Below are 72,089 nucleotides of genomic sequence, written 5' to 3' on the forward strand. Positions count from 1 at the left end.
CACTAGGATAAATCTGGTACATAAGATATTAGGATGAAATCCAATAGATTAACTTGGAGTAAAGTGGTCTGGGCCACAGAGTATAGAATAGGAGCAGCGGTGACCTAATGCACAAACATGTATGGAGAGGGTTCCATAGAGAACTGGCGGTGCAGGTAAGCTCCGGTATATGATAGGCAGAGGGAGTACATCAACGCGGTATCTACCGCTGATTGAATCACACCCAGGAGTCAAAACTGGCACACAAGCAGAAAGGCCAATATTAATCTCCCACTGATTTTTTTTTTATTTTTTCAGGGAGAATTTAGAAACCAAATAAAAAAAAATAGGCTTTCTATGGCCCACTATTTGAGAGAGAGAGATGGCACACCCAGGAGTCAAGACTGGCACACAAGCAGAAAGGCCAATATTAATCTCCCACTGATTTTTTTTTATTTTTTCAGGGAGAATTTAGAAACCAAATAAAAAAAAATAGGCTTTCTATGGCCCACTATTTGAGAGAGAGAGATGGCACACCCAGGAGTCAAGACTGGCACACAAGCAGAAAGGCCAATATTAATCTCCCACTGATTTTTTTTTATTTTTTCAGGGAGAATTTAGAAACCAAATAAAAAAAAATAGGCTTTCTATGGCCCACTATTTGAGAGAGAGAGATGGCACACCCAGGAGTCAAGACTGGCACACAAGCAGAAAGGCCAATATTAATCTCCCACTGATTTTTTTTAAATTTTTTCAGGGAGAATTTAGAAACCAAATTAAAAAAAATAGGCTTTCTATGGCCCACTATTTGAGAGAGAGAGATGGCACACCCAGGAGTCAAGATTGGCACACAAGCAGAAAGGCCAATATTAATCTCCCACTGATTTTTTTTTATTTTTTCAGGGAGACTTTAGAAACCAAATAAAAAAAAATGTTTTTTCAGGGAGAATTTAGAAACCAAATGAAAAAAATAGATTTTTTTCAGGGAGAATTTAGAAACCAAATAAAAAAAAAAATAGGCTTTCTATGGCCCACTATTTGAGAGAGAGAGATGGCACACCCAGGAGTCAAGACTGGCACACAAGCAGAAAGGCCAATATTAATCTCCCACTGATTTTTTTTTTTATTTTTTCAGGGAGAATTTAGAATCCAAATAAAAAATAAATAGGCTTTCTATGGCCCACTACTTGAGAGACAGAGATGGCACACCCAGGAGTCAGGAATGGCACACAAGCAGAAAGGCCAATATTAACCCCTTTACCCCCAAGGGTGGTTTGCACGTTAATGACCAGGCCAATTTTTACAATTCTGACCACTGTCCCTTTATGAGGTTATAACTCCGAAACGCTTCAACGGATCCTGGTGATTCTGACATTGTTTTCTCGAGACATATTGTACTTCATGATAGTGGTAAAATTTCTTTGATAGTACCTGCGTTTATTTGTGAAAAAAACGGAAATTTGGCGAAAATTTTGAAAATTTCGCAATTTTCAAACTTTGAATTTTTATGCAATTAAATCACAGAGATATGTCACACAAAATACTTAATAAGTAACATTTCCCACATGTCTCCTTTACATCAGCATAATTTTGGAACCAATTTTTTTTTTTGTTAGGGAGTTATAAGGGTTAAAAGTTGACCAGCAATTTCTCATTTTTACAACACCATTTTTTTTTAGGGACCACGTCTCATTTGAAGTCATTTTGAGGGGTCTATATGATAGAAAATGCCCAAGTGTGACACCATTCTAAAAACTGCACCCCTCAAGGTGCTCAAAACCACATTCAAGAAGTTTATTAACCCTTCAGGTGTTTAATAGTAATTTTTGGAATGTTTAAATAAAAATGAACATTTAACTTTTTTACACAAAAAATTTAATTCAGCTCCAATTTGTTTTATTTTACCAAGGGTAACAGGAGAAATTGGACCCAAAAAGTTGTTGTCCAATTTGTCCTGAGTACGCTGATACCCCATATGTGGCAGCAAACCACTGTTTGGGCGCATGGGAGAGCTCGGAAGGGAAGGAGCGCTATTTGACTTTTCAATGCAAAATTGACAGGAATTGAGATGGGACGCCATGTTGCGTTTGGAGAGCCACTGATGTGCCTAAACATTGAAACCCCCCACAAGTGACACCATTTTGGAAAGTAGACCCCCTAAGGAACTTATCTGGATGTGTGGTGAGCACTATGACCCACCAAGTGCTTCACAGAAGTTTATAATGCAGAACCGTAAAAATAAAAAATCATATTTTTTCACAAAAATTATATTTTTGCCCCCAATTTTTTATTTTTCCAAGGGTAAGAGAAGAAATTGGACCTCAAAAGTTGTTGTCCAATTTGTCCCGAGTACGCTGATACCCCATATGTGGCAGTAAACCACTGTTTGGGCGCATGGGAGAGCTCGGAAGGGAAGGAGCGCCGTTTGACTTTTCAATGCAAAATTGACAGAAATTGAGATGGGACGCCATGTTGCGTTGGGAGAGCCACTGATGTGCCTAAACATTGAAACCCCCCACAAGTGACACCATTTTGGAAAGTAGACCCCCTAAGGAACTTATCTAGAGGTGTGGTGAGCACTTTGACCCACCAAGTGCTTCACAGAAGTTTATAATGCAGAACCGTAAAAATAAAAAATCATATTTTTTCACAAAAATTATATTTTTGCCCCCAATTTTTTATTTTTCCAAGGGTAAGAGAAGAAATTGGACCTCAAAAGTTGTTGTCCAATTTGTCCGGAGTACGCTGATACCCCATATGTGGCAGTAAACCACTGTTTGGGCGCATGGGAGAGCTCGGAAGGGAAGGAGCGCCGTTTGACTTTTCAATGCAAAATTGACAGGAATTGAGATGGGACGCCATGTTGCGTTTGGAGAGCCACTGATGTGCCTAAACATTGAAACCCCCCACAAGTGACACCATTTTGGAAAGTAGACCCCCTAAGGAACTTATCTGGATGTGTGGTGAGCACTTTGACCCACCAAGGGCTTCACAGAAGTTTATAATGCAGAGCCATAAAAATAAAACAAAATTTTTTTCCCACAAAAATTAATTTTTAGCCCCAGTTTTGTATTTTCCCTAGGGTAACAGGAGAAATTGGACCCCAAAAGTTGTTGTCCAATTTGTCCTGAGTACGCTGATACCCCATATGTGGGGGGAACCACCGTTTGGGCGCATGGGAGGGTTCGGAAGGGAAGGAGCGCCATTTGGAATGCAGACTTAGATGGAATGGTCTGCAGGCGTCACATTGCGTTTGCAGAGCCCCTAATGTACCTAAACAGTAGAAACCCCCCACAAGTGACACCATTTTGGAAAGTAGACCCCCTAAGGAACTCATCTTGATGTGTTGTGAGAGCTTTGAACCCCCAAGTATTTCACTACAGTTTATAACGCAGAGCCATGCAAATAAAAAATATTTTTTTTTCCACAAAAATTATATTTTAGCCCCCAGTTTTGTATTTTTCCAAGGTTAGCAGGAGAAATTGGACCCTAAATGTTGTTGTCCAATTTGTCCTGAGTACGCTGATACCCCATATGTGGGGGGAACCACCGTTTGGGCGCATGGGAGGGTTCGGAAGGGAAGGAGCGCCATTTGGAATGCAGACTTAGATGGAATGGTCTGCAGGTGTCACATTGCGTTTGCAGAGCCCCTAATGTACCTAAACAGTAGAAACCCCCCACAAGTGACACCATTTTGGAAAGTAGACCCCCTAAGGAACTCATCTTGATGTGTTGTGAGAGCTTTGAACCCCCAAGTATTTCACTACAGTTTATAACGCAGAGCCATGCAAATAAAAAATATTTTTTTTTCCACAAAAATTATATTTTAGCCCCCAGTTTTGTATTTTTCCAAGGTTAGCAGGAGAAATTGGACCCTAAATGTTGTTGTCCAATTTGTCCTGAGTACGCTGATACCCGATATGTGGGGGGGAACCACCGTTTGGGCGCATGGGAGGGCTCGGAAGGGAAGGAGCATCATTTGGAATGCAGACTTAGATGGATTGGTCTGCAGGCGTCACATTGCGTTTGCAGAGCCCCTAATGTACCTAAACAGTAGAAACCCCCCACAAGTGACCCCATATTGGAAACTAGACCCCTCAATGAACTTATCTAGATGTGTTGTGAGAACTTTGAACCCCCAAGTGTTTCACTACAGTTTATAATGCAGAGCCGTGAAAATAAAAAATCTTTTTGTTTTCCCACAAAAATTATTTTTTAGCCCCCAGTTTTGTATTTTCCCAAGGGTAACAGGAGAAATTGGTCCACAAAAGTTGTTGTCCAATTTGTCCTGAGTACGCTGATACCCCATATGTTGGGGTAAACCCCTGTTTGGGCACACAGGAGAGCTCGGAAGGGAAGGAGCACTGTTTTACTTTTTCAACGCAGAATTGGCTGGAATTGAGATCGGACGCCATGTCGTGTTTGGAGAGCCCCTGATGTGCCGAAACAGTGGAAACCCCCCAATTATAACTGAAACCCTAATCTAAACACACCCCTAACCCTAATTCCAACGGTAACCCTAACCACACCTCTAACCCTGACACACCCCTAACCCTAATCCCAACCCTATTCCCAACTGTAAATGTAATCTAAACCCTAACCCTAACTTTAGCCCCAACCCTAACTGTAGCCCCAACCCTAACCCTAACTCTAGCCCTAACCCTAGCCCTAACCCTAGCCCTAACCCTAGCCCTAACCCTAGCCCTAACCCTAGCCCTAACCCTAACCCTAGCCCTAGCCCTAACCCTAGCCCTAACCCTAGCCCTAACCCCAGCCCTAACCCTAGCCCTAGCCCTAACCCTAGCCCTAACCCTAGCCCTAATGGGAAAATGGAAATAAATACATTTTTTTTTATTTTTCCCTAACTAAGGGGGTGATGAAGGGGGGTTTGATTTACTTTTATAGCGAGTTTTTTAGCGGATTTTTATGATTGGCAGCCATCACACACTGAAAGACCCTTTTTATTGCAAAAAATATTTTTTGCAATACCACATTTTGAGAGCTATAATTTTTCCATATTTTGGTCCACAGAGTCATGTGAGGTCTTGTTTTTTGCGGGACGAGTTGACGTTTTTATTGAAAACATTTTTGGGCACGTGACTTTTTTTATCGCTTTTTATTCCGATTTTTGTGAGGAAGAATGACCAAAAGCCAGCTATTCATGAATTTCTATTGGGTGAGGCGTTTATACCGTTCCGCGTTTGGTAAAATTTATAAATCAGTTTTATTCTTCGGGTCAGTACGATTACAGCGATACCTCATTTATATCATTTTTTTATGGTTTGGTGCTTTTATACGATAAAAACTATTTTACAGAAAAAATAATTATTTTTGCATCGCTTTATTCTCAGGACTATAACTTTTTTATTTTTTTGCTGATGATGCTGTATGGCGGCTCTTTTTTTGCGGGACAATATGTCGCTTTCAGCGGTACCATGGTTATTTATATCTGTCCTTTTGATCGCGTGTTATTCCACTTTTTGTTCGGCGGTATGATAATAAAGCGTTGTTTTTTGCCTCGTTTTTTTTTTTTTTCTTACGGTGTTTACTGAAGGGGTTAACTAGTGGGACAGTTTTATAGCTCGGGTCGTTATGGACGCGGCGATACTAAATATGTGTACTTTTATTGGTTTTTTTTTTTATTTAGATGAAGAAATGTATTTATGGGAATAATATATATTTTTTTTTCATTATTTTGGAATATTTTTTTTTATTTTTTTTACACATTTGGAAAATTTTTTTTTTACTTTTTTACTTTGTCCCAGGGGGGGACATCACAGATCAGTGATCTGACAGTTTGCACAGCACTCTGTCAGATCACTGATCTGACATGCAGCGCTGCAGGCTTCACAGTGCCTGCTCTGAGCAGGCTCTGTGAAGCCACCTCCCTCCCTGCAGGACCCGGATCCGCGGCCATCTTGGATCCGGGGCTGGAGGGAGCAGAGAGGGAGGTGAGACCCTCGCAGCAACGCGATCACATCGCGTTGCTCCGGGGGTCTCAGGGACGCCCGCAGGGAGCCCCCTCCCTGCGGGAAGCTTCCCTATACCGCCGGCACATCGCGATCATCTTTGATCGCGGTGTGCCAGGGGTTAATGTGCCGGGGGCGGTCCGTGACCGCTCCTGGCACATAGTGCCGGATGTCAGCTGCGATAAGCAGCTGACACCCGGCCGCGATCGGCCGCGCTCCCCCCGTGAGCACGGCCGATCGGCTATGACGTACTATCCCGTCCAGAGTCAGATAAGCCCAGGGCACCTCGACGGGATAGTACGTCTAAGGTCACAGAGGGGTTAATCTCCCACTGATTTTTTTTTTATTTTTTCAGGGAGAATTTAAAAACCAAATAAAAAAAAATAGGCTTTCTATGGCCCACTATTTGAGAGAGAGATGGCACACCCAGGAGTCAGGAGTGGCACACAAGCAGAAAGGCCAATATTAATCTCCCACTGATTTTTTTTTTATTTTTTCAGGGAGACTTTAGAAACCAAATAAAAAAAAAATAGGCTTTCTATGGCCCACTATTTGAGAGAGAGAGATGGCACACCCAGGAGTCAAGACTGGCACACAAGCAGAAAGGCCAATATTAATCTCCCACTGATTTATTTTTATTTTTTCAGGGAGAATTTAGAAACCAAATAAAAAAAAAATAGGCTTTCTATGGCCCACTATTTGAGAGAGAGAGATGGCACACCCAGGAGTCAAGACTGGCACACAAGCAGAAAGGCTAATATTAATCTCCCACTGATTTATTTTTATTTTTTCAGGGAGAATTTAGAAACCAAATAAAAAAAAAATAGGTTTTCTATGGCCCACTATTTGAGAGAGAGAAATGGCACACCCAGGAGTCAAGACTGGCACACAAGCAGAAAGGCCAATATTAATCTCCCACTGATTTTTTTTTTTTTTTTTTCAGGGAGACTTTAGAAACCAAATTAAAAAAATGATTTTTTTCATGGAGAATTTAGAAACCAAATAAAAAAAATTGATTTTTTCAGGGAGAATTTAGAAACCAAATAAAAAAAAATAGGCTTTCTATGGCCCACTATTTGAGAGAGAGAGATGGCACACCCAGGAGTCAAGACTGGCACACAAGCAGAAAGGCCAATATTAATCTCCCACTGATTTTTTTTTATTTTTTCAGGGAGAATTTAGAAACCAAATTAAAAAAAAATAGGCTTTCTATGGCCCACTATTTGAGAGAGAGAGATGGCACACCCAGGAGTCAAGACTGGCACACAAGCAGAAAGGCCAATATTAATCTCCCACTGATTTTTTTTTATTTTTTCAGGGAGACTTTAGAAACCAAATAAAAAAAAATGTTTTTTCAGGGAGAATTTAGAAACCAAATAAAAAAATAGATTTTTTTCAGGGAGAATTTAGAAACCAAATAAAAAAAAAATAGGCTTTCTATGGCCCACTATTTGAGAGAGAGAGATGGCACACCCAGGAGTCAAGACTGGCACACAAGCAGAAAGGCCAATATTAATCTCCCACTGATTTTTTTTTATTTTTTCAGGGAGAATTTAGAAACCAAATAAAAAAAAAAATAGGCTTTCTATGGCCCACTATTTGAGAGAGAGAGATGGCACACCCAGGAGTCAAGACTGGCACACAAGCAGAAAGGCCAATATTAATCTCCCACTGATTTTATTTTTAAAATTTTTCAGGGAGAATTTAGAAACCAAATTAAAAAAAAATAGGCTTTCTATGGCCCACTATTTGAGAGAGAGAGATGGCACACCCAGGAGTCAAGACTGGCACACAAGCAGAAAGGCCAATATTAATCTCCCACTGATTTTTTTTTATTTTTTCAGGGAGACTTTAGAAACCAAATAAAAAAAAATGTTTTTTCAGGGAGAATTTAGAAACCAAATAAAAAAATAGATTTTTTTCAGGGAGAATTTAGAAACCAAATTAAAAAAAATTAGGCTTTCTATGGCCCACTATTTGAGAGAGAGAGATGGCACACCCAGGAGTCAAGACTGGCACACAAGCAGAAAGGCCAATATTAATCTCCCACTGATTTTTTTTTATTTTTTCAGGGAGAATTTAGAAACCAAATAAAAAAAAAAAATAGGCTTTCTATGGCCCACTATTTGAGAGAGAGAGATGGCACACCCAGGAGACAAGACTGGCACACATATTAAGTAAACAACTTGGCACTCAACTTGGTGGATAGTGATAATAAAGAAAACAATTTTATTACTTGAGTAGTAGTCCAGCAAAATAAACGTTTCGGTCAAACATTCAGACCTTCTTCAGTAAAACCGACTGCTGGTGTGTAGGTGTCTATAAGGCACTGATATATGTGGAGAGGCTCCTATGACGAAATTTTTTAGGACCTCTAAGGTAAAGCCAATATCCGAACAGATGAGATAGAAGTATATATTCTCATCCACACTAGGTATGTAGAAGGACTAGCTATAATAGATGCCTAGAGAAAGGAACACTAGGATAAATCTGGTACATAAGATATTAGGACGAAATCCAATAGATTAACTTGGAGTAAAGTGGTCTGGGCCACAGAGTATAGAATAGGAGCAGCGGTGACCTAATGCACAAACATGTATGGAGAGGGTTCCATAGAGAACTGGCGGTGCAGGTAAGCTCCGGTATATGATAGGCAGAGGGAGTACATCAACGCGGTATCTACCGCTGATTGAATCACACCCAGGAGTCAAGACTGGCACACAAGCAGAAAGGCCAATATTAATCTCCCACTGATTTTTTTTTATTTTTCAGGGAGAATTTAGAAACCAAATAAAAAAAAATAGGCTTTCTATGGCCCACTATTTGAGAGAGAGAGATGGCACACCCAGGAGTCAAGACTGGCACACAAGCAGAAAGGCCAATATTAATCTCCCACTGATTTTTTTTTATTTTTTCAGGGAGACTTTAGAAACCAAATAAAAAAAAATGTTTTTTTCAGGGAGAAATTAGAAACCAAATGAAAAAAATAGATTTTTTTCAGGGAGAATTTAGAAACCAAATAAAAAAAAAATAGGCTTTCTATGGCCCACTATTTGAGAGAGAGAGATGGCACACCCAGGAGTCAAGACTGGCACACAAGCAGAAAGGCCAATATTAATCTCCCACTGATTTTTTTTTATTTTTTCAGGGAGAATTTAGAAACCAAATAAAAAAAAATAGGCTTTCTATGGCCCACTATTTGAGAGAGAGAGATGGCACACCCAGGAGTCAAGACTGGCACACAAGCAGAAAGGCCAATATTAATCTCCCACTGATTTTTTTTTTATTTTTTCAGGGAGAATTTAGAAACCAAATAAAAAAAAATAGGCTTTCTATGGCCCACTATTTGAGAGAGAGAGATGGCACACCCAGGAGTCAAGAGTGGCACACAAGCAGAAAGGCCAATATTAATCTCCCACTGATTTTTTTTTTATTTTTTCAGGGAGACTTTAGAAAACAAATAAAAAAAATGATTTTTTCAGGGAGAATTTAGAAACCAAATTAAAAAAAATGATTTTTTCAGGGAGAATTTAGAAACCAAATAAAAAAAAAATAGGCTTTCTATGGCCCACTATTTGAGAGAGAGATGACACACCCAGGAGTCAAGACTGGCACACAAGCAGAAAGGCCAATATTAATCTCCTACTGATTTATTTTTATTTTTTCAGGGAGAATTTAGAAACCAAATAAAAAAAAAATAGGCTTTCTATGGCCCACTATTTGAGAGAGAGATGGCACACCCAGGAGTCAAGATTGGCACACAAGCAGAAAGGCCAATATTAATCTCCGACTGATTTTTTTTTATTTTTTCAGGGAAACTTTAGAAACCAAATAAAAAAAAATGTTTTTTTCAGGGAGAATTTAGAAACCAAATGAAAAAAAATAGATTTTTTTCAGGGAGAATTTAGAATCCAAATAAAAAAAAAATAGGCTTTCTATGGCCCACTACTTGAGAGACAGAGATGGCACACCCAGGAGTCAAGAATGGCACACAAGCAGAAAGGCCAATATTAATCTCCCACTGATTTTTTTTTAATTTTTCCAGGGAGAATTTAGAAACCAAATAAAAAAAAATAAATAGGCTTTCTATGGCCCACTATTTGAGAGAGAGAGATGGCACACCCAGGAGTCAGGAGTGGCACACAAGCAGAAAGGCCAATATTAATCTCCCACTGATTTTTTTTCATTTTCTCAGGGAGACTTTAGAAACCAAATAAAAAAAAAATAAATAGGCTTTCTATGGCCCACTATTTGAGAGAGAGAGATGGCACACCCAGGAGTCAGGAGTGGCACACAAGCAGAAAGGCCAATATTAATCTCCCACTGATTTTTTTTTATTTTTTCCGGGAGAATTTAGAAACCAAGTAAAAAAATAAATAAATAGGCTTTCTATGGCCTACTATTTGAGAGAGAGATGGCACACTCAGTACTGGCACACAAGCCCAATGGCCAATATTAATCTCCCACTGTTTTTTTTTTTTCAGGGAGAATTTATAACCCCCCCCCAAATAAAAAAATATAAAAAGGCTTTCTATGGCCCACTATGTGAGAGAGATGGCACACACAGGGATGGCACTCTAGCAGAAATGCCAATCTTAATCTCCCACAACTTATTTTTTTAGAGAGAATTAAAAAAAAAAAAAAAAAAACAGGGACTGTCCTACAATTACTATCTCCCTGCAGTAATCTCAGCCAGGTATGGCAGGCAGCAATAAGGAGTGGACTGATGCACAAATTAAATAAAAAGTGTGGACAAACAAACAAAATTGCTGTGCAGAAAGGAAGGAACAACAGGATTTGTGCTTTGAAAAAAGCAGTTGGTTTGCACAGCGGCGTACATACAGAAATGCAGCTATCAGGGAGCCTTCTAGGGCAGCCCAATGAGTTACAGCGCTGAGGAAAAAAAATGTAGCTTCCACTGTCCCTGCAAACAAAAGGTGGTGTTGGACAGTGGAAATCGCTACAGCACAAGCGGTTTGGTGGTTAATGAACCCTGCCTAACGCTATCCCTGCTTCTGACGAAGCGGCAGCAACCTCTCCCTAGGCTCAGATCAGCAGCAGTAAGATGGCGGTCGGCGGGAACGCCTCTTTATAGCCCCTGTGACGCCGCAGACAGCAAGCCAATCACTGCAATGCCCTTCTCAAAGATGGTGGGGACCAGGACCTATGTCATCACGCTGCCCACCCTCTGCGTCCACCTTCATTGGCTGAGAAATGGCGCTTTTCGCGTCATTGAAACGCGACTTTTGCGCGAAAGTCGCGTACCGCATGGCCGACCCCACACAGGGGTCGGGTCGGGTTTCATGAAACCCGACTTTGCCAAAAGTCGGCGACTTTTGAAAATGAACGATCCGTTTCGCTCAACCCTAGTCCTTGGTAGTGCTTTCTGTCACAGGTACCTCCTGCTTAGTAACCGGGTTCCAGTAACATCAGCTGGTCCTCGGTAGTTCCATTGGCTCTTGGACCTTCGGGTAGCCATCCGAGTTCCAGTTCCATCATCTGGTTCTCGGCATTTTCTTAGCCTTTTTGTACCTTCTGCTACATTTCCAAGTTCAAGACCCTAAAGACGACGACCCGGAAGACCACCCCTAAGATGACGACGACACCAGAGACGACAACCACTGAGATGACGACGACCCTGGAGACGATGACCCTGAAGACCACCCCTATGACGACGACGACGACCCCGGAGACGACGACCCTGGGGGGGACGACATGGAAGACCGAGAAGCAGAAGAACAAGAGGCTGCAGAACAAAGAGCAGAAGAACATTAAGCATAACACTAAATATCAGAGCAAAAGATATTATCTAAATTATAAGCAGAAGAAGACTAAGCAGTGTATGGGGTGAGTCCGTTCCTCCTCGTGGTGCCCCTGGATAAAGCCTGATGCTGCAGGCCAAACAAAACGCGGACAAACAACAAATAAAAAGCAAAATGAGCTGAAAAAACAATGGTGCAACAGTTTCTTATCCAATCACAACAGACAATATGCTTGATAGGCTGCAGACCCACAAAATGTCCGTGAAACAAGAAGTAGGAAAAGGGGGATTATCTTCTGTACTGCCAAGTATACCAATAAGAAATTCAAAGATTGTTGAAGAAATGAGCAGGAAACCAGTATGAAACCTGTTCCTACTTCTTATATTGAAAACAAATAAAAAATAGCAGCACCAAGTGGCTGCAGAAAGAAAAAATAAAACTATTGCTAAAAAGTAATTTTTATAAATATTATTTTTTAAATTCTGAATTATTGATACAAAAAGAAAACTTGTGATACCTTCCCTTTAATGCCTTCACTCGCCAGTAATTTGAGGACATTTTTTTTCATTTTTTCCTCCCCTTCTTCCAAGTACCATAACATTTTAATTTTTCTGACCATATAGTCATATGAGGACTTGTTTTTTGTTGGACAAGTTGTCCTTTTAAATGACATCATTCCTTTTACCATAAAATGTACTAAAAAAAGGGAAAGAAATTTCAAGTTCATTGAAATTGCATGGAGAAGTGCATTTGTGATGCCCCAGGGTCCTGGTCGTCACAGTGGCATTGCTTTCTCCTTGGGTAGAGTGTTATGAAAGGTAATTCAGTACCACAATGGACATAGAGGTCAGCGCACATACAGTGACCTGGCAATAACCCAAAAAACAAGAACGAGCTCTGAGACGTGGGAACTCTGTCGACCGCAATCCCTAATCCTCTCCAACCACACTAAAGTCAGCCGTGGATTGCGCCTAACGCTCCCTATGCAACTCGGCACGGCCTGAGAAACTAGCTAGCCTGAAGATAGAAAATAAGCCTACCTTGCCTCAGAGAAATACCCCAAAGGAAAAGGCAGCCCCCACATATAACGACTGTGAGTTAAGATGAAAAGACAAACGTAGAGATGAAATAGATTTAGCAAAGTGAGGCCCAACTTTCTGAACAGAGCGAGGATAGGAAAGGTAACTTTGCGGTCAACACAAAACCCTACAAAAACCACGCAAAGGGGGCAAAAAGACCCTCCGTACCGAACTAACGGCACGGAGGTACACCCTCTGCGTCCCAGAGCTTCCAGCAAGCAGAAAAAAACAAATTGACAAGCTGGACAGAAAAAAAACAGCAAACAAATAGCAAAGAGGAACTTAGCTATGCAAAGCAGCAGGCCACAGGAACAATCCAGGAGGAAACAGGTCCAATACAAGAACATTGACTGGAGACCAGGATCAAAGCACTAGGTGGAGTTAAATAGAGCAGCACCTAACGACTTCACCACATCACCTGAGGAAGGAAACTCAGAATCCGCAGTACCACTTTCCTCCACCAATGGAAGCTCACAGAGAGAACCAGCCGAAGTACCACTTGTGACCACAGGAGGGAGCTCTGCCACAGAATTCACAACAGGAGGGTGGTGTCACGCTTGGAGGCGATGAAGGATATCTTTCACCAGGTAATCAAATACACACAACACATTCACACTACAGGCCAGAATAAATACATTCTGATCTGGAGGGAAAGTGAGATTTCAGTTAGACTGTCAGAGGACAGGGAAGAGGGCAGACAGATATAGAGTGTCAGAAGGTCTGAAGGGGCCATGTAGTCTGAGGTACTACAGCCCCTGAAGAAAGAGAACAGAGAGGAAAAGAACAACTTGTGGAAAGTGTGCAGGAGAGAAAAGGCACAGGAGAGTGACACCAGGGGAGCAGAGCAGTAATTTGGCTACCTTCCTGGCTAGCGCAGATTCCGGTAGCTGGAAGACTGAGGTTGTGCTGAACTCTAAGTGGCATAGCTGAAACTGGCAGGACAGCTGAACTTCAAGTTTCCTGTCCGCCTTTACACCCAGGAGACACAGTGATACTTATAGGGCCCAGGTCGTGATAGAGACCCTATAAAGAGGCCTGCTTTACCTGTCATACGGGTTGTGTCCTAACTTTTATGTGGGACAGAGAGGAACTGTGTGTGAGGACCTTATCAGAAGCCATAGGCAGTAAGGGACTATAACACCATTGTGCTTTGATGAAGGCTTTCATCTCCACCTGGTGAGGGGGACTCTGGATTCGCTTCAAAGCTGGCCGGACCCTGTCTGTCCTGTGATCTGGTGCCCTGGACAGCGGTTGCTTGAAGCTTCAGTAAACCAGGTAAAGAGACTGCAAACCTGTGTCCTTGTTCTTCACTGCACTTCTCACCATCTTCACTCACTCACTGGGAGCCCTTGGAACATTCTTCACCTGTGGGAAGTTATACCATCTAGCTGCCATACCATCACCCCAGAGGACCCCTTTAAGCAGCGTCGGTCCCTACTGACCGAATATCACAGGTGGCATCACAAACATAAACTTTAATCAATATTCCTTTTACATGGGTGCCCAGGGACATGGTCTGGGTCACCGCCGTGACACGTCCACTTAAGTACTGGACCCGGTACCGAGTACCCCACGGCCCTGGTGGGTGTTCCACATTTCCACAATTTTTTTTTAGCATTTTATTTACCATACTCCCCTTATGGAAAAACTGACTGGGCATTATGATTCTACAGGTCAGTATGAGTATGCAGATACCAAACATGCATTTTTTTATTTAGGAAGTGAAAAAAATTAGGAAGTTTAAAAAAATGTAATTTGGTTTTGTGGCCGTTTTCTGCTTTAATTTTTTAGAATGTGTCACTGTGTAAGGGCTTAGTTTTTGCATTCTGAGCTGATGTTTTAATGCAACTTTTTCTTGTTATGTCATTTACCGATCAGATTAAATAATGTTATATTTTGTTAGATCATACTATTATGAATGCAGCAAAACCAAATATGTGTATATTTAAAATAAAAAAAAAATATTGTTTTATCCATAGAGGAGAAAAAAGTGGGTGATTTGAGCTGTTGTGTTTTTTTTGGACATTCTTCATATTTTTTAACCCCTTAGTAGTGTTGAGCGATACCGTCCGATACTTGAAAGTATCGGTATCGGATAGTATCGGCCGATACCCGAAAAATATCGGATAACGCCGATACCGATATCCGATACCAATACAAGTCAATGGGACATCAAGTATCGGAAGGTATTCTCATGGTTCCCAGGGTCTGAAGGAGAGGAAACTCTCCTTCAGGCCCTGGGATCCATAGGGATGTGTAAAATAAAGAATTAAAATAAAAAATATTGATATGCTCACCTCTCCGGGGGCCCCTGGACATCACGCTGGCAACCGGCCGGCTTCTTTGTTTAAAGTGAGCGCCTTCAGGACCTGTGAATGACGTCGCGGCTTCTGATTGGTCGCGTGCCGCCCATGTGACCGGCACGCGACCAATCAGAAACCGCGACGTCATTCGCAGGTCCTTAATTCCTAGAATTAGGAGTTTTGTGAATGAGAATGACGTCGCGGCTTCTGATTGGTCGCGTGCCGGTCACATGGGCGGCACGCGACCAATCAGAAGCCGCGACGTCATTCGCAGGTTCTGAAGGCGCTCATTTTAAACAAAGAAGCCGGCCGGTTACCAGCGTGATGTCCAGGGGCCGCCGGAGAGGTGAGCATATCAATATTTTTTATTTTAATTCTTTATTTTACACATCCCTATTGATCCGATACCGATACCCGATACCACAAAAGTATCGGATCTCGGTATCGGAATTCCGATACCGCAAGTATCGGCCGATACCCGATACTTGCGGTATCGGAATGCTCAACACTACCCCTTAGTGACCGAGTCAATTTTGACCTAATGACCAAGCCAATTATTACAATTCTGATCACTGTCATATTATGAGGTTATAGCTCTGGAACGCTTCAACAGATTTCACTGATTCTGTTTTTTCTTAACATATTGTACTTCATGTTAGTGGTAACAGATTTTGAACATTTTTCAATTTCTAAACTTTTAATTTTTGTGCCCTTAAATCAGAGTTGTGTTACACAAAATAGTTAATAAATAACATTTCCCACATGTCAACTTTACATCAGCACAATTTTGGAAACATTTTTTTGTGTTAGGACGTTACAAGGGTTAAATGTTGACCAGTGATTTCTAATTTTTCTAACAAAATTTACAAAACCATTTTTTAGGAACCATCTCACATTTGAAGTGAGTTTGTCAATATGACAGAAAATACCCAAAAGTGACACCTATCTAAAAACTGCACCCCTTAAAAGTGCTCAAAACCACATTTAAGAAGTTTATTAACCTTTCAGGTGCTTCACGAGAACTAAAGCAATGTGGAAGGAAAATATGAACATTTTAATTTTTTCACCAAAAATTAACTTTAGACCCAATTTTTTTTATTTTCACAAGGGTATCAGGAGACAATGGACCACAAAATGTGTTGCACAATTTCTCCTGAGTAAGCCGATACCCTGTATGTGGAGGAAATACACTGCTTGGGCGCAAGGTTTAGAAGGAAGGGAGCACTGTTTGACTTTTTGAATGCAACATGGGCTGAAATCCATGGCAGGTGCCATCTTGCGTTTAGAGACCCCCTAATGTACCTAAACAGTGAAAACCCCCAATTTCTATCTCCAACCCTAACATAACCCTAACCCAAACCCTGACCACAACACACACTCAACCCCTTCAAGTCGCGGCCCTTTTTCGTTTTTGCGTTTTCATTTTTCACTTCCCTCCTTCCCAGAGCCATAACTTCTTTATTTTCCTGTGAATATGGTCATGTGATGGCTTATTTTTTTGCGGGACGAGTTGTACTTTTGAACGACACCATTGGTTTTAATATGTCTTTTACTAGAAAACGGGAAAAAAATTCCAAGTGCGGTGAAATTGCTAAAACTAACCAGCCATTGTGATTCTCTAGGTCATTACGAGTTCATAGAGATCTAACATGTCTAGGTTATTTTTTATCCCAAGTGGTGAAAAAGAATTCAAAACTTTGCTTTAAAAAAAAAAAAAGTGCCATTTTCCGATACCCGAAGCGTCTCCATTTTTCGTGATCTGGGGTCGGGTGAGGGCTTATTTTTTGCGTGCTGAGCTGACGTTTTTAATCATACCATTTCGGTGCAGATAAGTTCTTTTGATCGCCCGTTATTGCATTTTAATGCAATGTCACGGCGACCAAAAAAACGTAATTCTTGCGTTTCGCATTTTTTTCTCGCTACGCTGTTTAGCGATCAGGTTATTGCTTTTTTTATTGATAGATCGGGCGATTCTGAACGCGGTGATACCAAATACGTGTAGTTTTTTTTTTTTTATTGTTTTATTTAGGATGGGGCGAAAGGGGGGTGATTTAAACTTTTATATTTTTTATATTTTTTTCATATTTTTAAAAACTTTTTTTTTTACTTGTGCCATGCTTCTATAGCCTCCATGGGAGGCTAGAAGCTGGCATAGCCTGATCGTCTCTGCTACATAGCAGCGATCATCAGATCGCTGCTATGTAGCTGAAATGCAGGTGTGCTGTGAGCGCCGACCACAGGGGGGCGCTCACAGCAGGCCGGCATCAGTAACCATAGAGGTCTCAAGGACCTCTATGGTTACCTTCCTGATGAATTGCCGACCCCCAATCATGTGACGGGGGTCGGCGATGACATCATTTCGGCCGCCCGGCCCCAAGCGCCGGTTAAATGCCGCTGTCTGCGTTTGACAGCGGCATTTAACAGGTTAATAGCGACAGGTGAATAGCGATTTCACCCGCCACTATTGCGCGCACATGTCAGCTGTACAAAACAGCTGACATGTCGCGACTTTGATGTGGGCTCACCGCCGGAGCCCACATCAAAGGGGGTGACACGGCATGCGCAGTAATAATACGGCGCATGTCGTGAAAGGGTTAACCCTAATACCAACCCTAACCACAACCATAAACCTAACCACAACCCTAACCCCAACACCACCCTAACACCAACACCACAATCGTAACCCCAACCATAACCCAAACACAACTGTAACCCCAACCCCACCTTAACCCCAATGCAACCATAACCTCAACCCAACCCTAACCATAGCCCCAACCCTTACCCTAGTTCTAACCCCAACCCTAACCCTAGCCTCCACCCTAATCCTAAGCCTAGCCCCAACCCTAACTACAAATAATGGAAAAACGTACAGTATATTATTTTTATTTGATTATTTTTACCTAACAAAGGGGGTGACTAAGAGGGGTTTGATTTCCTTTTTTTTATTTTGATCACTGTAATAGGGTCATCACAGTGATGAAAATGAACCAATAGGAAAAATCTCCTATTGTTGCCATGTATCGGCTGGTAATTCTCGATGGGCGCACTACGGATGCGCCCGCTATTGTCTCACCGCACGAACACTGCCGGAAAAAGCCGAAGACTGATGAGTGCAGTGAATACTGCCGGAAGGTAATGAGCAGCCCTGGAAGCAGATGTGGCCAGGAGACAGCGGGATGGGAGGACACGTTGCTGGAAAGGTAAGTATAATTATAATGTTTATTATTTATTTTATTCTTTCTTTTACAGCCCCCCACCCAATCCCATATCTGTAAATTCCAAATTCGGAGTTTGGATGCAAGTTTGTATCATCTCCGGCCCCGAACTCAAACTTTACAACAAAACTCAGGTGAAAACGCCGATCCCAATCATCGAGTTGTTCGCCCATCTCAACATGCATTAGTTTGGGAATCTTACTGCACAAAAATGTGGACTAGAGTGTCTCGCCTACCACCGGCCATCCCATCACATCTGCTGCTTCTTCCTCCTCCATCTCTGTTGTAAGTGTTCTTACACAGGTCTCTGATCGCCAGACCACCATTTTTTTACCCCCTATACTTGGGGTGAGTGAGAGCCAGTCAGCAGTTACAGAAGTGGAAATGCCTGAGGCTGAAAAACAACTTGAGCTGTTGCATGAGGTATCGTGGCTCCCAGCAAAGCAGGCTTACACCGATCCCTCACCCACCTCAACTTAATTTATAGTTAAATTCAAAGGTCTAAATGCTGGCCCAGACCCTGATGCATGGTCCATTGCTGACAGCTGCTGTGCCATTATCAAATTTCTACTGTGAGTGAATGTATCATCAGTCAACTACCTGTGTTACTATCGTAAAATTTTTCTAACATTAGTGGTTTACCGAGCTAATATTTGTAACACCTGAGTATGGCTGAGCAAAAAAGCAGTTTGATCTGTTGCATGAGGTATCGGGACTCCCCACAAAGAAGGACTACACAAGTCCCTCACCCACCTCATCTTAATTGAAACTTAAATTCAAAGCTATAAATGCTGACCCAAACCCTGGTTATCAGACGTGGGAGGAGCACAGATTCACCTGTGCCTATTAGAGGCACTTGATGGCTGATTAAATTAACCATCAGGTGTGGGAAAGATGTGGTCTTGACATACGAGCCCACATCAAAAGTAGGGACACTACTTTTGACATACAAATGCGTAGTGAAGGGTTTTAGCGCCAGTCTTAGTTAATTAGGGCCTAGGTCTTTTCCAATATCTGAATATAAGCTATTACCCCCATAAATATTGCATTATGTGTAATGCTATCACATCTTGCAGTTTTCAGCATAACAGGTATATGAATAATTCTTTGCCTATTGCATAATGTAAAAAATCTACAAGAATTAATAAATCTGCTTGATAAAAGAAATGTAAACTGATCTATTTTTTCATCATGCCATTGTTCCCCGTTTTTTCATAAAAAAAAAATGCCACTACATATTTTTGCTATGAGCTAAATAAATAAATTACACCATACCATAAACTGTTATAGAGCTTCATCCCATGAAAATTTGCATCTTTACTACCAAGAGGCATACCTTTGGACAGATAGGCACAGAATTAAAAAAAAATGAAAAACTGTTCCAGGATTAGTAGAACAGATGTAATTGAAAATATGCTCATCTTAAATTGAGTTTCCACTGCACATGCAACTCCTTCTGTAAATACTATATTCCATTTTGTACAAAAAAATAAGACACCTCCTGCACCAGCACCAATCAAGCAATGAGAGCAGCGGGTCTGCCAGGGTTTATGAAATAATGTTATGCTACGTGAGCAAAGCAGCCAATCAATTGTCACTGTTGGGCTGATTTGCTCACACCTCTCAAGAAACTCAGGAGGAAGTGTGAAACATCCAATTGCTGCTCTTTCACTATCTCTAGGACAGTTTTTGTTTTCTTTTATTTGTGCCAATCTGTTCCATAGTTCTGCCCTCCCCCAATAAAGATGCACATTTCCTTTCAACCAAATGGGTGTGTACCTTAGAACTTCTCAGTGGGCCTTTTCTTTATATTCTCTGTAACAGAAGTTCAATAGCATACGCTTAGTTGGTTGAAGGGCAACTGCTTCTTTTTTGTTACCCAGGGTCATAACTTTGGATCAGATGGGAGAATAAAAAAACTTCCACAATCAGTAGAACATCAGCAATTGGAGGCAGTACTCAGTTTAAATGAAAAAGTACAATTAAAAGTCTTTTTTAACCTCTTCTTGCACATATATCGGGATTAAGTGTATAGCGCAGGCTCAAAAGGTGAAGCCGCCTAATTTCAAGCTTACAATGGCTGTAATACACAGCCGGGATCTACCTAAACCAGCAGTAAGTGGAGCAGTGCTCTGCTCACTGCTGTTAACCTTTTAAACACTGCTGTTATCCTCATTGCCTGAGAGGTATCATACTCCATGACACAACTAACTGTGTTGTGCTGATAAGTTGCTATGGCAGCCTGAGGTCTGCTGTAGACCCATGTGTCTGCCATTATGGCGATCCATTGAAACCCAGCATGTGGCTGGGCTTCAAAAAAGGCTGTGTTTTTTACAATTGTATATGACAGAAGGGATCAGGAGATCTGAGGTTCAAACACAAACAGTGCATACATGCATGTTATTTTTGTGTTGCTTTGATCTGAGGTTCAAATCCCCTAAGGGAACTAAAAAAATGTGAAAAGTAAAGCAAAGTTTTAAAAAACATAGAATCCCTTATCCATCAGGACACCACCAGCAGTGCTGAAGACATGTTCTGATAGAACGCTGTCTGCCGGGCACGAAAAAACTTCCAAGGCATGTGAGGCAAGCTTAGGCCACTCATCCATTTTGGAAGACCAAAATATGAAAGGGTCCATTGATATTTAGTTCTAGATACTCCTGCACCATCCTCTCCATTCATTCACCACATGTAAGACCACGTTTAAGAAAGTGTCAAAGGACTCATAGAAATTCCTTCTTCCACTTCCACCATTGCTGCTGCTGTTGCTGCTAATGTTTTGCCTTTGACAAATTGACAGGCCAGAGGTTGTAATTCGACAGCTGCAATGCGAACTGCTGTCTTGGAGAAAAGCTCTCTTAAGGTTGTATAAAAGCGTGTTTCGATACTCCAGCATTCGCGGGTCCCTTTCTTGGGCTGAAAACATCTGGTAAAATTTGGTTTTATAATGTGGATCTAATAAAGTGGCAACCCAGTAGTCAGCATTATTCCTAATTAGTGATGAGCAAGTGTACTTGTTGCTCGGGTTTTCACGAACATGCTCAGTTAGTCTCCGAGTATTTGGAACTGCTTGGAGATTTTGTTTTCATTGCCGCAGCTGAATGATTTACAGCTACTAGCAAGCCTGAGTACATGTGGGGGTTGCCTGGTTGCTAGGGAATAATGAAAAAAAGGTTAGGGCTACAAGAGCCCAGCCAGCTCCCCAACAGGCCACAGGAGCATGTGAACTCGTCCCGAACAAGACGTTACATCAGCTGAAGATGTGAAGAAAAATGTGGAAAATATTCCAGCTCCTTCCAATTAAAAGTCCTTTATTGATCCGTAGAATTTACAATAAAACCATCACTGCATACAAGGGGTGTCAACCAAGGGAGCTACCAAAATTGCGAAGTGCGGAATGAACTGGCGATAATAATTAATGAACCCCATAAAGCGCTGCACTGCTTTAAGAGGATGGGGCTCCTACCAGTCCATCACAGCCTGTAGTTTGGCAGGATCCATAGCCAATCCCTGGGTGGAGAAGATATAGCCGAGGAAAGGTAAGGACTCCTGCTCAAACATACACTTCTCCAAATTGGCATAGAGGGAGTTTGCCCGTAGGAGGTCAAAGACTTTGCAAACATCTCTCCTTTGGGAGTCAATATCTGGAGAGTAGATGAGAATATCATCCAGATAGACTACGACCGAGGTGGAAAGCATATCCTGGAAGATGTCGTTCACAAAGTCTTAGAAAACGGCTGGGGCATTACAGAGCCCGAAGGGCATCACCAGATATTCATAGTGCCCATCCCTGGTGTTAAAAGCCGTCTTCCATTCGTCCCCCTCACGGATGCGAATCAGGTTGTAAGCACCCTGCAGATCTAGTTTAGTAAACACACTTGCTCCCCGAAGCCTATCGAAGAGCTCAGATATCAAGGGCAAAGTATACTTATTCTTAACGGTGATGGCGTTAAGACCCCTGTAGTCTATGCATGGACGCAGTTCTCCACTCTTCTTCTGCACGAAGAAGAACCCAGCCCCAGCAGGCGACACTGACTTCCTGATGAACCCTCTTGCCAGATTCTCTTGAATGTACCGAGATATTGCCTCTGTCTCCGGGAGAGATAACGGATAAACTCGACCCCGGGGAAGCTCAGCACCAGGCAAGAGATCAATAGGACAGTCATAGGGGCGATGGGGCGGAAGGGTCTCCGCCGCCTTTTTGGAGAACACGTCTGCATAAGACCAATATTGCTTGGGGAGAGAGGATAGATCTGCGGGTACCACTGTAATAGCAACCTGAACGCACTCCCTCTGACACCTACCCCCACAAGATTCACCCCATACCAGAATTCTGCCTGAGGACCACTCGATATGAGGAGAGTGGTACCGTAGCCAAGGTATCCCCAACAGGACCTCATCAATTCCCTCAGGAATGACGAGCAGAGATATAATCTCCTGATGGGATGGCGACATGGACAGAGTAAAAGGGATGGTCTGGTGTGTTATCTGTGAGGGCAGTGTCGACCCATTTACCACTCGTACCGTTACTGGTTGAGCAAGCATAACCAGGGGTATTGCGTGCCGTTGGGCAAAGGCAGAAGATATAAAATTGCCCTCCGCCCCAAAATCCACGCAGAGCTCTACCGAGTGGGAGGATGAGCCTATAATAATTGTCCCCTTAACCCCTTACCGGCATCGGACGTACTATACCGTCCGATGCCGGCTCCCCTGCTTTGATGCAGGGCTCCGCGGTGAGCCTGCACCAAAGCCGGGACATGTCAGCTGTTTTGAACAGCTGACATGTGCCCGTAATAGGCGCGGGCAGAATCGCGATCTGCCCGCACCTATTAACTAGTTAAATGCCGCTGTCAAACGCAGACAGCGGCATTTAACTACCGCTTCCGGCCGGGCGGCCGGAAATGACGTCATCGCCGACCCCCGTCACATGATCGGGGGTCGGCGATGCTTGTGAATGGTAACCATAGAGGTCCTTGAGACCTCTATGGTTACTGATTGCCCGTCGCTGTGAGCGCCATCCTGTGGTCGGCGCTCACAGCACACGTGCAATTCTGTTACATAGCAGCGATCAGCAGATCGCTGCTATGTAGCAGAGCCGATCGTGCTATGCCTGCTTCTAGCCTCTCATGGAGGCTATTGAAGCATGGCAAAAGTTTAAAAAAAAAGTTTAAAAAAATGTGAAAAAAATAAAAAAAACATAAAAGTTTAAATCACCCCCCTTTCGCCCCAATCAAAATAAATCAATAAAAAAAATATCAAATCTACGCATATTTGGTATCGCCGCGCTCAGAATCGCCCGATCTATCAAGTAAAAAAAAGTATTAACCTGATCGCTAAACAGCGTAGCGGTAAAAAAATTCGAAACGCCAGAATTACGTTTTTTTGGTCGCCGCGACATTGCATTATAATGCAATAACGGGCGATCAAAAGAACGTATCTGCACTGAAATGCTATCATTAAAAATGTCATCTCGGCACGCAAAAAATAAGCCCTCAACCGACCCCAGATGATGAAAAATGGAGACGCTACGAGTATCGGAACATGGCGCAATTTTTTTTTTTTTTTTTAGCAAAGTTTGGAATTTTTTTTCACCACTTAGATAAAAAATAACCTAGTCATGTTTGGTGTCTATGAACTCGTAATGACCTGGAGAATCATAATAGCAGGTCATTTATAGCATTTAGTGAACCTAGCAAAAAAGCCAAACAAAAAACCAATGTGGGATTGCACTTTTTTTGCAATTTCACCGCACTTGGAATTTTTTTCCCGTTTTCTAGTACACGACATGCTAAAACCAATGATGTCGTTCAAAAGTACAACTCGTCCCGTAAAAAATAAGCCCTCACATGGCCAAATTGACGGAAAAATAAAAAAGTTATGGCTCTGGGAAGGAGGGGAGCGAAAAACGAACACGGAAAAACGAAAAATCCCCCGGTCATGAAGGGGTTAAAGGACAATTTGGAGGCAAATGTAGCCGAGTCTAGTGTACCTCCACCTACTACCACTAGACGCTGACGTTTCCTCGACCGCTGGGGACATCTGGTTGCAAGATGTCCTGACTGCTGGCAAACATGACAGACCTTGAGTGCACAAGCGGTCCGGGACTTAGATCCCGCTCGTTACACTTCCATGGCCTCATGTGACTCAGGAATCTGGACCGGAGATTCCAGAGGTTTGGCGAAGGTGGGAGCCAGCCGAAACCTCTGCCTACACTGGGCTCGCTCTAACCTCCGCTCGTTAAAATGGAGGTCAATTCGAGTAGAGACAGTTATTATTCCTCCAGTGTGGCAGGAATCTCCCTAGTGGCCAGAGCGTCCTTAACGTGATCAGCCAGGCCCCTCCAAAATATGGGGATAAGGGCTTTATGCGACCACTCCAGCTCAGAAGCTAAAGTACGAAAGCGGACGGAAAAATGGCTGACCAAGGACTCACCCTGAGTTAATGCCAGCAGTTGGAGTGCCGTGTCATGGGTGACTTGAGGTCCTAAAAAGACCTGTTTCAGAGTGCTCAGGAAGAGCGGAGCACTCTGCACCACATGATCGCCACGCTCCCACAGCGCCGTAGCCCATTCCAACGCCCTGTCCGACAAGAGAGACACAATAAATCCCACCTTAGCCCGCTCTGTCAGCCAGGAGCTCGAGGTGAATAGAGCACTGACTCACGAATCCCCTACAAGATTTGCTATCTCCAGAAAAATTTTCTGGCAGTGGGAGGCGAGATAATGTCGGAACAGGGGTGGCAGTGGACAAGGTTGCTGCAGCCACGCTAGCAGCCTGTACAGCAACTGCGGTAACATCCACAGCTGAGGTTGAGCTCTCAAGAGCTGCCAACCTACCCTCCAGCTGCTGAATAAACCGCAAAGATTGCTGAATGTCCGCCATTTACTAGCCAGACCCTCGCGCTAGTATTATGTTAGGGCTAGCGGAACGCACCGAGTAAATAGAGATGTTTTTGTTCATATTGGTGTTGATATTGGTGCGTTCGCAGAACGGGGTCCACCGTGCAGGAGAACCTGCTGCTAGCAAACGGCAGCACTATATGGCGGTATGGACTAACTCAGTTAATTCACCGAGTAGCCGTGAAAGAAAAGCACTGTGCCCTGTTAGACTCCACAGAGGCACAGGCTAACTGCCCAAACTCCTTGCAGGAGGTGCCATCATTCTAGGGGCTTATTTCAGCCGGGTCCCTGAACACACTCTCACGTGACCACACTGGCGCAAAGCACATAACAAAAGACAATACTAGCGCATGGCCGTGCGGCCATGCGAGCCTTAAATAGTTGCAGCATGTATAGGACCTTCCTAGCAGGACCAATGAGAGGCGGCCACAGAGCGTGAGCACCTACAGGGCCTTCCTGAAGGACCAATGACCTTAGCTGCAGTATCTGATCATGTGACCCTCGATCTCCACTGAGAGATCTTACTCTGGGCATGCTCAGAACGTGAAAAGCAGGACTTAGTCCCAGAAGCGTCTGCTCGCCGCTGCCCAGCATTGACTTCAATGGCAGAAGCAGGAAATGCAACAGTAACTCTTTGCACAGAGTCAGACTGAGTGAGACGCTGGGACCGACGTCTCTGTTGAGCAGGCTCCACTACGGCAGGAGAAGAATGAGAGACCACAGCGGAGATGGCCCAAGATTCCCCCTTGTTAGGACTGGCGGAACGCACCAAGAGAGATGTAATGGATGCGTTCGCAGTCCGGGGTCCACCGTGCAGGTGAAACCTGCTGCTAGGACATGACAGACGATATGGCGGTACTCATAAGTATACACGCGTGGGTTAAACCTCACCCAGCGTGAAGAAAGCGATCCTGTTGCGTCACAGGATCGCGGTACCGCACATAGAGCGCGAGCAAGTGGTCAGCGAACTAGACCCCAACAGGGATAGTAGTCCGATTAGACCCTTGCTGGCACTACACCACAACTGGGTGTGAAAAGTATATACAATAGAGGCACCGAAGTGCAAACTGTGCCGTGCTGGCAGGCACCACTAAGTACCCAGACATGGGTCAGGAAGCGCACACAGGCGCGTGGCGCCGCACTGGCGGTCACAGCAGAGGACGCTGACACGTGTGTGACACGTTGAGTGTTAAGTCGGGCGCTAGATAGCAGCCATACACCATACGCGAACAATCATACAGTAGGGTAGGGGTATTTAAAGGACGACTTGCACTCACAACAAACACACGTATAAAGTTGTACACTAGCGCATGGCCGTGCGGTCATGCGCAGTTTATATAGCTGCAGGACAGGAAGCGGCCACAGAAACTTTGCCCTTCCAAGACCTGCCAAAAGGACCAATAGAATGCGCTGCAGAGTCTGAGCACATGACCCTCGATCTCCAACGGGAGATCTTGCCCTGGGCATGCTCAGTGTGCGCAGACAAGGACTTAGTCCCAGAGAAGTCCACTCGCTGCTGACCAGTATTGGCTTTAAAGGCAGAAGCTGGAGAAGCAGCAGTAACTCTTCTCACAGAGTCAGACTGAGCGAGACGCTGGGATCGACGTCCCTGCTGAGCAGGCTCCACTGCGGCTGGAGGAGAATGGGAGACCGCAGCAGAGACGGATCGAGATTCCCCCTGTGCAGCAGAGGAAACTCGACTCCTAACATTACCCCCCCTCCTTGGGCCTCGCTACGTTCGAAGGCAGCAATGAGCTGTGGGGCCCGAATGTTTTCAGCAGGCTCCCATGACCTGTTCTCTGGACCATAACCCTTCCAATCCACCAGATAGAACTTTTTGCCGCGTACCACCTTACACCCCAAAATAGCGTTCACCTCGTAATCGTCCGTAGACGAACCCGATGTCCCGGCAGATGACTCGGAAAACCGGGACATGTATACGGGTTTCAAGAGGGACACATGAAAGGTGTCGGTGATACCCAAGCGTGGAGGAAGAGCCAGGCGGTAGACCACAGGATTAACCTGTTCGAGAACCTTGAAGGGACCCAAGTAGCGAGGAGCAAACTTAGTGGACTCAACTCGCAGCCTGATGTTACGGGCGGAGAGCCACACCAAGTCGCCAGGGACAAAAGTCGGAGCAGGGCGCCGATGAACATCGGCGGAGAACCTCATTCTCTCCTTGGAGGCCCGAATGGCATCCTGCGTGCGATCCCAAATGTCCCGTGCCTCCACAGCCCAGTCTGCCACCCTGGGATCAGCGGAAGACACAGGCATGGGCACTGGAACACGCGGATGCTGGCCGTAATTTAAAAGGAATGGAGTCTGACCGGTGGAGTCGGCTTCGGCATTGTTAAGTGCAAACTCTGCCCACGGTAGCAAGGATGCCCAGTCATCCTGTCTGGCAGAAACAAAATGTCGCAGATATGTGACCAAGGTCTGGTTGGCCCTTTCTACCAACCCATTCGTCTCGGGATGATATGCCGAAGAGAGATTTAACTCAATACTGAGTAAACGACATAGCTCCCTCCAGAATCGAGACGCAAACTGGGGACCCCGGTCACTAACAATTTTGTCTGGCATACCGTGTAAGCGAAAGATATGCTTGATAAACAAGACAGCCAACGCCCGTGCAGATGGTAGCCGTGGAAGAGGCACCAAATGCACCATTTTGGAGAAATGGTCGGTGATCACCCAGATAATGGTGCAATTACGAGACTTGGGTAAGCCCACCACAAAGTCCATCCCGACCATCTCCCAGGGCCTGTCAGCCACGGGCAGAGGGTAAAGCAAACCAGCTGGCCGTTGCCGAGGAGTCTTGTTCCTGGCGCAAGAGACACACGCCCGAACGTACTCCGCGACATCACGAGCCATATGCGGCCACCAGTATGTCCTCGCCAGTAACTCAGATGTCCTTTTAGTACCAAAATGTCCACCCACCCTGGACGAGTGCGCCCAAGAGAGAACCTCCGGCCGCAAACTAGATGGAACAAAAGTCTTGCCCGGGGGCACAGACTCCAGCGAAACCAGGGCCACGGTTCTCAAACTCTCGGTGGGGACAATAAGCCGAGGCTCCTCCTCCTCCTCCGCAGATGACACAACGGAGGGAGAGAGAGCATCGGCCCGAATGTTCTTCTCCCCAGAAAGGAAATGGAGGGTGAAATGAAACCGGGAGAAGAACAAGGACCATCTGGCCTGGCGAGAATTCAACCGCTGAGCTGTCTGCAGATACACCAAATTTTTGTGATCTGTGAAGACTTGGAAGGGAAAACGTGCTCCCTCCAAGAGATGTCTCCACTCCGAGAAGGCCAACTTCATGGCTAGCAACTCCCTGTCCCCGATGGAATAATTCCTCTCTGCTGGTGCGAAGGTCTTGGAGAAAAAGAAGCAAGGATGCTTCCGACCTTGAGCATCCTTTTGGAAGAGGACTGCTCCAGCACCAACAGAAGAGGCATCCACCTCCATGATAAATGGCTTATCAACATCGGGGTGATGAAGTATGGGAGCGCTAGCGAAGTGTGACTTTATAGAGATAAAGGCCTTGGAGACCTCCTCAGACCACAATTTAGGATTTGCCCCTTCTTGGTGAGGGCAACCAAGGGAGCTACCAAAGTTGAGAAATGCGGAATGAACTGGCGATAATAATTGATGAACCCCATAAAGCGCTGCACCGCTTTAAGAGAATGAGGTTCCTGCCAGTCCATCACAGCCTGTAGTTTGGCAGGATCCATAGCCAATCCCTGGGCTGAGATGATGTAGCCTAGGAAAGGTAAGGACTCCTGCTCAAACATACACTTCTCCAACTTGGCATAGAGGGAGTTTGCCCGTAGGAGGTCAAAGACTTTGCAAACATCTCTCCGGTGGGAGTCAATATCTGGAGAGTAGATGAGAATATCATCCAGATAGACTACGACCGAGGTGGAAAGCATATCCCGGAAGATATCGTTCACAAAGTCTTGGAAAACGGCTGGGGCATTACAGAGCCCAAAGGGCATCACCAGATATTCATAGTGCCCATCCCTGGTGTTAAAAGCCGTCTTCCATTCGTCCCCCTCACGGATGCGAATCAGGTTGTAAGCACCCTGCAGATCTAATTTAGTAAATATCCTTGCTCCCCGAAGCCTATCGAACAGTTCAGATATCAAAGGCAAAGGGTATTTATTCTTAACGGTGATGGGGTTAAGACCCCTGTAGTCTATGCATGGACGCAATTCCCCACTCTTCTTCTGCACGAAGAAGAATCCTGCCCCAGCAGGTGACACTGACTTCCTGATGAACCCTCTTGCCAGATTTTCCTGTATGTACTGTGACATTGCCTCCGTCTCCGGGAGAGATAGCGGATAGACTCGACCCCGGGGAGGCTCAGCACCAGGCAAGAGGTCAATAGGACAGTCATAGGGGCGATGGGGCGGAAGGGTCTCCGCCGCCTTTTTGGAGAATACGTCTGCATATGACCAATACTGCTTGGGGAGAGAGGATAGATCTGCGGATACCTCAGTAGTAGCAACCTGAACGCACTCCCTCTGACACCTACCCCCACAAGATTCACCCCAACCCAGAATTCTGCCTGAGGACCACTCGATATGAGGAGAGTGGTACCGTAGCCAAGGTATTCCCAACAGGATCTCATCAATTCCTTCCGGAATGACGAGCAGAGAAATTATCTCCTGATGAGATGGCGACATGGACAGAGTAAAAGGGATGGTCTGGTGTGTAATCTGTGAGGGCAATGTCGACCCATTCACCACTCGCACCGTTACTGGTTGAGCAAGCATAACCAAGGGTATTGCGTGACGTTGGGCGAAGGCAGAAGACATAAAGTTGCCCTCCGCCCCAGAATCCACGCAGAGCTCTACCGAGTGGGAAAATGAGCCAATAGTAATTGTCCCCTTAAAGGACAACTTAGAGGCAAACGTCGCCGTGTCTAGTGTACCTCCACCAACTACCACTAGACGCTGACGTTTCCTTGACCGCTGAGGACATCTGGTGGCTAGATGTCCTGACTGCTGGCAAACATGACAGACCCTGAGTGCACAAGCGGTCCGGGACTTAGATCCTGCTTGTGACACCTCCCTGGCCTCATGTGACTCAGGAACCAGGACTGGAAATTCAAGAGGTTTGGCAAAAGTAGGAGCCAGCCGAAACCTCTGCCTACACTGGGCTCGCTCTAACCTCCGCTCATTAAAACGGAGGTCAATTCGAGTGGAGACAGTTATTAACTCCTCCAGTGTGGCAGGAATCTCCCTAGTGGCCAGAGCGTCCTTTACATGGTCAGCCAAGCCCCTCCAAAATATGGGGATAAGAGCTTTATCCGACCAATCCAGCTCAGATGCTAAGGTGCGGAATTGGATGGCAAAATGACTGACCAAGGACTCACCCTGAGTTAATGCCAGCAATTGGAGCGCAGTATCATGGGTGACTTGAGGTCCTAAAAAGACCTGTTTCAGAGCGCTCAGAAACAGCGGAGCACACTGCACCACATGATCGCCACGCTCCCACAGCGGCGTAGCCCATTCCAACGCCCTGTCCGACAATAGAGACAAAATAAATCCCACCTTAGCCCGCTCTGTGGGAAAACGTGTAGCCAGGAGCTCGAGATAAATAGAGCACTGACTCACAATTCCCCTACAAAACTTGCTATCACCAGAAAATTTTTCTGGCAGCGGGAGGTGAGATAATGTCGGAACAGGGGTGGCAATGGACATAGTAGCTGCAGCCACGCTGGCAGCCTGTACAGCTACTGCAGTAACATCCACAGCTGAGGTCGCGCTCTCGAGAGCCGCCAACCTACCCTCCAGCTGCTGGATATGCCGCAGAGATTGCTGTATGTCTGTCATCACTATCCAGACCCTGGCGCTAGTGTAATGTTAGGACTGGCGGAACGCACCAAGAGAGATGTAATGGATGCGTTCGCAGTCCGGGGTCCACCGTGCAGGTGAAACCTGCTGCTAGGACATGACAGACGATATGGCGGTACTCATAAGTATACACGTGTGGCTTAAACCTCACCCAGCGTGAAGAAAGCGATCCTGTTGCGTCACAGGATCGTGGTACCGCACATAGAGCGCGAGCAAGTGGTCAGCGAACTAGACCCCAACAGGGATAGTAGTCCGATTAGACCCTTGCTGGCACTACACCACAACTGGGTGTGAAAAGTATATACAATAGAGGCACCGAAGTGCAAACTGTGCCGTGCTGGCAGGCACCACTAAGTACCCAGACATGGGTCAGGAAGCGCACACAGGCGCGTGGCGCCGCACTGGCGGTCACAGCAGAGGACGCTGACACGTGTGTGACACGTTGAGTGTTAAGTCGGGCGCTAGATAGCAGCCATACACCATACGCGAACAATCATACAGTAGGGTAGGGGTATTTAAAGGACGACTTGCACTCACAACAAACACACGTATAAAGTTGTACACTAGCGCATGGCCGTGCGGTCATGCGCAGTTTATATAGCTGCAGGACAGGAAGCGGCCACAGAAACTTTGCCCTTCCAAGACCTGCCAAGAGGACCAATAGAATGCGCTGCAGAGTCTGAGCACATGACCCTCGATCTCCAACGGGAGATCTTGCCCTGGGCATGCTCAGTGTGCGTAGACAAGGACTTAGTCCCAGAGAAGTCCACTCGCTGCTGACCAGTATTGGCTTTAAAGGCAGAAGCTGGAGAAGCAGCAGTAACTCTTCTCACAGAGTCAGACTGAGCGAGACGCTGGGATCGACGTCCCTGCTGAGCAGGCTTCACTGCGGCTGGAGGAGAATGGGAGACCGCAGCGGAGACGGATCGAGATTCTCCCTGTGCAGCAGAGGAAACTCGACTCCTAACACCCCTGTGCAGAGGCAGGAACTCGACCCCTAACAGTCTCTATATTCATTTTCATTCAGGACAAATTGCCTCATCAATTTTTTAAAAAACTACATTTTTCATTTAAATCATGGAGAGCTTTTCTTTGTTTGATTGTGAAATTGTTGTAATTTCTTTCAGTTGGTTTCTGGCTTAATTCATCTTTTAATTTTTTTAGATCTTTTTCTACTAATTCCTGAAATCTATCCATACTTTCCACCCTTGTTTGTAATGGGTAAAAGTAGGGATTTTTTTAATTTAAATATTTTAGATTGATTTACTTTACTTTCACTTTCATCTCTTTCCGAGGATAAATCATGCAAACACATGAGATCAACTTGTTCCCTGAAATCCAAATCTTCATATTCATTGACTGCTATATTTCTCTCTTCTATATGAGTTTCGGTTTCATTTTTTAGGAAATGTTTTTTTACAGTCAAGTTACGAATGAATTTGTTGATATCCAAAATCGTCATGAATAAATTAAAATTAGTATCTGGGACAAAATTGAGGCCAAGTGCCAGTACATCCATTTCATCTTTTGTCTTGATCTTTTGTCAGTATTTGGGATGACAAATTAACAACATTAAATTCTTTAATTGTTGATGTTGTTTCCTCTTGTAGCGGGTAACTATACTTGATATGTTTCTTATGTTTCCTCCCGCCTCTTCTCTTGCATTTTTTGGCAACTTAAACGGTCTCTTTCTGTTTTCATTGGTGTTACTTTCAAAAGAAAGATCCGATATACTGGCATTGGTGTCTGAAGAATCTGGGTCTGAAGACAAAAAGCTAACTGTGATCTTTTTGCCAATTTTTTATTATTGGCTTGTACTCGTTGCTCAAGTTTTCCCGAGAATGCTCAGGTGGTCTCCGAGTATTTGTGACTGCTTGGAGATTTTGTTTTCATTGCCGCAGAAGAATGATTTACAGCTACTAGCCAGCCTGAGTACATGTAGGGGTTGCCTGGTTGCTAGGGAATTCCCACATGTAATCAAGCTGGCTAGTAGCTGTAAATCATTCAGCTGCGGCGATGAAAACTAAATCTCCGAGCAGTCACAAATACTCTGATACCACCCGAGCATCATCGGGAAAACCCGAGCTACGAGTACACTCGCTCATCACTATTCCTAATCATTACTGTATGGGGATCATGTTGCAGATAGTGCAACAAGAAGGCACTCATATGTCGGTCTCTACCATGAGGTCCAAGCTCATGCTGTTTTGGTGGCTGTGTAACAATGAGACTTGTTTCCTCCATCCCCTCTTGCCAGCTTCAAACAACAGAAAGGGGAGGATTATCCTCTTAATCTGACAGTTGCTAGCCTATCACCTCTTCCTCTTCCTTCCTCCTCCCTCGGATCTTGCACCTTTGATAACAGTTTGTCTGTTATCATTACCAGCCACCATCAATCGCAGTAAGCCACCCTCCCTTGGGACCTGCCTGTGTGATGACAGTTTTGAACTTCGAGACAATATTTTCCCTTCCGCAGCCTCCTCTGCTTCCTCCTCATCTTCTGGGACCACAATCTCCTCCTGCAGGCTATTCAAAGTCTGCTCCAGCAAATAAATGACCAGAATAGTGATGGTGATGATGGCGTTATCAACTCTAACCATCTTAGCTGCCATTTCAAAACTCTGCAGAAGGGTGCAGAGGTCTTTAGTCTGTGCCCACTCTGTAAACGTGATATGCGCCACTTCCGTACTGCATTGGCCCAACCTATACGACATGACATACTGCATCAGGGCTTGTTGCTGCTGCCACAGTTGCTGCAACATGTGCAGAGTGGAATTCCACCATGTCGGCACATTGCATATCAATCTGTTAACTGGCATGGACAAGCATCTCTGTATCGATGCAAATCAATCGAGAGTGGCTGAGAAAATGCTGTACCATGAGTTTGAGGATGTGAGCCATGCAAGACATGTGTGTGAGCTTGCCTCGCCGTAGAGCCGCCACCAGGTTCGCACTATTATTGGACATAGCCTTCCCTGGATGGAGGTTCAGTGGAGACAGCCATTGATCAAATTCAGCCTGGAGAGCTTTACACAACTCTTCAGCTGTATGACTGTGATCTCTGAGGCATATCAAATTTAATGCTGCCTGATTGTGGTGAGTCCTGGCTGCAAAGAACAGAAGTGGTGGGTGTTCGCTATGCACTGTTGGAACGCGTGTCTTGTGAAGGCAGAGGTTGAAGGCACATTTGGAGGCCCTAGAGGTGATATAGGAGGCAGAAGCAGTAGAGGAACTTTTAAATGTAGAGGTTTGGCCTGCAAGCCTTGTGGATTCCAAGACTTGTGGAGCAGCATCTGTCCCCACAGCCACCAAAGTCACCCAGTGCTTAGTCATCTAGATGTAACACACTTGGCCATGCATACTTGTCCAAGTGTCTGTGGTGAAATGCACCCTGGCAGACAGAGATTTTGAGAAGGAATGGGTGATGTTGTCTACTACATGCAGGTGTAGTGCAGGCACAGCTTTCTCATAAAAGTAATGGTGACTGTGTAATTGGTACTGGGGGACTGCAACGGCCATCAGCTTTTAAAAACCATCGGTATCCACCAGGAGGAAAGGCAGCATTTCCATTGCCAACAAATTGGAGATGGTGTAGTTCAACCTCTTAACTTTGTCATGCATAGGAGGAAACAATCTTTTTCGTGACCACAACTGCGAAACCATGGGCCGGCTGCAGCGCTGTGAGATGTGTTGTGAATTCAGCTTTTGGCCTCCCTCCGGTGGTTGTAGAGGGTAATGCAGTTGTGCCTGGATTGCAGGAGTGGACATGTGTATCTACTAATTGCAGGACTGACTGGGATATATAGCTTTGCAGGATCCTTTAGTCAGTGCCAGTTGTCCATTGTTCTTGAAGGATTCACTTCCCTGCTGGTCTCTCCAGTTTGCTGTGTTTTTCTACAAAGATAAGTCCTGGCTTTGTTTTTGCTGTCCACCTGCAGTGGACCTTATAGTTCTGTGCATTTTCATGTTTTTGTCTTGTCCAGCTTGGTCTGTGAAGGATTTTTTGCAGCCTAGCTTTTTCTCTGGAGATGCAGATATACCGCCATGTCTTTAGTCAGATGTGGTGATCCGTATTTTCTGCGGTGGATATTTTCTAGAGTTTTTATACTGACTGCATAGTACTCTGTTCTATTCTTTCTTTTTAGCTAGTATGGCCTCCTATGCTAAAATCTGATTTCATATCTGCGTATGTTATTTCCCTCTCCTCTTACAGTCAATATTTGTGGGGGGCTATCTATCCTTTGGGGATTTTCTCTGAGGCAAGATAGGTTTCCTGTTTCTGTCTTTAGGGGTAGTTAGATCTTAGGCAGTGTCGAGGGGTCTATGGAGTGTTAGGTACCCCCCACGGCTACTTTTAGTTGCGTTGCTAGGTTCAGGGTTTGCGGTCAGTACAGGGACCACCTTCTCCAGAGTACGTCTCATGCTGCTCCAAGGCCACCAAATCATAACAGAGATGGCTGAGTACGGTGAACCAGACAAACTGCTGGACCATGAGAGAGGTGCAGGTGGAGATGTTACTGTAGATTGAGAAACTTGTGGTGTGATTGTTCTCTGAGATTGGCCAAAAACAGCAGGTATGTCCTCTTCCATTACAGCAGAAGGCGGCCTCTCAGTCAGTGTGACTCAATAGGGTAAAGAACCCGAGGTTCTGCGGTCAAAGACCCACGTCCCAATAGACGGTAACAGAGGAGGACAAAAGAAGCAGCAGATGCGATTAATGGTTCAGCTGATGGTGGTTGATGTCCACTGGTTAGCATTTTTGTGCAGTGGGATTCCCACACTAAAGCATGTTGATTGCGCATGTGAAGGTTCATACATGTAGTAGTACTAGTCAATTTATTGCACTTTTTACCTCGACTCAGTTTTTTTGCCAAGTTGGCAAATTACATGAGTTGGCTCATCCTTTGCAGATTCAAAAAAGGCCCAGGCTAGGAAACCCTTGCCACCCCTGTGAGCTGCAGACACTCATATGCTGCTAGTCAGAAGCACAGTTGTGGCTGAGGATGCATCGCTCATTGTGGCTGCATCATTATGTGTCTGTGATGGATGGTGCAATGTAACCTCCTCGTGTTCGTTCTCAGATGACCTACTTAGCTGTGTGCCTCTATGTTTACCCAACTGGGATCGAACACCTCATCATCATCATCCTCTGTGATATCACATTCCTCACCATTGGAGTCACCCTCCTCCTTTTCCTGCCCTGACAGCACAGTACAGTCCGCGTGAGCCTCAGATATCTGAGTCTCATCAGGATCACCTCCCCCCAGGGGTTAACATCTGATGATGAGTGTCAGGATGCTGTTCGGACCGTACTTCCTCCTGCCCTGGATCCAAGCTAAAAAAAATTCTGGGCATCAGTGCAGATTTCCTCCTTTTGACTCTGCAAAGCTGTTGCATATACTTCTGATGAACATGGCATATAATGTGTGAACAGCTCTTCAGACTCACCCATCTGTGGTTCCATACAGTCAGTTGAACGTTTGGATAGTTGGGACACAGGGGGCAAGGATAATTAGGGTTCCACATCTGTTCACTGTACTGGGTGTGATCTGGAGGTGAAGGAAAAGGAGAAGAGGCCACTTGAAACTGCACTTGCCATCCCCTTGAGTACATGCTCTCTGGGCATCATCGACAAAGTGTACTGCTGTGCGCCTACTAAAGAAAGGTAGTGCTGTAGCCTGTCCAGTAGCATAAGTTGTCAGTTGTCTTTGCATAGAATGTGACATTGCTTCACTAGTGCTTTCAAAAGCATTACCACCTACCCCATGTACACCTTGAACACCAAGCCTAATTCCCCTTCGACCATGACCTGGCTTTTTCCCAGTCATGTTCCTCAGATAGTGTGGTAGGAGCAGAGTATTAACAAGGAAAAGTTAGATTTTAAACTCTGCACCACCTCTGCAAACAGCTGAATTTCAGCGACAGTAAATTCAAAGTTGAAATATGGCGTGCTGTATCGTGTTAGACACAGAAAAAGTCTATATTTTTTGGACCAAGGATCAGGCCTCAATAACACACTAGATGCTACAAACTATTTTTCAAGTCAGGTCCCTTACTGTATGACATTAATAACAGAATAATTTGTTTGTGGCCTATGTAACAGGCCTCTATAACACACTACATGCTACAAACTATTTTTCAAGTCAGGTCCCTTACTGTATGACGTTAATCACATAAGAACTTGTTTGTGACCTCTGGATCACACCTCTACAGTTTAATTTCAAACCAAACACATGGCATAGTGTGATACAGTGGGTTGTCTAACTTTTTGCAACTGAAAAATAAAAAAAAAATTAATGTGTCTTAGGTATGCAGACAGACCTAAGGCACATTAATGTAGCATTCTTGGTTGCAGTTTTTTTTGTTAGAGGGTTAAAGTAATGTTTAACCCCTTTACCCCCAAGGGTGGTTTGCACGTTATGGACCGGGCCAATTTTTACAATTCTGACCACTGTCCCTTTATGAGGTTATAACTCTGGAACGCTTCAACGGATACCGGTGATTCTGACATTGTTTTCTCGAGACATATTGTACTTCATGATAGTGGTAAAATTTCTTTGATGTTTCCTGCGTTTATTTGTGAAAAAAACGGAAATATGGCAAAAATTTTGAAAATTTCGCAATTTTCCAAATTTGAATTTTTATGCAATTAAATCACAGAGATATGTCACACAAAATACTTAATAAGTAACATTTCCCACATGTCTACTTTACATCAGCACAATTTTGGAACCAAAATTTTTTTTTTGTTAGGGAGATATAAGGGTTAAAAGTTGACCAGCAATTTCTCACTTTTACAACACCATTTTATTTTAGGGACCACATCTCATTTGAAGTCATTTTGAGGGGTCTATAGGATAGAAAATACCCAAGTGTGACACCATTCTAAAAACTTCACCCCTCAAGGTTCTCAAAACCACATTCAAGAAGTTTATTAACCCTTCAGGTGTTTCACAGGAATTTTTGGAATGTTTAAATAAAAATTAACATTTAACTTTTTTTCACAAAAAATTTACTTCATCTCCAATTTGTTTTATTTTACCAAGGGTTACAGGAGAAAATGGACCCCAAACCTTGTTGTACAATTTGTCCTGAGTACGCCGATACCCCAAAAGTGGAGGTAAACCACTGTTTGGGTGCATGACAGAGCTTGGAAGCGAAGGAGCGCCATTTGACTTTTCAATGCAAAATTGACTGGAATTGAGATGGGACGCCATGTTTCGTTTGGAGAGCCACTGATGTGCCTAAACCTTGAAACCCCCCACAAGGGACACCATTTTGGAAAGTAGACCCCTAAGGAACTTACCTAGAGGTGTGGTGAGCACTTTGACCCACCAAGTGCTTCACAGAAGTTTATAATGCAGAGCCATAAAAATAAAAAATCATTTTGTTTTCACAAAAATTATTTTTTCGCCCCCAATTTTTTATTTTCCCAATGGTAAGAGAAGAAATTGGAATCAAAAAGTTGTTGCACAATTTGTCCTGAGTACTCTGATACCCCATATGTGGGGGTAAACCACTGTTTGGGCGCATGGGAGAGCTCGGAAGGGAAGGAGCGCCGTTTGACCTTTCAATGCAAAATTGACAGGAATTGAGATGAGACGCCATGTTGTGTTTGAAGAGCCACTGATGTGCCTAAACATTGAAACCCCCCACAAGTGACACCATTTTGTAAAGTAGACCCCCTAAGGAACTTATCTAGAGGTGTGGTGAGCACTTTGACCCACCAAGTGCTTCACGGAAGTTTATAATGCAGAACCGTAAAAATAAAAAATCATTTTTTTTTCACAAAAATTATATTTTCGCCCCCAATTTTTTATTTTCACAATGGTAAGAGAAGAAATTGGAACAAAGAAGTTGTTGTACAATTTGTCTTGAGTACGCTGATACCCCATATGTGGGGGTAAACCACTGTTTGGGCGCATGGGAGAGCTCGGAAGGGAAGGAGCGCCGTTTGACTTTTCAATGCAAAATTCACAGGAATTGAGATGGGACGCCATGTTGCATTTGGAGAGCCACTGATGTGCCTAAACATTGAAACCCCCCACAAGTGACACCATTTTGGAAAGTAGACCCCCTAAGGAACTTATCTAGACGTGTGGTGAGCACTTTGACCCACCAAGAGCTTCACAGAAGTTTATAATGCAGAGCCGTAAAAATAAAACAAAAATTTTTTCCCACAAAAATTATTTTTTAGTCCCCAGTTTTGTATTTTCCCGAGGGTAACAGGAGAAATTGGACCCCAAAAGTTGTTGTGCAATTTGTCCTGAGTGCGCTGATACCCCATATGTGGGGGAAACCACTGTTTGGGCACATGGGAGGGCTCGGAAGGGAAGGAGCGCCATTTGGAATGCAGACTTAGATGGAATGGTCTGCAGGTGTCACATTGCGTTTGCAGAGCCCCTAATGTACCTAAACAGTAGAAACCCCCCACAAGTGACTCCCCCCATGAACTTATCTAGATGTGTTGTGAGAACTTTGAGCCCCCAAGTGTTTCACTGCAGTTTATAACGCAGAGCCGTGAAATTATTTTTTAGCCCCCAGATTTGTATTTTCCCAAGGGTAACAGGAGAAATTGGACCCCAAAAGTTGTTGACCAATTTGTCCTGAGTACACTGATACCCCATATGACAGGGTAAACTCCTGTTTGGGCACTCGGGAGAGCTCGGAAGGGAAGGAGCACTGTTTTACTTTTTCAACGCAGAATTGGCTGGAATTGAGATCGGACGTCATGTCGCGTTTGGAGAGCCCCTGATGTGTCTAAACAGTGGAAACCCCCAAATTATAACTGAAACCATAATCCAAACAAACCCCTAACCCTAATTCCAACGGTAACCCTAACCACACCTCTAACCCAGACACACCCCTAACCCTAATCCCAACCCTATTCCCAACCGCAAATGTAATCCAAACCCTAACCCTAACTTTAGCCCCAGCCCTAACTGTAGCCCTATCCATTACCCTAGCCCTAACCCTAGCCCTAACCCTAATCCTAACCCTAGCCCTAACCCTAGCCCTAACCCTAGCCCTAACCCTAGCCCTAGCCCTAACCCTAACCCTAGCCCTAACCCTAACTGTAGCCTTAACCCTAGCCCTAAACATAACACTAGCCCTAACCCTAGCCCTAACCCTAGCCCTAACCCTAGCCCTAACCCTAACCCTAGCCCTAACCCTAGCCCTAACCCTAGCCCTAACCCTAGCCCTAACCCTAACCCTAGCCCTAGCCCTAACCCTAACCCTAGCCCTAACCCTAATGGGAAAATGGAAATAAATACATTTTTTTAATTTTTTTATTTTTCCCTAACTAAGGGGGTGATGAAGGGGGGTTTGATTTACTTTTATAGCGGGTTTTTTAGCAGATTTTTATGATTGGCAGCCGTCACACACTGAAAGACGCTTATTATTGCAAAAAATATTTTTTGCGTTAACACATTTTGAGAGCTATAATTTTTCCATATTTTGGTCCACAGAGTCATATGAGGTCTTGTTTTTTGCGGGACGAGTTGATGTTTTTATTGGTAACATTTTCGGGCACGTGACATTTTTTGATCGCTTTTTATTCCGATTTTTGTGAGGCAGAATTACCAAAAACCAGCTATTTATGAATTTCTTTTGAGGGAGGCGTTTATACCGTTCCGCATTTGGTAAAATTGATAACGCCATTTTATTCTTCAGGTCAGTACGATTACAGCGACACCTCATTTATATCATTTTTTTATGTTTTGGCGCTTTTATACGATAAAAACTATTTTATAGAAAAAATAATTATTTTTGCATCGCTTTATTCGAGGACTATAACTTTTTTATTTTTTTTTGCTGATGTTGCTGTATGGCGGCTCCTTTTTTGCGGGACAAGATGATGTTTTCAGTGGTACCATGGTTATTTATATCCGTCTTTTTGATCGCGTGTTATTCCACTTTTTGTTCGGCGGTATGATAATAAAGCGTTGTTTTTTGTCTCGTTTTTTTTTTTTCTTACGGTGTTTACTGAAGGGGTTAACTAGTGGGACAGTTTTATAGGTTGGGTCGTTACGGACGCGGCGATACTAAATATGTGTACTTTTATTGTTTTTTTTTTATTTAGATAAAGAAATATATTTATGGGAATAATATTTTTTTTTTCATTATTTAGGTTTTTTTTTTTTTTTTTTTACACACTTGTAAATTTTTTTTTAAACTTTTTTACTTTGTCCCAGGGGGGGACATCACATATCGGTGATCTGCCAGTTTGCACAGCACTCTGACAGATCACCGATCTGTCAAAGAGCGCTGCAGCATTACCAAGTGCCTGCTCTGAGCAGGCTCTGTGAAGCCACCTCCCTCCCTGCAGGACCCAGATCCGCGGCCATCTTGGATCCGGGACTTGCTGCAGGGAGGAAGGTAGGAGACCCCCGGAGAAACGCGATCACATCGCGTTGCTGCGGGGGTCTCAGGGAAGCCCGCAGGGATCATGTTTGATCGCGGGGTGCCGGGGGTTAATGTGCCGGGGGCGGTCCGTGACCGCTCCTGGCACATTGTGCCGGATGTCAGCTGCGATAAGCAGCTGACACCCAGCCGCGATCGGCCGCGCTCCCCCCGTGAGCGCGGCCGATCGCCTATGACGTACTATTCCGTCCTTGGGAAGTAGGGCCCACCCCACATGGATGTAATAGTACGTCTAATGGCAGAAAGGGGTTAAAATTAGAAAATGCATACATTTTTTACTAGTCAAGTTTGCTAATCATACACCCCGCAATTGTACTACTACACTGTCACATGGCATTTGCTGTTACGTTGTCCCTTTGGACATGAGGATTTCATTTTCATAGCAAAAAAATCTAAAAAATAAATTACACTAAATAGAGAACTTACTGTGCAGGTCTATTTTGACACAACTGTTTAAGTTTGCTCATTTGTAATATGTACAACCCATACATACATTATTGGCATGATGTTGTTGCATTAGCTTTGTAGTCTGTCACATGCTCCCTATCTAGCATTTTTGATTGATTATTGATTTTCCAGTGCTAGATAAATGTGGATAAATTGTTTTGGTGCACCACTTACCTCAATTACCTCTGACAGCAATGCTATCAGTTTAAGTCAGTGTACTACAAAGAATGATCTGTCTGATCTGACTAAAAGAGAACATCTTTTAATAAAAAAAACTATGAAAAGTCTGTCCGTATGTTGTGCTGTCAAATGGGCTGTTGTATAGATCCTAGGTTTCTATCTGTTTGTACGGTGAGGTCACTTTGACAGTATTAAGATAGTCAATGTGTAACAAACTTTTCTTCAGCATAATTGCCGTCTGCAGTATTGTGATTAGCGTCAAATTTATATCTTGCAAAAAAAAAATTTAATTTGATGAAAACTGTTGAATTTGAATTTCAAAAGACTTGAACTTGTTTAGTGGTTTTGCTATTCCTTATTTTTTCCTATGCATTTCTATATATATTTTTAGCATTTATTTTATGCATTTAATCTGACCATTGCTATAAGGTAATATGATATACATATGTAAGGCATGATGTTATGAACTATGAGTGTCAGATCTTACTTTTATTATAGCTTGTCATGAGTTGCATGTTAAGAATATGTAGATTGAAAAAAACATGTGTAGATAGATAGATAGATAGATAGATAGAGAGATAGATAGATAGATATGGGATAGATAGATAGATAGATAGATAGATATAAAATAGTGGAAGAGCAAAAAAAATAAGAAATTAAGGGTGCAGGGTCTCCCAAACAATAATCCAATTATAATAATATAAGAAGAAATAAAGAAATAAAGAGAGGCAGCATTCCAATAAATGTACAAAGAAAAAAATGGACATTTGTCATGTGGCAATGTTCCTTTCTCAAGCATTATAAGAATGTATCAACGTGGTATATATATAGCATTGTTTGTTAGGGCTAGCGGAACGCACCAAATAATTAGAGAAAAGGAATAAGGTGCGTTTGCAGCCCGGGGTCCACCGTGCAGAGATGGTACCTGCTGCTAAGCAATGACAGACTATATGGCGGTACAATGAGGATACACATGGGTTAGCTTGACCCTGTGTGAAAGAAATGAACCCTGTTGCATCACAGGGCCACAGTACCGCACATAACAAAACTAATAATTAAATGGCATGAGAGCGCGAGCTGTGCCGTACTGGCGGATGCCACTAACCACCCGGACTTGGGCTAAAGAAGCTCTCTAATGGTGCGTGGTGCCATACTGGCTGTCACAGCAGTAGACGCTGTTTCGTGTGTTAAAGCTGTGAGTTCAGCCAGGCGCTAGATATCAGCTATATACCTTATGCGAACAGTCATATACAAGGGATGGGTTTTTTAAGGAACGACTTGCACTCATCAACACACATGATTACAATTGTATACTAGCGCATGGCCGTGCAGCCATGCAAACCTTTTATAGCTGCAGCATGTACAAGACCTTCCCAGAAGGACCAATGGGAGGCTGCCACAGAAGTTGAGCACCTTCAGAACCTTCCTGGAGGACCAATGGGATCTGCTGCAGTATCTGAGCATGTGACCCTTGATCTCCAATGGGAGATTTTGTCCTGGGCATGCTCAGAAGGGGAAAAGTTGGACTTAGTCCCAAAAGCGCCTGCTCGCCGCTGCCCAGCACAAGCTTCAATGGCAGAAGCAGGAAAAGCAGCAGTAACCCAGAGTGAGACTAAGCAAGATGCTGGGACCGACATCTCCACTGAGCAGACTCCACTGTGCCTGATGCCGAATGAGAGACCGCAGCAGACATGGTTCGAGATTCCCCCTGTGCAGCGATGGGAACTCGACTCCTAACATTGTTAATCCATCATACACCCTAATTACATCTCCATTAACATTAATACAGAAATATTGTGATTCCCTTCCAGAAATAGTGGGTGATCCCAGTGACCCATGGTGAGGGTTATTGATATAAGAAATATTTTGCTATGGGGACTCTTATCCCAATAACTAATTTTTATTATGTAGAATGTCCATTTGATTACCCTTTATCCCCATTCATAATATAGCCTTTGGGCTTTTTAGTACTATTTCCCTTTCTAAAGATGGAGTTTGTTTGCCATCTGATGAATGCACACATTTGCTGTTATATATGGGATTGTTTCCCTCACTAAAAGTGGTGCCCACAACTTTTGAATCTTTAGTGCACATGCGCCACTAATATCTGTGACATTACCATATTCCTCTAGTAGCTAGATTGCCATGACCCGCATACACATGTACAGTAGCATACAAAGGATGACGAGTTACGCGCCAACGCTAACTTCAAAATAACTGATATGAATTTTGCTGCTGATTGAGTCATATATTTGATTAAATTTACATATGTGCTTAATTGTGCACCATTAAGGCACTTCGCACTTTATACTGTTCATAATGTAAATTAATTTTGTATACTTATCGGGTATTGACTCGTAAGAATCTATTGATATACAGTATGTGTTGCTTTACTGGACTTGCTCTAATAATTTATTCATATTTCTGTAATAATGTTAATGGGAATATGATTGTGTAATGGACTAACACTGCTATATATACCCCTTTGATGAACTTTTTATAATGCTTGAGAAAGAACTGAAATGTTGTCACATGGGCTAATTAATACCCTATATTTGCAAATTTATTGAAGTGCTGCAATTTTTTTATTTTGTTGTAGATAGATATATGATCCATAGTAGATATTTAGACCAACGTCGTCCTTGTTTTCATGTTTTCTTTTTTATTTCTCTGCATCTTATATCTCAATAATAATCTAGCTGAAATTAAAGCAGAAATATTTTCAGCCTTCTATAATATATGTCTTCCATATAGCTAACTAACAACAAGTCCATGTCCATATGTTTCTACGTTCAAAGACGTCAGCTTGTTAGATTTTCTTCTTCAAAGGACTTACATCACTCAGGGGTCCTCCTTGAAAAAGTTCACCTCTCTGTAGGGGAGGGAATCTTCCTTGGAGAACTTCAGAACACAGATTGGTATTTTTTGACAAAGATGTTAAGTCGTTCTTAATGGGATAGGAAAGTTTAGTTTAATTACTTCTGAAAAATTCACATACACATGAAGATTTCTTTATACATGTTTCTGGTGGACAACAAATAATCCATAAATAAAATGTTGATACATTTTACATACATTTTTCCTAAAGATCATCTTTTTCAATACTGTCTATATTTTACTTTGCATATGCTATAAAAAAAAATATACTAAATGATAAAATAAGTGTCAAGGTAACCAAACACCAAGCAATACCATAGAGTCAAGCAAAAAGTGTAATGCAAAAAATCATATTGCAAATGCAAATCGGTTTTCAGCTCTAATTCATCTGATGAAAGCACCGATCAAGAATTGAAAACTGGATTGTGATTTTGAAGACTATAAATAAAGGTATTCAAATTCACCTACCGTGTCTACTACTTGACAGCGCAGCATAATTTTTATAGCACGTATACTTGCTAAAATGGACAACTTTTTAATATATTTTCTTTGTTTAAATTCCACCACATTAGCAAAAAAAATGAAAACTGTTGGTGTTTATGCTCAGGTATGGAAAGCAATTTGTGGCACCAACAAGCAGTATTGTTAATGTATCTACGATTGTAATATTCAACATGTAACACTGTTGCAAAACCTTCACTTTTACTTGTATTTCATTTCATTTGTATTTTTTCTATTCCTAAATTGAACAAAAATGCAACATAAGTTACTTAACCCTAAAATGCTGTATTGCGAAGTAGTTACACGTTTGATGAAAAAATGCTAAGGTCCTGTTATTGCATTATATCCCATTTTCCTCTCTGTTTAAACACTGCAGTAGCAAAATTCAGATTAGGCTTTTCTATCACAATATGGAATGAGCTGTGAGTTCCAATCTCTATCCCTATGCTTTAAAAACCTAAAATGGCGCTGCCTGGCCTAATTTTCATTATTTATAGTCACTGTGATAGCCCACTGATGGCCTGCACTAGTTCATGTGATGTGATTTTGGGAAAGCCCAGACGCACCTGACTGCATTAGCCCGAACTCTGAGTTTTCAAATGTTGCTATATAAACTGTTCGAATTCGAGGGGACTAATGAATTGGTCTGTCGGTTTTTATGCACTGCTATTGGTTGCCATAGGAAGTAAACACAATTTTCTTTTCATAAAACTGTTGACAATGTTTTTATTTTTGCACTTTCATATTTTTTCCTTCCTTTCCTCTGAAAGACAATTTATTCTTTCTGTAGACATACCTTTGACAGAGCTCAGTTTTTGCTAAACAAGTTGTAGTGTTAAATGACACCATTCACATTACAATAAAATTCATTGGAAAAAAAGAAAAAAAAAACTAAATGTGGTAAAATAGTCAAAAGATGCAATTCAATAATTGCTTTTTACTGTTTTTTTGTTTTGTTTTTTTGTTTTGTTTATTTTACAGCATTCATTGTTTGGTAAAAAATAAGTTGGTTTAAAAAAATTTGATGAAAAAATTCATGACCTGGCAATATAATTCTTCAGGTCAATATGACCATAGCAATTTCAAATTTATAAGTAGAGATGAGTGGATCTGATACAATTCAAATGAGCCAAATATTGTGGATTTTAATGTGAAATTCAATTTGCAGCAAAGTTATTCTCCATATATTGAATGTGTCCTCACATTCACCTCATCGCTCACCTTTCTGGTCTCACCAGTTGCTCCCTGTCCGCTGTACAGTTTTTTGCATTTTAGTTGTGCCACATCTCCGTTTCGTTGATCTTGGGGCTTCTGGATGCAGCCCCAGAGATCACTACACATGCACAATGACTTTGCAGAGATAGGTCACAGCAGAAGTCCCAGCCTAAAGTGAACACCAGGTGTTGGTGGTGTGCTAGAGGTGCAGAGAACCAGACAGGGAGCAGGGAGCCCGAGAGGTGGCTGAAAAAGTTAGCAGTGATGTAAGTATACTTTTTTCTTTTTTTACCTTTTACTGGCACTCTAATTTTCACTAAAATGATCACCTCAGCTGGTCACCATTTTGTTATATTTGTTAGGATCAAATTTTAAGAAACCTGTATTCTCTTGAATGCATATTTTTATAAAATTCAAGTGGAATTCAATTCCACTGGAAAAAAATTCTCATGTCTACTTATAACACTTTTTTTTAGATTTTCAGAATAAAAATCTGAACTTTGCAAAAAAATAAATAGGAAAAGTTTTTTGTTGCCTCTTTCTGAGTCCCTTAAATTTTTATTATTTTTTTATTAATGGACCTGATCCAGGGCTTGTTTTTTGCACTCTGAGCTAATGATTTCCATTTCTGGCTTTGTGGGGTTTTTTTCTTTGGTTTACATAACTATATACACTACTGGTATACTAGGGCAAGTCCAGGATTTTAACTCCAGTCTCCCACATTGGTGGTTGTGCACCTTACCACTAACTTGTTGATTTTAATGGCTTTTTGAGTTATTATTACTTTTGTCAGATTCAAGTTATTTCTGTTACCATTGTGGGTTTTTCTATCATTAAACAAGGGGTACCAACACTTTTGACCACGTGTGTGTGTGTGTGTGTGTGTATATATCCAGGCTCTGCCATGAGTCATGCCGGCTCAGACGTCACCCGGATTAGCAAGGTCTGTGTCAGATGTCGAGGAACCAGGACAATCTGATGATAAATGGGCTACTGGAACAAACCATACATAGACAAGGCAAGAGAACCTGGATCTGATGAAATGCAACTATAATAGCAGACCAAATGAGAGAGGATATATGAAGCATATGAGGAAACTCTGGATGTCCACAGACTGAGAAACAACTAGTCACCCTTTGTTTTAATGTCATAAAAAGAAAGCTATTATCACAACTTAAGATAGATCAACTGCAGTGCAGATCCACTCCACATGAAGGCCCAGAAGAACAACATTTGCAAACCCCTGAAGATTCTGATCCAATCCTACAGCTAGAGAGCACTGCTGCTGATCTGAAATAGAAGATCATAGATAAACTAAATACCTTCAATTCCAGAGATTGAGTGCCAAGGTTCAGCAAAGAAACACCACCAGACAGTATGCTAGAAGATGTCAATAGAGCACTTGCATCAACACCTACCACCACCATAACTCAAACTAATAAACTGATCTATGCTACTGCCTCAGCAATCATGGAACTGCTTGGCTATCCAACCAGCAAGAAAAATAGAAGTATGTGTCCCCTTTGGAAAAGAAGACTGGAAACAAAGATCAAGGTGACATAAAGGGAAGTCAGCCAACTAACGAAAATACAGAAGGGTGTAAAGATCAAGAGTAAGACCAAGCTGGACAAGTACAAAGGTCTGAGGCCAACTGAAGCCCTAGAGACTGCTACACAAAGGCTCACAGCACTCGCTGCAAGACTAGGGAGATACACTAGAGTAGCTGAGGCCAAGAGGATAAATGCCATGTTCTCCAAAGAACCATGCATGGTGCATTCCCAACTACAGAGTAATAGCACAAAGGCAGCAACTCCACCAACAGCAGAGACTAAACAATGCTGGAGGAAAATATGGGAGAAGGAAAAAAACACATAAAACCAATGCTGCAAGATTTAAGAATGAAGCACAGCAAACACCTAGAGCAAGAACTAGTCACCTTTACAGAAGCAGATATCTAACAGTGGGTCAAGATCATGGCCCAGACATGATCCACATCTACTGGCTAAAGAAATGAACAGCAGTACATGAATTCATGGCAAAGCAGATTAACCAACTGCTAGAATCAGGCTACCATCCTGCTTGATTAATTCAAGGAACAAGAGTGCTGATCATGAAAGATCCTCACGAAGGAATAGTTCCATTCAACTACTGCCCAATAACGTGCCTTACAACAACATGGAAACTCCTGTTAGGCATCTTAGCAACCAAGCTACAGAACCATATGAACAAGTACATGAATTCGACTCAGAAAGGTTTTGGGACTCACACAAGAGGCTCTAAGTCCCAGCTCCTAGTAGATAGAGCAGTCTCTCAAGACTCAACATCCAGACAGACCAATCTTAGCACAGCCTGGATTGACTCAATGCCACACACATGGATCTGTGAATGCTTTGCTTTCTACAATGTCCACAGGAAATTAAGAACCTTCCTCAGAAACTTAATGGGGCTTTGGAGAACAACATTAAAAAATCAACTCAAGACGACTAGCACAAGTGACCATCAAATGCGGCATATACCGAGATGATGCACTGTCCCCCTTGCTGTTCTGCATATAAATTCACTGATACACCTGACAACGATATACAGTGAAGACATCGGGATGTCCTTTGGACTGGAGAAGTGCGGCAGGTTGGTAATAAGGAGAGGCAAAATAGTCATGACTGATAGAGTGGAAATACCAGTAGGGCACATAGCAGATGTACAGACATGCTACAAGTACCTCGGAATCACACAGAGATATGGTAACAATGATGAGGAGGCAAGAAAAGCAGCAACATCCAAATACCATCAAAGGGTAAGACAGGTCCTGAAGAACCAGCAAAATGGGAAGAATAAAATCGGCACCATGAATATACATGCCCTGCCAGTTTTCAGATACCCTGCTATCATAGTGTGCTGGCCAAAAGAAGAGATGGAAGCTGAAGATTTGAAGACACAAAAGCTCTTTACAATGCATGGAGGTCTCCACCCTAACTCTAACACCCAAATATTGTATACCAACAGAAAGGAGGGTGATCAAGGTTTGATAAGCATCCAAGCCATCATCATGGATGATGAAACAAGGAGTATCGAGGAATACATAAAAAAGGCCCCAAAAGATGAGATGCTGAGAGAAAGCCTAAGGCAGCAACAACAACAGATCTGGAAGGAAGAACAGGACCATGAAGCGCCAGGGCAAGACAAGCCAATGCATGGGATGTACCATACTATTGACAGATAATGGAGGTGGCTGACATGGAGAAATCCTACCAAAGGCTGGAGAAAGCTGGACTCATAGAACACACAGAGGCACTAATCATAGCGGAACAAGAGCAAGCTCTAAGTACAAGATCCATAGAAGCAGGAATCTACCACACAAGACAAGACCCAAGGTGCAGACTATGCAAATAAACCTCAGAAGCAGTCCAACACATAGTGGCAGGATGCAAAATGCAAGCAGGAACAGCATATACCAAACACCACAACTAAGTAGCGGGAATTGTATACAGGAACATCTGCACAGCATATGGGCTAATTTCCCCTAAGTCCAGGTGGGAGACCCCAGAGAAAGTGGTGGAGAATGAAAGGGCTTAAATCCTGTGGGACTTCAAGATCCAGACCGATAAGCAGGTGTTGGCTAACCAACTAGACATTGTGATAGTAAACAAAGATCAGAAGACAGCAATGATAATAGATGTGGCAGTGCCAAGTGACAGCAACATCAGAAAGAAGGAATATGAAAGCTGGAACAATACCAGGGCCTCAAACGAGAGCTGGATAAGATGTGTGAAGGCAACAGTAATTCCAGTGGTGATAGGAGCACTTGGAGCAGTGACCCCTAAGTTGGGAAAGTGGCTACAACAGATCCCAGGAGCAACACCTGAACTCTCTGTCCAGAAAAGCGCAATGCTGGGAACAACTAAGATCCTGCACAGAACCCTCAAACTCCCAGGCATCTGGTAGAGCAGGGGTGTCAAACTGCATTCCTCGAGGGCCGCAAACCATGCGTGTTTTCAAGATTTCCTTAGCTTTGCACAAGGTGCTGTAATCATTATATGTGTAGGTGATTAAATTATCACCTGTGCAGTACAAGGAAATCCTGAAAACATGACCTGTTTGCAGCCCTTGAGGAATGCAGTTTGACACCCCTGTGGTAGAGGACCCGAGAATGGGAAAGGACAACAAAGACCACCCCTATTGGGGGGTGAGAAGGAAGTATATATATATATATATATATATATATATATATATACTGTATATATATATATATATATATATATATATATACTGTATATGCAGTATATATGTGTGTGTGTTTTAAAACATTGTTTTCATTTTCACTTCATTTTTTTATTTTCTCTGGTTACCTGAACTTTCTGTCATGTAACTACTGAATTATTGATTATTGCAGTTTATAGTTAAATTGAGATTCTGCTATGAAGCTCAGGTTCAATTTCTTAGGTGGATCAATATGGCACTCATGGAAACCTTCAGCAAACACCAGCTGCCATGGTAACCTTTAAGCACCCAGCAATTATGTCAGTCTTGAAGCCGGCATTCAAATGGTTAAACAGTAATGATTGGAGCTTGCTCCAGTGGCCACTGTTACAGTTAAATGTTAGGTATTTTACACAGATTGCATATGATAAATATGGTGCAGGCTCAATCCCAGAGCCTGATCCATGCCTCCCTGTTCCCATATGAGAAATATTTATATTACTTGATTGTGGCCCAATTCTAACGCATCGGGTATTCTAGAATATGCATGTCCCCGTAGTATATTATGGACAATGATGATTCCAGAATTCGCGGCAGACTGTGCCCGACGCTGATTGGTCGAGGCAACCTTTATGACATCATCGTCACCATGGCAACCATTATGACATCTACGTCGATACTGTGCCCGTCGCTGATTGGTCGAGGCGAATTCGCGGCAGACTGTGCCCGTCGCTGATTGGTCGAGGTAACCTTTATGACATCATCGTCGCCATGCTGTGCCCGTCACTGATTGGTCGAGGCCTGGCGGCCTCGACCAATCAGAGATGCGGGATTTCCAGGACAGACAGACAGACAGACAGAAAAACCCTTAGACAATTTTATATATATAGATATGAACATGAAGAGGTTACTTTAGATGGTGAATTTATGTTCTAATAATGCCACTTTTTAATATTAGTAAAAATATATTGTTTTCTGGGCATCATCTAATGTCACCAATGACCAGATAAAACAGGACCATTGGGAACTTTTTTAAACTAAATTTTGTCATATGCACGGTAATTTGCATACAGTGTCCTCACAACTTTCAATTTGAAAGAAAAAAACAGCATTGAGAAATATCAAACTTAGCATTTATGTTAGTGAAAACTGCTTTTGTAATGTGTTTAAATTCTTCTCAGGTAGTGACGGGGCCATTTTTTTTTTAAATCTGACCAGTGTCACTTTATGTGGTAATAATTCTGGAATGCTTCAACATATCCCATTGATTTTGAGAACTTTTTTCGTGACACATAGTACTTTATGATAATGGTAAAATTAGGTTGATAAATTTTGCATTTATTTACAAAAATTATCAGAAATTTGACATAATTTTGTAAAAAATTGCAATTTTTGGTTTAAAGGTTTAACCCCTTAGTGACCGAGCCAAATTTTTGAAATCTGACCAGTGTCACTTTATGTGGTAATAACTCTGCAACGCTTCAACAAATCCCAGTGATTTTGAGACTGTTTTTTCGTGACACATTATACTTTCTGATAATGGTAAATTTAGTTCAACATTTTTTGTGTTTATTTATAAAAAATATCAAACATTTGAGAAAAATGTTAAAAAATTAGCAATTTTCTAAATTTGAATGATTATCCCTTTAAACCAGATAGTCATACAACAGCAAACCATTAATAAATAACATTTCCCACATGTCTGCTTTACATCAGGACCATTTGTAAAATGTTATTTTATTTTGCTAACATTTTAGGAGGTTTAAAAATGTAGCAGCAATTTTTCATTTTTTCAAAGAAATTTACAAAATTTATTTTTTTAGGGACTTACCCATGTTTGAAGTGACTTTAGGGGTCCCATATATTGGGAAACCCACAAACGTGATACCATTTTAAAAACAGCACCCCTAAAGATATTGAAAACTGCAGTCAGGTAGTTTATTAACCCTTCAGGTGCTTTACAGGAATTAATGCAAAGTGGTATGACAGAAATGAAAATGTGTATTTTTGCCACCTAAATGTTGCTAACTTCTAAACAGATTACTATAGCCGTCAGACTCTAAGGCCGCTATTTGGTCATGAATTGCCACGGCAAACATCAGGACAACAAAATCATGATCTGAGGGCACCAATTGTGACAAAGAAGAAGCCCCCACACTCTGTTAACCATTTATAATGATGTAGTCACTATTGACAGCAGCATCTAAGGGGTTAAACAGATTTAGATGGTGCAAATACTGATCGTGGCTGGTGCAGCAAGTTGTCAGCTATAGTGCACAGCCTACAGCTGCTGTATTGTCTCCTGTATGGGGAGGCTATTCTCTTATATCTCAGGTCAGTTAAAAGACGTATTGGCGGTCATTAAGGGGTTAAAAATGTAGCAGTAAATTTTCATTTTTTCAAGGAAATAAACAAAATTTATTTTTTTATGGACCTGTTCAGTTTTGACGTGATTTTTGGGTTCCTATACAGCTCTGGCAAATATTTAGAGACCACCACATCAAAACTCTGTCATGGGCAGCTCAATCTCCAGTCCTGAACCCCATTGAAAACCTCTGGAATGTAATCAAGAGGATGATGGATAGTCACAAGCCATCAAACAAAGAATAACTACTTACATTTTTGCCCCAGAAGTAGTATGAAAGACTTGTGGAAAGTATGCCAAGATGCATGAAAGCAGTGATTAAAAATCATGGTTATTCCACCAAATATTGATTTCTGAGCACTTTCGGAGTTAAAACATTAGTATTGTTGTTTCTAAATGATCACGAACTTGTTTTGTTTGCATTATTTGAGGTCTGAAAGCTCTGTTTTTTTTTTATTTTAACCAGTTTTCTTTGTCAGTAAAACAATACAAAAATTATTGTTTGGAAATTCGAAGACATGTTGTCAGAAGTTTATAGAATAGAAGAACAATTTACATTTTACTCAAAAATAAACCTATATAGAGAAAAACCAGACAAACTAAACATTTTGCAGTGGTCTTTTAATTTTTGCTAGCTTTGTATATTGGTAAACCCCCAAAATTGATACCATTTTAAGATCCACACCCCTGATCGTACTCAAAATTGGTTTAGGAAAGTTCATTAACCCTTCAGGTGCTTTACAGGAAATAATGCAAAGTGGCATGACAGGAGTGAAAAAATTAATTTTCACCACTTAAATTTTTATAACTTCTGAGCAAGCCACTCTAACTTTAAGGTCATTATTTGTCCGTGAACTGCCATGGCAACATCAGGACCAAACGACCAAGATCTCAGGGTGCCAATGGGGCTTTAGAGGGATCCTCCACACTCTGTTAGTCATCTAGATGCCATAGTCAATATTGACAGCAGCATTTAAGAGGTTAAACAACCATAATTGGTGCCATCATTAATCGTGTCTGATGCAGCAAGTTGTCAGCTATAGTGTACATCTAATAGCTAAAGGATTGTCGCCTGTAGGGGGATGCTGGTCTCATTTAACGCAGGTCAGTAAAAAGACGTATTGGTGGTCACTAAGGGGTTAAAATAGTGATGAGCGAATATACTCGTTACTCAAGATTTCTCAAGCATGCTAGGGGGTCCTCCGAGTATTTAGTGCTCGGAGATTTAGTTTTTCTTGCTGCAGCTGAATGATTTACATCTGTTAGCCAGCATAAGTACATGTGGGGATTCCCTAGCAACTAGGCAACCCCCACATGTACTTATGTTGGCTAACAGATGTAAATCATTCAGCTGCAGCAATAAAAACTAAATCTCCGAGCACTAAAAATACTCGGAGGACCCCCGAGCATGCTTGAGAAATCTCGAGTAAAGAGTATATTCGCTCATCACTAGTTAAAATCACTGCTTGTAACTAATGAATGAAAATATTCTAGTACTGTACAAAAGATATGGACACATAATCTTTCCATTCATTGACAGCAAATACATTTATCTTTTGTCTTCCCCACAGATTGTGCGCAACACATGTCTGGATAGTGTTTTACTGGTGTGTACTGTTAAATATACTGGCAAATATAGCATGAACTGTTCACTTTTACAAGAAAAATTAATTCACTAAACATTGATATTGGATAAACAAGTTTTAGTTTTCCATGTGAGACTGGGCGAAGGGACACACAGCCAACATACAGCTAAGTATGAATGCAACATTTCTGCATATTATTTTTTATATCCTTTATTCATTGCATTGTAGAATACGTAGCATACTACTATCAGTAGTATTGTATTGTACTGTGCCAAGAAAATACAGATACTTTCCATAAAAACATATAGCATAGCTAATACACAGTGGGGAAAATAAATGTTTTATACAATGACAATTTTGCAAGTTTTCCCATCTACAAAGAATGGAGGTGTCTGTAATTTTTATTGTGTTTAACACTTCAAATGTGAGAAACATAATCTTAAAAAAATCCAGAAAATCAAATTGTATGATATTTACATAATTAAATCCATTTTATTTCATGAAATATGTATTTGAGTCAATAGAAAACAGAATTTATTATTTGGTACAGATGTTTCCTGTAGTTCTTGATCAAGTCTGCACACACTGCAGCAGGTTTTTTGCCCCACTCCTCCATACAGATCTTCTCCAGATCTTTCAGGTTTCGGGCAACACTGAGTTTCATCAGCTCCCTCCAAAGGTTTTCCATTGGGTTCAGGTCTGGAGACTGGCTAAGCCACTCCAGGATCTAGAAATGCTTCTAATGGAGCTTCTCCTTAGTTTCCCTGACTGTGTGTTTCTGGTCACTGTCATGCTGGAAGACCCAGCAATGACCCATCTTCAATGCCCTTACTGAGAGAAGGGGGTTGTTTGCCAAAATCTTGCCATACATTACTTCATCCATCCTTCCTTCAATATGGTGCAGTCGTCTTGTCCCCTTTGCAGAAAACCATCCCAAAGTATGATGTTTACCCCACCAAGCTTCACAATTGGGACAGTGTTATTGGGGTTGCACTCATTCTTCTTCCTCTAAGCAAGTGGAGTTGATACCAAAAAGTTATATTTTGGTCACACCTGACCACACACATGAACTTCTCCCATGCCTCCTCTTGATCATCCAGATGGTCATTGGCAATCTCCAAACAAGCATGGACATGTGCTGTTGTGACTAGGGGGACCTTGTGAGCCCTGCAGGATTTTAATCTATGACAACATAGTGTGTTACGGCAATGTTTGATAGTGTGGTCCCAGTTCTCTTCAGGTCATTGACCAAGTCTTTCAATGTAGTTCTGGGCTGATACCTGACCTTTCTCAGAATCATGCTAACCCCATGAGGAAAGATGTTGCATGTAGCCCAAGACTGAGAAAGATTGACAGTCATCTTGTGTCTCTTTCATTCTCTAAGAATTGTGCCAACAGTTGTTACCTTCTCACCAAGCTGCCTGTCTACCTGTCTATTGTCCTGTAGCCCATCCCAGCCTTGTATAGGTCTACAATTTTGTCCTTGGTATCCTTAGACAGCTCTTTGGTCTTTGCCATGGTGGAAAGTTTGGAGTGTGATTGAGTGAGTGTGTGGACAAGTGTCTTTTATACAGGTAGCAAGTTCAAACAGGTGCAATTAATACAAGTAATGAGTGCAGAGTAGGAGGGCTTCTTAAAGAAAAACTAACATGTCTGTGAGAGCCAGAATTCTTGCTTGTCGGTAGGTGATCAAATACTTATTTCATGCAATAAAATTTAATTTAATTATGTAAAAATCATACAATGTGATTTTCTGTTTTTTTTTCTAGATTCTCTCTTTTACAGTTAAAGTGAACCTATGATGAAAATTACAGACCTCTCCCTTCTTGTAGGTGGGAAAACCTACAAAATCAACAGTGTATCAAATACTTATTTTCCCAACTCTACCTTTTGGCTATGGGATGCCCACATTTTCTATGAGTTACCTTTTGAATCATTATTTATGATTAATATAGATATGTTTTTATATGAGACATCATGTTTATTGTATTTATTTGTGCAGTTTAGCACATTTGTGGTTTTGTTACCAGCAATTCCCTATCACATCCATGTCACAGTCAAAAGTGACTCTGCTATCTTAGATGCATTTCAGTCCAACTTGCAATACTGTTTTGCAACTGAGACAATAGATTCATCCTATTGTTTTCCTCTCCAAGTTTTCCCATCTATCTTTTTAACATATAGTATAATAAAGTATGTATTCCTTCTTTAACCCCTTCATGACCTTGGGATTTTTCATTTTTCCGTGTTCATTTTTCACTCCCCTCTTTCCCAGAGCCATAACTTTTTTATTTTTCCGTCAATTTGGCCATGTAAAGGCTTATTTTTTGCGGGACAAGTTGTACTTTTGAACGACATCATTGTTTTTAGCATGTCGTGTACTAGAAAACGGGAAAAAAATTCCAAGTGCGGTGAAATTGCAAAAAAAGTGCAATCCCACACTTGTTTTTTGTTTGGCTTTTTTGCTAGGTTCACTAAATGCTAAAACTGACCTGCCATTATGATTCTCCAGGTCAGTACGAGTTCACAGACACCTAACATGACTAGGTTATTTTTTTATCTAAGTGGTGAAAAAAAATTCCAAACTTTGCTAAAAAAAAAATAAAAATTGCGCCATTTTCCGATACTCGTAGCGTCTCCATTTTTCGTGATCTGGAGTCGGTTGAGGGCTTATTTTTTGCGTGCCGAGATGACGTTTTTAATCATAGCATTTTGGTGCAGATACGTTCTTTTGATCGCCCGTTATTGCATTTTAATGCAATGTTGCGGCGACCTAAAAAACGTAATTCTGGCGTTTCGAATTTTTTTCTCGCTACGCCGTTTAGCGATCAGGTTAATGCTTTTTTTTAATTGATAGATCGGGCGATTCTGAGCACGGCGATACCAAATATGTGTAGATTAGATTTTTTTTATTGATTTATTTTGATTGGGGCGAAAGGGGGGTGATTTAAACTTTTATATTTTTTTTTATTTTTTTCAAATTTTTTTTAACTTTTTTTTTTACTGTTGCCATGCTTCAATAGCCTCCATGGGAGGCTAGAAGCAGGCACAACTCGATCGCCTCTGCTACATAGCAGCGATCTGCTGATCGCTGCTATGTAGCAGAAATGGAGGTGTGCTGTGAGCGCCGACCACAGGGTGGCGCTTACAGCCACCGGTGATCAGTAACCATAGAGGTCTCTAGGATCTCTATGGTTACCATCCTCACGCATCGCCGACCCCCGATCATGTGACGGGGGTCGGTGATGATGTCATTTCCGGCCGCCCGGCCGGAAGCGGTAGTTAAATGCCGCTGTCTGCGTTTGACAGCGGCATTTAACTAGTTAATAGGTGCGGGCAGATCGCGATTCTGCCCGCGCCTATTACGGGCACATGTCAGCTGTTCAAAACAGCTGACATGTCCCGGCTTTGACGCAGGCTCACCGCGGAGCCCTGCATCAAAGCAGGTGATCTGACCTCGGACGTACTATCCCGTCCGAGGTCAGAAAGAGGTTAATTCTTAACAATTGCAGGGCAATTGGAATAAATCTTTTAGGGTCACTTAAGTCAATTATTTTTAAAATGTTCCAGCTAATATGGGATTGAGTTTGCAGCAGACAGCTCTATGATCTACATGAAAGCAAATAAACAGCATGCAGTCCAGGGTGATGCATTCCAAGTTATAAGATGGATGAATAAACTTCAACTCTTGGATTGCATCACCCTGGACACAACGTTGTTTATTTGCTTTTATGCTCTTAATCCTCCAAGTGGGTTTCCTAGAATTTTGAAAGAGTGTCCAACTTAGTGAGTGCTGTCAGCCTTTTCTTTTTGTCTTTGGAGCTCTGTGCTCTACATCATCTAGAATCTCAGATACCTACTGACATCCCAACTGATCACTGAAATAAAGAAGTAATGTGAGGTCTACAAATCTAGGAGCCTGTTTTCAACTATTCTTATCTAGCTGAGGAGACCAGCTCCAAGCGTATGCCCATTTGTTTCAGAAATAAGTGGGGATTTCAGAATCGGGACCTCATGTTGACCTTATGTTGTTACTGCAACATAAAAGTAATGTACTATAGTTGTAAATGTACTATTACTTTTACTTATTTACTTACACAGGGAAAATGCTCATCTTGGTTTTTTTTTCGGTTTTGTGTGTAAAATGGAGTGTGAATGTGCTCCTACACTTTGCACATATACCAACTTATATTCCGGCTCATTTCTTTGGTTTTGCTGTAGTTTCTTTTACTTTGTACAAACAGGGATGTGGATCACACTTTTTGAACTAGGGATTTCATCTATATAGCTTGCCACGAGCAGGTGTCCGGTCTGTCCCTTCTATATTGAAGTCGGCTGACAAAAGGTAAGGTGTTAATATTAGGCTTGGTTCCCATTGCGTTAATGGGAAAGCGCTAACGGACAGCGTTGCACGGCAAAATTAACGCCGTGCAACGCGTCCGTTAGCGCGCCCATTCACGGCAATGGGAATGCGCAGCACTAGCGCGTGCCATGTTCGGCATGCGCTAGCGACGCGCCGGTGTTTCCTGGCGCGCCGCGGACGCTGCTTGCAGCGTCCGAGGCGCGCCCGCGGTCCGTTCCCCGCTCTCGCAGATCGGGGATCTGTGAGAGCGGGGACGTTACCGCGACCCCGGGACGCGGCCACATTAAAAACATTGCGTTAGCGCAACCCGCTAGCGCTAGCGCTAAACGGGTTGCACTAACGCAATGTGACCCTAGCCTTAAAGAGAGGATTACCCAGATTGGGTACACCATCTTACTGCTTTTATGCCTTTAGAACAAAATAGCGTTATAGCGTTAACTAAGGAGGACCCCATTTTATTTAACTGCATTATTACTATTTGCTTGTTTACTTACTACAGGGTATATGCTCATTTTGTTGTTTCCTGGGTTTTGTCTGTGAAATTGCCAATGTGCTCCTACACATTGCATGTATGGCAACTATATTTCAGACCATTTCTTTAGATTAGTACAGCATGTCAAAAGTTTTGTTTTGTTTTCTTTTTTGCTTTTATGGCATTACTTAAAGTGGTTATTCAGGATAAGAAAAACATCTACTTTCCTGTCCATGAGTGGCTGTGATTCCAGAAAAAAACCTCTTTATTTCAGTTCCAATCACCTCTATAAAACTATAGCTACGGGACTCAGAATGTGAACCTTGTAAAGCTTATGATTGAAACAGTGTGATTATTCCTTTAAGCTTCCTTCCGACCTTCTAAAAACCTTTTATTTATACAGTTAATTACATATCTTAATTTAATTGATGACCCAATTTATAATATGGTATTGGAGGTTTATACAAATAATATTTAGAGGAGCCATTATCACTTTCCTTATCATAAAGCAATACTTTTAAAATACGTTTGCATGGATAATAATTTATATAAATACTTGTTTAGCATAGATTGATAAGGTTTGTCATTTTTTAACACTACTTTCTAGTATAAAGTATATGTTTCCTCAAGAAAAATGACATGTGGTATGCAAAGCTGTATATAACAAAGAGAGCTAATTTACTTTAAAGGGAATTCCTGCAGATTGACTAGGTACATGGGACCTATAGTCTCCATTTGTTTTGTTTCCCCAGAAAACTATGGAGAATAATACCAGATCTTTATTTGAGAAAGGTTTATAATTATACTTTTGAGACATCTATGCAGTCATCCCAGCCCTGGGATTTTTTTTCTGTAATGATTGTCTGATTGGATATTTTGCACTCACATCTGTGAAAATGAAAAAAAGATTAAACAATGATATTATTGCCCAATTACAATTGCATGAGACACAGGAGGTGCAATATGTTCTACATCTTCTGCATAGTAAGGCAAGATGAAAGTATGCCGTAGTTTAATTTGGATCTTGCTCATTACATGTGTACAGTGATTAAAAAATATCCTTTTTTATTGAAAAATGTGAGTAATAAAATGTTGCAAACAATGACACAAATAGAATCTAAAATACCATATATACACAAGTATAAGCTGAGATTTTCAGCCCATTTTTTTGGGCTGAAAGTCTCCCTCTCGGCTTATACTCGAGTCATACCAGGGGTCAGCAGGGTAGGGGAGTCTAATTATACTCACCTGCTCCTGGCGCGGTCTCTGCAGGTCCCTGGTTCTCCTGGCGCCGCAGCTTCTTCCTGTAGTGAGCAGTCACATGGTACCGCTCATTACAGTAATGAATAAGGACCCCACTCTCATAGGGTTGGAGCCGCATATTCATTACTGTAATGAGTGGTAACGTGACCACTCAGTACAGGAAGAAACTGCAGTACTGGGAGAACCAGGGACCGCGCCAGGAGCAGGTGAGTATAATGGGGAGGGGGAGTGCTGCGCGATATTCACCTCTCCTCGTTCCAGGTGCCGCTCCATCTTCAGCGTCTTCTGCAATGACGCTCAGGTCAGAGGGCGCGCACTAACCACGTCATGAACATCAGTGCATAAGATGCTGAAGACGGAGCAGCGCCCGGAACGAGGAGAGGTGAATATTGAAAGTGCCGGGGGCCTGAGCGACGAGAGGTGAGTATTTGATTTTTTTATCGCAGCAACAGCATATGGGGCAAATATCTCTATGGAGCATCTTATGGGGCCATATTCAACGTTTGTGCAGCATTGTATGGGGCAAATATCTCTATGGAGCATCTTATGGGGCCATAATCACCATTTGTGGAGCATTATACGGGGCAAATATCTCTGGAGCATCTTATGAGTCCATAATCAACATTTGTGCAGCACTGTATGGGGCAACTATCTTTATGGAGCATCTTAAGGGGCCATTATCAACATTTGTGCAGTACTATATGGGGCAAATGTGTCTGTATGGAGCATCTTATGGGGCCATAATCAACGTTTGTGCAGCACTGTATGGGGCAACTATCTTTATGGAGCATCTTATGGGGCCATAACGTTTGTGCAGCACTGTATGGGGTAAATATCTCTATGGAGCATCTTATGGGGCCATAATCAACATTTGTGCAGCATTATATGGGGCAAATGTGTCTATGGAGCATGTTATGGGGCCATTATTAACCTTTATGCAGGACTATATGGGGCATATTTTAATATGGAGCATCTTATGAGGCCCATCATAAACTTTATGGAGCATTATACGGGGCGTATTTTGTATGGAGCATCTTATGGGGCCCATCATGAACTGTATGGAGCATTATATGGGACTCCTGATTCAGTATGGATATTCAAAAACACTTAACCTACTGATGTCTCAATTAATTTTACTTTTATGGGTATCTATTTTTACTTCTGAAATTTACCAGTAGCTGCTGCATTTCCCACCCTAGGCTTATAATTGAGTCCTTAAGTTTTCCCAGATTTTTGTGGCAAATTTAGGGGGATCGGCTTATACTCTGGTCGGCTTATACTCGAGTATATACGGTACCAGTTCCACTCATGCTGTATGGTATAATTCTATACAATACTGATATGTATTATTGCATACAGATACTAAAAGTACAATCTCTAAAAGCATATATGAACTGTCAAAAACAATACGGAAATGTTTTGTAGAGATTAAAAATGGTCAACCATTTGAACATGGGTATTAACCCCTTCATGACCCAAGCTTTTTTCGGTTTTGCATTTTCGTTTTTTGCTCCCCTCCTGCCCAAAGCCATAACTTTTTTATTTTTCAGTCAATATGAACATGTGAGGGCTTATTTTTTACGGGACAAGTTGTACTTTTGAACATTATCATTGGTTTTAGCATGTCGTGTACTAGAAAATGGGAAAAAAATTCCAAGTGTGGTGAAATTGCAAAAAAAGGAGGGCTTATTTTTTGCATGCTGAGCTGACATTTTTAATTATACCATTTTGGTGCAGATACTTTCTTTTGATTGCCTGTTATTGCATTTTAATGCAATGTCGCGGCGACCAAAAAAACGTAATTCTGGCATTTCAAATTTTTTCTCACTATGCCATTTAGCGATCAGGTTAATCAATTTTTTTAATTGTTAGATTGGGCGATTCTGAACTCGGAGATACCAAATATGTGTAGGTTTGATTTTTTTATTGTTTTATTTTGAATGGGGCAAAAGGAAGTGATTTAAACTTTTATTTATTCATTTTTTCAGATTTTTTAAACTTTTTTTTTACTTTTGCCATGCTTCAATAGCCTCCATGGGAGGCTAGAAGCTGGCACAACTCGATCGGCTTTGCTACATAGGAGCGATGCATAGCTCTCTCCTATGTAGTAGAATTGCTGCATTGCTCACCGCCGAAGCCCGCATCAAAGTGGGGGTTCTGTTGTGAATTCTGTGGCTGAGTTCACTTCTGTGGTCACAAGTGGTATTGCAGTCTCTGGGCTTCCTCCCTCAGGTGTTTTGGTGAGCTCGTTGGCTGCCTTGCTATTTAGCTCCACCTGAGTCTGTCTTCCTTGCTCCTTGTCAATGTTCCAGTGTTGGATCTGAGCTACTGCATCTTTCCTTGGACCTGCTGCTCTGCTAGATAAGTGCTTCTAGTTTGTTTTCTGTTTTTTCTGTCCAGCTTGCTATTAACTTTTGCTGGAAGCTCTGAGAAGCAAAGGGGTGCACCGCCGTGCTGTTAGTTCGGCACGGTGGGTCTTTTTGCCCCTTTGCGTGGTTTTCGTTTTAGGGTTTTTTGTAGACTGCATAGTTCTCTTTGCTATCCTCGCTCTGTCTAGAATATCGGGCCTCACTTTGCTGAATCTATTTCATTCCTACGTTTGTCTTTTCATCTTGCTAACAGTCATTATATGTGGGGGGCTGCCTATTCCTTTGGGGTATTTCTCTGAGGTAAGTCAGGCTTGTATTTCTATCTTCAGGCTAGTCAGCTCCTCAGGCAGTGCCGAGTTGCATAGGTAGTGATAGGCGCAATCCACTGCTGCTTATAGTTGTGTGAGGATAGATCAGGTACTGCAGTCTACAGAGATTCCACGTCTCAGAGCTTGTCCTATTGTTTTTGGTTATTGCCAGATCTCTGTATGTGCGCTGATTACTGCACGCTGTGTTGCCTGATTGCCAGCCATAACAGTACAAGGAACCACACCAATGATTCCCAATAGAGGGAAAAAAGAAATCCTGACATCATTTTTTTTTCTTAGCTCTGTCTTCAGTCTTTTTTTCCCCTAGACATTAGAGTGCTTCAGGACACAGCTGTGGACATGGATATTCAGGCTCTGTGCTCCTCAATGGATAATCTCGTTGTAAATGTACAAAAGATTCAAGATACTATTGATCAGAAATCGATGCTAGAACCAAGAATTCCGATTCCTGATTTGTTTTTTGGTGACAGAACTAAGTTCCTGAGCTTCAGAAATAATTGTAAGCTATTTTTGGCCTTGAAACCTCATTCTTCTGGTAATCCTATTCAACAGGTTTTGATTATTATTTCTTTTTTGCGCGGCGACCCACAGGACTGGGCGTTTTCTCTTGCACCAGGAGATTCTGCATTGAGTAATGTTGATGCATTTTTCCAGGCGCTGGGATTGCTTTACGATGAGCCTAATTCAGTGGATCAGGCTGAGAAAAATCTGCTGGCTTTATGCCAGGGTCAGGATGATGTAGAAGTATATTGTCAGAAATTTAGGAAGTGGTCAGTACTCACTCTGTGGAATGAATCTGCACTAGCGGCTTTGTTCAGAAAGGGTCTCTCTGAGTCTATGTCCTTGGCCATTCAGATCGGTCGTCGCTTGCGCGAGCGTAAATCTGTGCACCATCTGGCGGTATTGTCTGAGAGTAAACCTGAGCCTATGCAGTGCGACAGGACTATGACTAAAGTAGAACGGCAAGAACACAGACGTCTGAACAGACTGTGTTTCTATTGTGGTGATTCTACTCATGTTATTTCTAATTGTCCTAAACGCACTAGGCGGTTCGATAGCTCTGCCGTTATTGGTACTGTACAGTCCAAATTCCTTTTGTCCATTACCTTAATGTGCTCTTTGTCATCGTATTCTGTCATGGCGTTTGTGGATTCAGGCGCTGCCCTGAATCTGATGGATTTGGATTATGCTAAACGTTGTGGATTTTTCTTGGAGCCTTTGCGGTGTCCTATTCCGTTGAGAGGAATTGATGCTACACCTTTGGCCAAGAATAAGCCTCAGTACTGGGCCCAGCTGACCATGTGCATGGCTCCTGCACATCAGGAAGTTATTCGCTTTCTGGTACTGCATAATTTGCATGATGTGGTCGTGTTGGGGTTGCCATGGCTACAAACCCATAATCCAGTATTGGATTGGAACTCTATGTCGGTAACCAGCTGGGGTTGTCAGGGAGTACATGGTGATGTTCCATTTTTGTCTATTTCGTCATCCATTCCTTCTGACATCCCAGAGTTCTTGTCGGACTTTCAGGATGTATTTGAAGAGTCCAAGTCTGATGCCCTACCTCCGCATAGGAATTGTGATTGTGCTATCGATTTGATTCCTGGTAGTAAATTCCCTAAGGGTCGTTTATTTAATTTGTCCGTACCTGAACACACCGCTATGCGCAGTTATGTGAAGGAATCCCTGGAGAAGGGACATATTCGCCCATCGTCGTCACCATTGGGAGCAGGGTTCTTTTTTGTAGCCAAGAAGGATGGTTCGCTAAGACCGTGTATTGATTACCGCCTTCTTAATAAGATCACTGTTAAGTTTCAGTATCCCTTGCCATTGATTTCTGACTTGTTTGCTCGGATTAAGGGGGCTAGTTGGTTTACTAAGATTGATCTTCGTGGTGCGTATAATCTGGTGAGAATCAGGCAGGGAGATGAATGGAAAACGGCATTTAATACGCCCGAGGGTCATTTTGAGTATCTGGTGATGCCGTTCGGACTTGCCAATGCTCCATCTGTTTTTCAGTCTTTTATGCATGACATTTTCCGTGAGTATCTGGATAAATTCTTGATTGTTTACTTGGATGACATTTTGATCTTCTCGGATGATTGGGAGTCTCATGTGAAGCAAGTCAGAATGGTTTTCCAGGTACTGCGTGCTAATTCCTTGTTCGTGAAGGGATCAAAGTGTCTCTTCGGTGTGCAGAGAGTTTAATTTTTGGGGTTCATCTTTTCCCCTTCTACTATCGAGATGGATCCGGTTAAGGTACAGGCCATCCAGGATTGGACTCAGCCGACATCTCTAAAAAGTCTGCAGAAATTCCTGGGCTTTGCTAATTTTTATCGTCGCTTCATCTGTAATTTTTCTAGCATTGCCAGACCATTGACCGATTTGACCAAGAAGGGTGCTGATTTGGTTAATTGGTCTTCTGCTGCCGTGGAAGCTTTTCAGGAGTTGAAGCGTCGTTTTTGCTGTGCCCCTGTGTTGTGTCAACCTGATGTTTCTCTTCCGTTCCAGGTCGAGGTTGATGCTTCTGAGATTGGTGCAGGGGCGGTTTTGTCACAGAGAGGTTCTGGTTGCTCAGTGTTCAAACCATGTGCTTTCTTTTCCAGGAAATTTTCTGCTGCTGAGCGTAATTATGATGTGGGCAACCGAGAGTTGCTGGCCATGAAGTGGGCATTCGAGGAGTGGCGTCATTGGCTTGAGGGTGCTAAGCATCGCGTGGTGGTTTTGACTGATCATAAGAACCTTACTTATCTTGAGTCTGCCAAGCGCTTGAATCCTAGACAGGCCCGTTGGTCGTTATTTTTTGCTCGTTTTGATTTTGTGATTTCTTACCTTCCGGGCACTAAAAATGTGAAGGCGGATGCTCTGTCTAGGAGTTTTGTGCCCGACTCTCCGGGGTTATCTGAGCCGGCGAGTATCCTCAAGGAAGGAGTCATTGTGTCTGCCATCTCCCCTGATTTACGGCGAGTGTTGCAGAAATTTCAGGCTAATAAACCTGATCGTTGTCCGGCCGAGAAACTGTTCGTCCCTGATAGGTGGACTAGTAAAGTTATCTCTGAACTTCATTGTTCGGTGCTGGCCGGTCATCCAGGAATCTTTGGTACCAGGGAGTTGGTTGCTAGATCCTTCTGGTGGCCATCTCTGTCACGGGATGTGCGTGCTTTTGTGCAGTCCTGTGGAATTTGTGCTAGGGCTAAGCCCTGCTGTTCACGTGCCAGTGGGTTGCTTTTGCCCTTGCCGGTCCCGAAGAGGCCTTGGACACATATTTCGATGGATTTCATTTCTGACCTTCCCGTTTCTCAAAAAATGTCGGTCATTTGGGTGGTCTGTGATCGCTTTTCTAAAATGGTCCATCTGGTGCCCTTGGTTAAATTGCCTTCCTCCTCTGATTTGGTGCCTTTGTTCTTCCAGCATGTGGTTCGTTTACATGGCATTCCTGAGAATATTGTTTCTGACAGAGGTTCCCAGTTTGTCTCGAGGTTCTGGCGAGCCTTTTGTGGTAGGATGGGCATTGACCTATCTTTCTCCTCGGCCTTCCATCCTCAGACTAATGGCCAGACCGAACGAACCAATCAGACCTTGGAAACATATCTGAGATGTTTTGTTTCCGCTGACCAGGATGATTGGGTGTCATTTTTGCCGTTGGCTGAGTTCGCCCTTAATAATCGGGCTAGCTCGGCTACCTTGGTCTCTCCATTTTTCTGCAATTCTGGGTTCCATCCTCGTTTCTCTTCAGGACAGGTTGAGTCTTCGGACTGTCCTGGTGTGGATTCTGTGGTGGACAGGTTGCAGCAGATCTGGACTCAGGTAGTGGACAATTTGACCTTGTCCCAGGAGAAGGCTCAGCTTTTCGCTAATCGCAGACGCCGTGTGGGACCCCGACTTCGTGTTGGGGATCTGGTTTGGTTATCTTCTCGTCATATTCCTATGAAGGTTTCCTCTCCTAAATTTAAACCTCGTTTTATTGGTCCGTATAGGATTTCTGAGATTCTCAATCCGGTGTCTTTTCGTCTGATCCTCCCAGACTCCTTTTCCATACATAATGTATTCCATAGGTCGTTGTTGAGGAGATACGTGGCACCTATGGTTTCATCTGTGGAGCCTCCTGCCCCTGTTTTGGTGGAGGGGGAATTGGAGTATATTGTGGAGAAGATTTTGGATTCTCGTGTCTCTAGACGGAAACTCCAGTATCTGGTCAAATGGAAGGGTTATGCTCAGGAAGATAATTCCTGGGTTTTTGCCTCTGATGTCCATGCCCCAGATCTTGTTCGTGCCTTTCATGTGGCTCATCCTGGTCGGCCTGGGGGTTCTGGTGAGGGTTCGGTGACCCCTCCTCAAGGGGGGGGTACTGTTGTGAATTCTGTGGCTGAGTTCACTTCTGTGGTCACAAGTGGTATTGCAGTCTCTGGGCTTCCTCCCTCAGGTGTTTTGGTGAGCTCGTTGGCTGCCTTGCTATTTAGCTCCACCTGAGTCTGTCTTCCTTGCTCCTTGTCAATGTTCCAGTGTTGGATCTGAGCTACTGCATCTTTCCTTGGACCTGCTGCTCTGCTAGATAAGTGCTTCTAGTTTGTTTTCTGTTTTTTCTGTCCAGCTTGCTATTAACTTTTGCTGGAAGCTCTGAGAAGCAAAGGGGTGCACCGCCGTGCTGTTAGTTCGGCACGGTGGGTCTTTTTGCCCCTTTGCGTGGTTTTCGTTTTAGGGTTTTTTGTAGACTGCATAGTTCTCTTTGCTATCCTCGCTCTGTCTAGAATATCGGGCCTCACTTTGCTGAATCTATTTCATTCCTACGTTTGTCTTTTCATCTTGCTAACAGTCATTATATGTGGGGGGCTGCCTATTCCTTTGGGGTATTTCTCTGAGGTAAGTCAGGCTTGTATTTCTATCTTCAGGCTAGTCAGCTCCTCAGGCAGTGCCGAGTTGCATAGGTAGTGATAGGCGCAATCCACTGCTGCTTATAGTTGTGTGAGGATAGATCAGGTACTGCAGTCTACAGAGATTCCACGTCTCAGAGCTCGTCCTATTGTTTTTGGTTATTGCCAGATCTCTGTATGTGCGCTGATTACTGCACGCTGTGTTGCCTGATTGCCAGCCATAACAGGGTTCTGACCTCGGACATACTATCCCGTCCGAGGTCAGATGGGGTTAAAGAGCGCTAGGAGAGAGAGAGTGAAAAGATAGAGAAAGGTGCAGAAGAATAGTTAAAGAGAATATTTCAGCAGGTTTTTGCTATGTAATCTGAAGAAAGCAAGAGATAGAGCTGAAACACAGAATTCAGGGATGTCACTTGTCAAATTAAGTGCTGTTGTTTACTAACTGAAAGGGATTTATCACTAAAAATTAACATTATCTGGCAACACCCCATCCTGTGATAAGCACCTCACTGTCTATGTACACAGAGAGCTTGGTGTGGGTGGGGTTCTACACTGCTCCTAGCAGGCACTGACAAGCCACCTCCCTTCAAACAATGCTCCTTCCCTTCTGCGCTCTGCCATGCACCCAAACAGTGGTTTACCCCCACATATTGGGTATCAGCGTACTCAGGACAAATTGCACAACAACTTTTGTGGTCCAATTTCTCCTCTTATCCTGGGGAAAATAAAAAATTGGGGTGAAAAGATCATTTTTGTGAAAAAAATATGATTTTTTTTACGGCTCTACATTATAAACTTCTGTGAAGCACTTGGGGGTTCAAAGTGCTCACCAAACATTTAGATAAGTTCCTTAGGGGGTATACTTTCCAAAATGGTGTCACCAAATGGTGTCACCTGTGGGAGGTGTCCACTGTTTAGGCACATCAGATGGTCTCCAAACGCGACATGGCTTCCTATCTCAATTCCAAACAATTTTGCATCGAAAAGTCAAACAGCGCTCCTTCCCTTCCAAGCTCTCCCATGAGCCCAAACAGTGATTTACCCCCACATATGGGGTATCGGCATACTCAGGACAAATTGCACCACAACTTGTGGTGTCCAATTTCTCCTAATTCCCATTGGGAAAATAAAAATTGGGGTGAAAAGTTCATTTTTGTGGAGAAAATATGTTTTTTTTATTTTTACTACTCTACATTATACATTTCTGTGAAGCACTTGGGGGTTCAAAGTGCTCACCACACATCTATATAAGTTCCTTAGGGGGTTTACTTACCAAATTTTGTCTCTTGTGGGAGGTTTCCACTGTTTAGGCACATCAGGGGCTCTCCAAATGTGACATGGCATCCTATCTCAATTCCAGCCAATGTTGCATTAAAAAGTCAAATGGTGCTCCTTCCCTTCCGAGCTCTGTCATGCGTTCAAGCAATGGTTTATCCCCACATATGGGGTAATGGAGTGCTCAGGACAAATTTTTCAACAACTTTTTGGGTCCAATTTCTCCTGTTACCCTTGGTAAAAGAGAACAAAACGGATCTGAAATAAATATATTGTGAAAAAAAGGAAAGTTAATTTATTTTAAACATTCCAAAAATTCCTGTAAAGCACCTGAAGGGTTATGGCAAAAGAAAATGTTGTTGTTGTTGTTGTGCACCAAGTGTTTTACTATTTATTAGCACCTGAAGGGTTAATAAACTTCTTAAATGTTGTTTTGAGCACCGTGAGTGTGCAGTTTTTAGAATGGTGAGACACTTGGGTATTTTCTATCATATAGACCCCTCAAAGTAACTTCAAATGTGATGTGGTCCCTAAAAAAAAATGTTGTAAAAATGAGAAATTTCTGGTCAAATTTTAACCCTTATAACTTCTTAACAAAAAAATGTGGGAAATGTTATGTATTAAGTATTTTGTGTGACATATTTCTGTGATTTAAGGGCATGAAAATTCAAAGTTGTAAAATTGCTAAATTTTCAATTTTTTTGCCAAATTTCTGTATTTTTCACAAAATAAACGCAAGTCATATTAAAGAAATTTCATCACTAATGTGAAGTAAAATATGTCACGAGAAAACAATGGCAGAATCACTGGGATCCATGGAAGCGTTCCAGAGTTATTACTTCATAAAGGAACAGTGGTCAGAATTGTAAAAATTGGCCCGGTCATTAACATGCAAACCACCCTTGGGGGTTAAGGGGTTAAATTGCATTTTTGACATGGGACCAATTTAATTTTTGTATGTAACATACAATATAGGAATGCATAGTTACATACATAGTTACATAGGTTGAAAAAACCTAGGTCCATCAAGTTCAACCTTTCAAAGTATCAAGGACATGAGAAACAGACATCAAGGACATCTAAACGATTCGACCAAAATATCTTAGCAATTGAACCCTATGTCAAGGAATAATGAAGGCCAAAATAATAAGTGCCCACTGAGAAGGTGAAGAAACCCCACACGTATCGCTGTGCACATATGCTATCAGTGCTAGAACTAACAAGTGTAACATTTGAGATGAAACAATAAATTATCATGAACTTTCCTTGATTTTGTACCTCACTATTCAGACTTAGAGCTCGGTTGAAACATTTTTTTTACATAGATCCTTTCTGCTCCTAGGTTTAAAAATTTAGAAGCAAAATTATATTTTTAGCTACGTATTTCAACTTTAATTTAAAGCATTAAGTCTATGTGACAAGAAAATCTTAGAATCTCTAAAGTAAAAGGTATGATATGTAAAAATTATGTTGCTGGTAGAGAACCTCCTTTTTTTGTTTTGTGTACACAAATCTGTTTTAGTCACAAGAACTTTCAATTGGATTGTATGAGTGACAAAGCCAACAAAAAAACCTGACTGCCATATTTTAAAACCAATTAAAACCATTAGAGATGTTCATCTAACAAGAGCATAGGAATTGCAACATAGCATCATAGCCAATCTGATTTTCAGTTATAAGACAACTCATATCTCATTTTCTGTACAAGCTTATTCCATTAATATATTTTTTGTGTTTATTGGCGATTAAAGAAACACACCCATTTCTTTTCACAATTCATGATCATGACATCCGCTCGCAGTCACATTTACATGTAAATTATAATTTGCAGGGTTTTTTTGCAAATCACAGGGAATAAATTGTCAAAGCAATAAAAAAGAGCACTTTGCATGCAAATTCACGATATACATGAAGAATATGGTGTCCAAGTGGAGGAGTCCATAAGGTGTAGCAAAAAATATGAGATGATCCCAAATTGCCTAATTAATAATATAATGCCTGACTAAAATATCCATCAGACAGAACATTTCCCATACTGTATGAGCTTGATAATAAATGATACGGTAAAGAAATGCATTATCTGTTTCTCATTTATATTCATAATTGTGCTTGTTCTCTATCTAGAACTGTCATACTTCTCTCGTCACATTTTATCTTCCATTCCTTTGTCTTTTTTGAGTGATTTTAAATTAAATAAAAATATGTTGCAACCAAGTATTGCTGAACTTAAGTTGAGTGTGAAAAATATATATGTGCGTTTGGACAGATATTATATTATAAATGTTATTCATTCT

The sequence above is a fragment of the Ranitomeya imitator genome, chromosome 5 (assembly GCF_032444005.1).
Source record: "Ranitomeya imitator isolate aRanImi1 chromosome 5, aRanImi1.pri, whole genome shotgun sequence".
Classification (NCBI taxonomy): Eukaryota; Metazoa; Chordata; class Amphibia; order Anura; family Dendrobatidae; genus Ranitomeya; species Ranitomeya imitator.